General features: G+C 45.3%; 2 protein-coding genes across 6 annotated transcripts; both read left to right on the forward strand.

The window, feature by feature from the left end:
• Positions 1–20,500: 20,500 nt before the first annotated feature.
• Positions 20,501–28,201, forward strand: pttg1 (PTTG1 regulator of sister chromatid separation, securin). 5 transcript variants are annotated; one of them, XM_033029630.1, is made up of 6 exons: positions 20,501–20,610; positions 21,515–21,606; positions 22,482–22,681; positions 26,926–27,025; positions 27,483–27,641; positions 27,713–28,201. In XM_033029630.1, exons 2-6 carry the CDS (start codon positions 21,531–21,533, stop codon positions 27,793–27,795), a joined length of 618 nt encoding a protein of 205 aa, XP_032885521.1. In that variant the 5' UTR covers positions 20,501–20,610; positions 21,515–21,530; the 3' UTR covers positions 27,796–28,201. The 5 variants fall into 5 exon arrangements, with proteins under 5 accessions (XP_032885521.1, XP_032885524.1, XP_032885523.1 ...); XM_033029632.1 differs by having other exon boundaries at positions 20,535–20,598; XM_033029629.1 differs by having other exon boundaries at positions 20,540–20,722.
• A 9,893-nt stretch (positions 28,202–38,094) lies between these two features.
• rpl26l1 (ribosomal protein L26 like 1) lies at positions 38,095–46,989 on the forward strand. Its single transcript, XM_033029634.1, has 4 exons — positions 38,095–38,203; positions 38,558–38,730; positions 44,303–44,443; positions 46,730–46,989. Exons 2-4 carry the CDS (start codon positions 38,563–38,565, stop codon positions 46,856–46,858), a joined length of 438 nt encoding a protein of 145 aa, XP_032885525.1. The 5' UTR covers positions 38,095–38,203; positions 38,558–38,562; the 3' UTR covers positions 46,859–46,989.
• Positions 46,990–57,279: the final 10,290 nt, after the last annotated feature.

The following is a 57,279-nucleotide window of genomic DNA, read 5'->3' on the forward strand; positions in this document are numbered from 1 at the left end:
TAATTTATTTCCAATTCAAGGTAATTGCTTTGAGCTATATGCATGAATGTACAGGGCTCGAAATTAGCGGTTGCCCGGGTGCCATTGACCACCCAAATTGCCGCCAGGCAACCTAAACGGCGAGTCATTTTGCCCGGCTTGGCACGCAGATACTGGTTTATACCAATAGACACAAAAAGGGGGGGGGGGAGGGGGAGGGGGAGGGGGAGAGGGGGAGGGGGAGAGGGGGAGGACTCCTTCCGCCGTTGGAAGCAGCAGCACCAAAGATCCTATAGCTATAGGATCTTTGAGCTGCACCGCTCGGCACCGCATCTTCCTGTCGGCTGGCGGAGGAGGGGAGGCGGTGGCGAGGAGATCCAAACGCCACCCGCTTTGGCGGCGGCACTTTGGCGTTGGACAGGGACGGCCAAGGCAGCTGGGCGATGTTGTCCGAGGAGCACTGACCCTGGGACCCCTCCTCTCCATTCCGCACTGATCCCCATTCCCTCCTCTATTCAGTCCTCACTGACATCCCCTGTGCGCCCCTCCCCATCTACCCCCCCCCCCAATCTATTCATCACCCTACCCATCGCGCATTGATTCTCCTCCCCCCCCCCCCCCCATCCATCCTACACTGGTCCTCCAATTCAACCTGTACAGACCCCCTTTCCCATCCATCCTGCACTTCTCCCCCAATTCATACTGCACTGATCCTCCCATTCATCCCGTACTGACCCACCCTCCATTTACCCTGCACCAATCCCCCCCCCATCCATCCTGTAGTGATCTCCCCATTCATCTTTTACTGATCCCCCATTCATCCTGTACTGATCCCCTCATGCATCCAGTACTGATCCCCTCATGCATCCAGTACTGATCCCCTCATGCATCCTATGCTGTTCCCTCATTGATCCTGTAGTGAATGCCCATTCATCCTGCACAGTCCCTCAGATCCAAACTCTCCTGACCCTGCCCCCGTTCATCCTGTACTGAACCCCCCATTCATCCTGTGCTGATCCCCCCCCCCCATCCATCCTGTACTGATCCCCCCTTCAAGAAGAATGGTGGTAACAGTCTGAAGAAGGGTCTCGACCCGAAACATTGCCTATTTCCTTTGCTCCATAAATGCTGCCTCGCCCACTGAATTTCTCCAGCATTTTTGTCTACCCCCATTCGGCCTGTACTGATCCCCCCCATTCATCCTGTACTGACCCCCCCCCCCATCCATCCCGTACTGATCCCCCCATTCAACACCACTGACATCCCCCGTGCTCTCCCCTCACAATTTTACATACTCCAACCAACACGTACTAATTCATCTGCCTCAATCCATCCATTCCACACCGAAACTTACAAAATTCTTAAGGGGTTGGACAGGTTAGACGCAGGAAGATTGTTCCCGATGTTGGGGAAGTCCAGAACAAGGGGTCACAGTTTAAGGATAAGGGGGAAATCTTTTAGAATTAGAGTTAGATTAGAATTAGATTCCTTTATTGTCATTCAGACCTTTCGGACTGAACGAAATTATGTTGCCTGCAGTCATACACAGAACCAATAAAAACAAAACATACAATAAACACAAATTAAACATCCACCACAGTGAGTTCACCAAGCACATCCTCACTGTGATGGAGGCAAAGTCTTAGTCTCCGTCTCTTCCCTCCTTGTTCTCCCTCTGCGCTGAAGCGATCGATCCAGGATGGAGATGCCGCCCTCCAGTCCAGCGGACCTCCGTGGTGATGTCGCCGCTGCCGAAAGCCGGAACGCCGCCACAGCATCAGCTCCGGGCAGCCGCCCCAGCTCCAGGCCGCCGCCCCAGCTCCGGGTCCCGCAGTCTCCGCTCCGGGTCCCGTCAGTCTCCGCTCCGGGCCGCTGCCCCAGCTCCGGGTCCCGCAGCCTCAGCTCCAGGCCGCTGCCCCAGCTCCGGGTCCCGCAGTCTCAGCTCCAGGCCGCTGCCCCAGCTCCGGGTCCCACAGTCTCAGCTCCAGGCCGCTGCCCCAGCTCCGGGTCCCGTAGTATCAGCTCCGAGCCCCGCTGCATCAGCTCCAGGCCGCCGCCGAAAGCCAGAACGCCGCACCAGCAAGTCGGGCCACCGCTGCCTCAGCCCCGAAGATGGCCAGCCTCTCGTTGGTGAGTCCTAGCTGGCTCTGCCTCCGGAGCCTCGGGGTCAGTCTCAGGCTAGAGGCCGCCAGCTCCGCCATTAGGCCTCAGCGCAGACGGAGGCAGAGAAGGGGGATACGACACGATAAAGTCGCATTCCCCCGAAGGAAGAGACAGAGAACATGTTTCACCCCCCCCCCCCCCTCTAACACACCCCAACAAACTAAAACTTAACCAAAACAAGACAAAAAAAACAACAGAAAAAAGTAAAGTCAGACGGACTGCAGGCGAGCCGCAGCTGTTAACAGCGCCGCCACTTCCGGAAAGAGAAGTGCAGAAGTTTTAGGACCGAGATGAGAAAAACATTTATCACACAGAGAGTGGTGAATCTGTGGAATTCTCTGCCACAGAAGGTAGTTGTGGCCAGTTCATTGGCTATATTTAAGATGGAGTTAGATGTGGCCCTTGTGGCTAAGGGGATCAGGGGGTATGGAGAGAAGGCAGGTACGGGATACTGAGTTGGATGATCAGCCATGATCATATAGAATGGCGGTACAGGCTCGAAGGGCCGAATGGCCTACTCCTGCACCTATTTTCTATGTTTCTATGATTGCCTTCTCAACCCCCCCCCCCCCCCCCGCCATCTATCCACCCCGCGCTGATTCACACACACCCTGACCCTATTGTGCTTCATGGTCTTCAGAGCGAAAATTGACTATGTTTGATAAAAGAATGCAATCAAATATGTTTTAATTCCCAATGTTATTATTTGTTTTGACACCTTTAAACATATTACCAAAAGAACATTTGCTGCAGTTATGTCCTTTGGCCATCTCTTGTCAGTTAGTGTAATGTTTAACCTGTCAGATGGGTATAGTCGGTTTTAACAGCTATTATCATAAAATGCCTTTAGAAATTTCCTTGCAACCTGTATATTTTGTTGTGGATAAATTATGTAGGAAGCGAGAGTGTTTCTGTGCCAATAGCAATAATGACCCATGCTATGGCCATGTAATGGTAATTTTCGGTCTTTCACAGAAAACATGCTTGCATCAATCTGTAGTGTGCATGGTTAAGCATATATGTTACCATGGTCCTGGATTTATTGACACAGGTTGATCATATGCTGAATAATCCAACCACATTTTTGTTTGGAAGTGGAAAGAACTAATAGAAATTGCATTAATTGCAATGTGTAAAAATAGTTGAGATATTATATTATAATTTTGCTGCATGTCATTGTGGTATATATCATGTATTGATTGGTGAATATGTTTAGTTTGTGAGTTATTTGAAGCAGAAATAATATGTGAATGTAGACAAAAGTGCTGGAGAAACTCAGTGGATGTGGCAGCATCTATGCAGCGAAGAAAATAGGCAACGTTTCGGGCCGAAACCCTTCTTCAGACTGATGGGTTTCGGACTGAAACGTTGCCTATTTCCTTCGCTCCATAGATGCTGCTGCACCCGCTGAGTTTCTCCAGCACTTTTGTCTACCTTCGATTTTCCAGCATCTGCAGTTCCTTCTTGAACATAATATGTGAATGCTTCATTGAGCATAATTACGACTGGTAACTACGCACTTCCTCCGAGCACATTATCACATGCGTCATGCAAACCGTCTTAAATGACCACCTAAACTGTCATTTGGCAACCTAAAAAGCTGTCAAGGTTGCCCGGCTGGCAACAGGGAAAAAAAGTTAAGTGAGAGCCCTGATGTACAAATATTCAAGTAAACTTAAGAGATCACAATGATGTTCAGGTTCAGAAGGCAAACGTAACCAAATGAATATTAAGACAAAATCAATTTTTGTTGTCAATTGCATAATTATGCAACTCATTTCCAAAGGATCATAGATCACTTACTGTATCATTGCTCTTCTTCTTCCCACTTGTAGCATCACTGTTGACAGATACGGGAAATTTAAATACATCAGCCTTCCCTGCAATACATAAATGCACATGTGGAATTATGCAATTTTATATGAAATCTTTGTTGACCATATTTAACATCTATATTGGCTCCTGAAAGCAATATAATGGCAAATACCCACGCGCTGAAGAAGTTTTCTCGATGCCCGCGCAGCTTGAGAAGCCCCTCCCCTCCCATTCTTCGCCCGCCCGCTCGCTCACTCAGCTGCCGGTGTCCAGAAAGTCAAGCCGGTGCTGTCTCTCTCTGCTGTTCGCAGCCCACTCACTCGTCTGGCTCCCCACACGCCCCCCCTCCCCCCTCTTCTCCCCTCTCCTTCCTCCCTCTCTCCCTTCTCCTCTACCCGACCTCCTCTCCGTGTCCGCGGCCCGATCCTCTGTAATGCTGGCAGAAGCTTTTGGCAGTCCTCAGCAAAGAGCCTATAGCCTGCTATATGATCTTTGGTCCTCGGGTCACTCTGGGCTCGCTTGGGCCCCCGCGACCTGCCGCCCGCCCCACTCCTCTCTCCCACTCTCTCTCCCACTTTCTCTCCCCCCTCTCCCTCTCTCCCTCTCTCTCCCCCAGGGCTCGAAATTAGCGGTTGCCAGGGTGCCAATGGCCACCTAAAATGCTGCCGGGCAACCTAAATGCCAAGTCATTTTGCCCGGCTTGGCACTGCAGATACTGGTTTATATCAAAGATAGATCCAAAAATCTGAAGTAAATCAGCGGGTCAGGCAGCATCTCTGGAGAAAAGGAACGTGACGTTTCGTGTCGGCGGCGACTGTAGTGCGGGGCAAAGATACTAGGTGCGGGATGACGGAGGGTCGGAGCGAATGACAGGCCCCGCACAGCGGCAGCGGCTCCACCTCCCCCGCCGGGGTTGGTGTGAGGTAAAAGCACTGCAAATGGTTGGTGGGGGTTAGTTTGAAGTAAAAGCACTGCAAATGGTTGGTGGGGTTAGTTTGAAGTGGCAAATGATTAAGTCTAAACTTGACAACTACCTGTTTCCACTGTATATTGATTTTAGATAAAACGCTACCACTTACGGCTGTGATTTTTGGCCATCTTACTCAGTCCCCCTCCGCTCATTAGGTGCAGAGGATTCTTCCCATCATTGAAAAATAAGTGTTATTAGTGTTTAAAAAATGTTGAGAATCTCTCTTCTGTCAATCACGCCATGAAGGTCACACCTTTTCCGGTGGGAGGGGGGAGGGATTATAAAACACGGAAGTGTGGGTGTGGCTCAGTCTCTGTATAATGGGGGAGGGAGAGGTCACGACTCTGTCCGAGCTGTGAATCAACTGAACACTGAATGTCTACCGAACTGTAAATGTGGTGTGTTGTGTGGTTTTATGGTGGTTTCACCCTGCTTGAAGTGGTAAAGATGTAATAGCGGCACATTTGGATAGCCGTAACAGGATTAGTCCAAGTCAGCATGGATTTTTGAAGGGGAAATCTTGCTTGACTAATCTTCTGGAATTTTTTGAGGATGTAACAAATAAAATAGATAAGGGGGAGCCAGTGGATCTACTGTGTCTGGACTTTCAGAAAGCCTTTGATAAGGTCCCACACAGGAGATTGGTAGGCAAGATTAGATCACATGGTAATGGGGGTAGGGCAGGGTCAGGTAGGGTATTGACATGGATAGAAAATTGGTTGACAGACAAGAAACAAAGACTAGGGATTAACAGGTCCCTATCAGAATGGCAGGCAGTGACGTGGGGTGCCGCAAGGCTCAGTGCTGGAACCACAGCTATTTACAATATACATTAATGATTTTGATGAAGGAATTAAAAGTAACATGATCAAATTTTCAGATGACACAAAGCTGGGTGGCAGTGTGAACTGTGATGTGGATGCTATGAGGATGCAGGGTGACTTGGATAGGCTGAGTGAGTGGGCAGATGCATGGCAGATGCAGTATAATTTGGATAAATGTGAGGTTATCCACTTTGGTGACAAAAAGACAGATTATTATCTGAATGGTGTCAGATTAGGAAAAGGGGAGTTGCAACGAGACCTGGGTGTCCTTGTACATCAGTCACTGAAAGTAAGCGTGCATATACAGCAGGCAGTGAAGAAAGCTAATGGCATATTGGCCTTCATAACAAGAGGATTTCAAATCCTGGAGTTTTCAAGCCAACAACTCAGTGGGAGCACTTTCACCAGCAATATAAACATACTTCAACCATGTGGGCCATTAGAATAGCAATGTTACAAAACCTACCTTCAGCAGCGCTGCAGATCTGCCACTGACTGTGCGTGCGACTACGGCACCTTTGGGCAGGGGGGGAATTAAAATGCAGGTTTGTATCGCATGTCGGAGAGGGATTTCCTCGGGCTGCTAGTCGATGAAGAAAAATCTATCCGACTTCCATTCCCGGTTTAAAAAAAAAAAAAAAATTTTAAATAACGCTGGTCAAGTTAATAGTTGGATTTAAGTAAAAAGCAACTTCGAGCACCCTCAACGCCTTCAACGTGACGGATCGTAATATCAGGACAAAACTAAGGGTGTCGTATATTTCACATATAATCTTGCTTCTTGGGGTGGTTTCAGTCTAATTTTACAACACGAAAATGTTATTTAGTCCCCAAATGATCCGGCCATGTCTTTGCCTGCCGATATGGGGTTAAAATTCACGGCAACGTTCCAATCGATTGCATTCCAGAAACACCCACTCACAAGATGATTAAAATTCTCTTTTATTTTGGACAATCACGTCATAAATCGTCTACATTTTGTGTAATTGTCTATCCATAATCAATATTTTTATACTAAACTAGACTAAGTGGAACCCGTTGGGTCCTGCATCACACGGTAGGGCTGGTCCGGCAACGCAATATTCCACCTCTCCACCAATTCCAATATTGGTGGCTAGTGGGGGGGTGGGACTTTCTGGAACGCTAGTATGGGTGTTGTGGGCTGAAGGGACTGGTTTCCAGAGGGCTAGTATGGACATTGCGGGCCGAATGGATTGTTGGGCAGGCGGCTCAGTCACTCAAGCCTGTTGTGCTGGCAGCTCACTCACTCACGGCTGGTGGGCTGGCAGTTAACTCACGGCTATTCCTTGAAATTCAATTTCAAGCAGGGTGCAAGGCCACCAAATTCAAGTGTAGTTTCTTACCACTTCAAGCAGGGTGCAAGGCCACCAAATTCAAGTGCAGTTTCATACCACTTCAAGCAGGGTGCAAGGCCACCAAATTCAAGTGCCGTTTCATACCATTTCAAGCAGGGTGAAACCACCATAAAACTACACAACACACCACACTCACAGTTCAGTTGACATTCAGTGTTCAGTTGATTCACAGCTCAGACAGAGTTGTGACCTCTCCCTCCTCCATCTTGCAGAGACTGAGCCACGCCCACACTTCTGGGTTTTATAGTCCCTCCTTCCCCCCTCCCCCTCCCACGAGAAGGGGCGTGGCCATCATGGCCTGATTGACAGGAGAGAGAATCTCAACATTTCTTAAACACCAATAACTCTTTTATTTTTCATCGATGGGAAAAATCCTCGGCACCTGATGAGCAGAGGTGGACTCCGAGTAAGATGGCCAAAAATCACAGGCGTACATGGTAGCGTTTTTTCTAAAATCAATATAAAGGAAGTGATCAAGATTAGACTTTTAATTATATAGAAGGCAAGGCGACTTTAATTAGGCAAGGCAACTTTAATTAGGCAACACAGCTTTAGCATTTCCAAACCAAAGGCAACACAGCTTTAGCATTTCCAAACCAAAGGCAACACAGCTTTAGCATTTCCAAACCAAAGGCAACACAGATTTATCATTTCCAAACCAAAATTTCAAACCACATTAAGGGCACTGACAGGTCAGTAAAACCACTCAGTTTAGTAGACATGTGTTCAGTGTTATTCACAGCTCAGACTGAGAGGCGTGACCCTCTCGCTCCCTCTACTTGCAGAGACTGACTGAGGCACTCAACACTTCCGGGTTTTATAGTCCCTCTGGAAGGGGCGTGGCCTTCAGGAGAGAGAATCTCAAAAAAATGTAAACACTAATAACTCTTTTATTTTTAATCGATGGGAAAAATCCTCTTGTCCTGCGCAGTGGAGGGGGACTCTGAGTAAGATGGCCAAAATCACAGCCGTAAGTGGCATCGTTTTTTCTAAAATCAATATACAGAAGAACAGGAAGTGGTCAAGATCAGACTTTTAGTACTATAGATATCCGCAACAGTTTTAGTCACATATATTGTGCAAAAAATAATAATTTCGATTACATTGAGAGTGGATGTTTCTATATTAATTTATGGGAATTAAACATTAAATTCCTTCCATTTGGCATATGTTCATGACAGTGAGATTTAACATCATGTTATATCGTTAATTCTTGTGTGAATGGGATTAGTTTGTTATTTGGATACTTAGGCTATTTAAAAAAAATAGCCTTTTCTTAAGAAATGGATAGATGTTTAGATCTAGTAATTGAAATTAGATGAATTAGATGAATTCATCTAATTGTCATTGATTTGATTAAACTGATGAATATGAATTGTTTGTTGGGTATTTACTATTTGTTTTAGCGTTTAGCTCTATCATTTCTACCTTTTTTCTAAAACTGCAAATAATAACTTGTTTCTGTTAATGCTGTTCAGTGTTATTTTTCCTTTACATTTTAAACAGATGTCTCCGAAGAAGAAATGCAAAATTGTCAATCCAAATGCCCAGCAAAAGAGACTGATTTAGACAGCATTCGCAGCGATTATCCAAATTTGGATTACTCCAAATGTGATGATCTACAGGATTTCTTAATGGGAAAGTAGTGTGCAGAAAGGCATGTTATGCGTGGTTTGAAGAGCAAAAACTTGTAGTTTACAACGCCAAAATGGAAAAGTTGAGGAAAAACAAGGTGTATAGAGTTACTTATTGGTTACAATCTGAGGAGTATGATGATGCTACTGATTATGATATGCCAATGTGCCAGCTAGCAACTGATCTTCTCCATAAAGAATTGGTCTAATGCTAGAAATTAATTTACCTATCTGTTGCGGACTTACAGCATATAATACAATAATATAAATGTTCTGATCTTGAGAATAGGGTGATTTCACGAAAGGTCACTGGAGCGTAGATCCGCACCCACGTGACCGAAAATTTTAACTGGAGTACATGCGTCACTTCCGGTACATGTTAGTGAATGGGAAAGCACGTACTTTCACACCCGTTAAAAACATCGAAAACGGCCCGTTTTTGAGCTGCAATTAACTGTACCAGTCGGGGTGACCGTGAGGAACAGCTACCTAAATTTACAGTCCAAAAAAAAGATAGAAACTAAGGGAAATTCAAGAGGGAGTTGAAGGTGTCAAAACGGCGGAGGTTGTTATCAGACATTTGCTGTGGAGATTTAAAGATCGGGAATTATCGCGTTTGCTCGCTGCATTTCATCAAAAGTGGCATTATTGACTTTTTATCTTTATTCATTTGTTAGATGAAAAGTATTAAAAGTGAAAAATCCGTCAGTAAAATTGCAAAATCGCCCATGGTTCTCAGGTGGGTTTTAACATGCAAAATGAAAATGCTTCTGAAGCTCCATTTACCATTTAAATAATCGTAAACTATCAATGCGTTTTGAAATAAATTTTACTGAGATGCAAGCTAAGGAATGGGAACGCCATGCACGTGCAACAAGAAGAGAGTATTAAAGCAGATTTGGTTGCAGCTCAAGCATCTATAGCTCTGCAAGTTGATGGCGTTCTTGTGCACATTGTCTATCCTGCTCACAGTGGGTGCCCAATCAGGATTGTTGACATCATTCCATGCTGCAGGCTTGTCTGTTATTAGATGATAAATAAATAAATAAGTAGTTTGGGTGATTGTGCAGGCTTTAAACAAGAAACATTGAGAAATATATTTTGGCAAATAATAAAATGTCCTGCTTTTGTCCAACTAACAGCCGACAATTATCCCATTTATCAATTTATTTCAAAACGCATTGATAGTTTACGATTATTTAAATGGTAAATGGAGCTTCAGAAGCATTTTCATTTTGCATGTTAAAACCCACCTGAGAACCATGGGCGATTTTGCAATTTTACTGACGGATTTTTCACTTTTAATACTTTTCATCTAACAAATGAATAAAGATAAAAAGTCAATAATGCCACTTTTGATGAAATGCAGCGAGCAAACGCGATAATTCCCGATATTTTCGATCTTTAAATCTCCACGGCAAATGTCCGCTAACAACTTCTGCCGTTTTGACACCTTCAGCTCCCTCTTGAATTTACCTTAGTTTCTATCTTTTTTTTGGACTGTAAATTTAGGTAGCTGTGTCTCACGGTCACCCCGACTGGCACAGTTAATTGCAGCTCAAAACCTGGCCGTTTTCGATGTTTTTAACGGGTGTGAAAGTGCGTGTTTTCCCATTCACTAACATGTACCGGAAGTGACGCATGTACTCCAGTTAAAATTTTCGGTCACGTGGATGCGGATCTACTCTCCAGTGACCTTTCGTGAAATCACCCTATATCACGTTTGAATTTTCAAGGCAGTCTGGGTGTTTATTACTATTTCCGTCACAACGGTCAATTTTGTAATTAACTACAATTAGGTAACTAACTAATTGTCATCCAAGTAAGATTTCATGTTTGTTTCAGAATGCTTCAATCTATAATAACTGAAAATTTCATTCAGTTCTCTTAATTTTTAAGAAAGTTATGGGCTTTTGACTGTCCTGGATCACAGCTTTTGTGTTAAGTCAATGGAAAAGCAATAGGGAAAAAGATGCTAATTTCTCGAGTATGAAAATGGCCATAACATTTTTAATACTGAAGATATGAAAGTGAATTAGGTATCAAATTAAACTTCTTTTTGTGCTTCATCTGATGGGATAAATTGCAGACTTGATTTTTAGAATCTCAAAATTTTGTAACATTGCTACTTTAACTTAGCAACTACTTCAATATATAATGAATTTAAAAAACAGCGCAAGTTCGGCTCCCATTCACGGTGAATTATTCAATGGAGGCATCAAATTGAGTGACTGATGATTGGTGTTCTTACCAGCAGTACTAATGTTAGCTCCATTCTTGGCTGAGAGCCCACTATTTTGCATTTGTTTTTCCACGTCAGCTTGTCCCGGCGACAGCACAGGGCTTTTAACGGGTGCCGGCGGCTTGAAAGAGGCCAGTGTGACGGCGGTCTTCAGAGGAGGCTTCGCGGCAGCCGCTGCGCTTCCCCCTGGCGAGCGCACAGCTGCAGGCGTCCGGGCAACGGCTCGCCACTTCTCCGCTTGCCTCGGGCTCTTGCCCGCGAACTCGATAACCGAGCCGGATACGTGTTTGCCGAAGCTGTTCACGTACACGGCGTTAAAGTTTTTTTTCCTGCTGGCCTTTACCTTCAGCTGCCCGGGCTCCGCCATTCCCCGCCGAGTGGAAGCCGCTCCGGCCAGCAGAGGCCGAGGGCCGCGAGACGACAACAGCCCCGCCGCGTGCAGTAATTCCCGCTCAAACCGACGAGCGCACGCGCGACCAATTCTCCTCCATGCATCTCATTTGGTCCAAGCATGCGAGACAGGACTCTTGCAGGACCAATGCGTTCCATTCTAAAAACCAGACGAATGAGAGTCTGTTTAAGTATCAGCTTTATAAATATAAGCCTTGAATATTTGCGATATTCAATCACATTGAAAATTAATTGTGTATAATTATATGTGTATTGATATAAATTATTAATCTATATAATGTATTGATTATATATCTAATATTAGATACAAAATGCTGGAATAACTCCGTGGGACAGGCAGTATCTGGAGAGAAAGAATGGGTGACGTTTCAGGTCGAGACCCTTCAGTCTATCTGCTGTAGACATCATACAGCACAGAAGGCAAGTGACAATAAGGGGGATTTTTCTGGTTGGCTGCCAGTGACGTGTGGAGTTCCGCAGGGCTCGCTGCTCTTCACGTTGTATATTAATAGGCCTTTCTCACGGGACGACTTGACGCAAGATGTAACCAGAGTGAAGTGGTCGTGGTCTAGCACGATATCACACGATATAACGGGGGGTAGATAAAGAGTTCCCACGGGTACTCGGCATTTCTGTTATTTGTGCGAGTGACTTGTCCGTCTCCCGAGCTTTCCCGTTAAATCTTGAATGAACATTGTGAACTGAAGTGTTGATAAATCATCACGTGGCACAAATGATGTCACTTTTTTTTTCACACACTATAAATATCCTCCCTTGGTTGAATTGGCTCATTTGGAGACATGCCTGTACTAAGTAGTTTCGAGTACAGGATGGTGGTGTTTTTCATTGACGCGCTGTATGCAGCAGCCCTCTATGTGAATCGAGGACGCTTGCGTGAAGGCAGAAGGGTGAGATGAATTAAAAAGAGAATTAAGAGGAAGTCTCACTGGGTGAAGCCCATCTTTCAACGGAGACCTCTATTTGGACAATATGATAAACTGCTTAATGTGCTGTGCGAAGAGGATAAAAGTGCATTCACAAACTTTGTCAGAATTCCACCCGAGCTCTTTAATGAGCTGAAGAATAATTTGGGACCTCTGCTGAAGAAGACTGACACTGTAATGAGAAAGGCACTGGAACCAGGGTTGCGCATAGCAATCACCCGCCGCTACTTGGCCTCAGGCGATTCTTATAAAAGTCTATCTTACAACTTTCTTGTCGCCACCAACAGCATCTGTGGTATTGTCCGAGAAACCTGTAAGGCGATCATCAAATTTTATGCAGCTGAAGTGATGGAATGCCCCAGTACACCAGATGCGTGTAAGAGAGTGGCGCTGGGGTTTGAAAACAGGTGGAACTTTGCTCACACATGTGGGTCTTTGGATGGCAAGCATGTGGCAATTCGTTGTCCACCCAGAGGTGGCTCAAATTATTTCAATTACAAGAAATTCCACTCAATTGTACTCTTGGCGGTGGTTGATCATAACTACAACTTCCTGTATGTGGATGTGGGCACACCTGGAAGTGTTGGTGATGGCCGGATTTGGAAAGAAACCTGGCTTGGAAAGAAAATGGAAGGTGGAACAGCAGGCATGCCTGATCCAGAACCTCTGCCAGGAGAAGACAGCCCGGACATCCCATATGCGATGGTTGCTGACGAAGCCTTTGCACTACGGCCCTGGATTATGAAGCCATATCCACAGAGGAATCTAACTAGGGAACAGAGGATCTTCAATTACAGACTGTCAAGGGCTAGGAGGGTTGTAGAAAATTATTTTGGCATCTTGGCAAACAGATTTAGATGCTTGCTCAAGACAATGGAGCAGAAGCCCAAGAATGTTGAGACTATAGTATATGCAGCATGTGTTCTGCACAACCTGATCCGAATGAGAGGTGCAGCTGCAGGATCAGCAACAGCCATCCAGGACGGTGACCTAGTGGACAGTGACACAGGGGGAATAACACTAGGTACATGGAGAAGTGGTGCAACCAAGGCGGAAATGGTCCCACTGCAGCGTTTCAAAGGTAACTCGGGCACATACAGTGGGAAAGAGCAAAGAGGCCATCTCTGCGCTTACTACAATTCACAATTGGGGTGTGTGCTGTGGCAGGACAGCTCTATTGATGGGTAGCCGACCACAGGAACACTACTGCATGTTAGCAGACATGCATAGAAAATAAGCTGATAATAATGTCCCGTTGTAATCCTGCTTACTTCTCTTTGTTTCACTTTCTAGTGTTGTCCTCTGAAAAGTGCTTCCTATAAGATGGTCGTCCGCAAAACCTGCCATTTAGCACATTGCATTGTCCCTTTTATTGCCTGAGTTTAGGCTTGTTGCGGAGGTTAATGAATAGAATCTGTTTAAAAAAATCTAGCGTGCCTCATTTGTTGATTTTCATGTTTGCGAAGCCCTTTTTTAGACAAATGTTGTTTGGTGTGATGCACCTTCTCTCAATATGTGCAAGAAGTCGTCTTTTTATATTGTCAAATAGGAATAAAGACTTTGTCTCATATTGACCGTGATGATTGTCTTATTTAATTATCTACTGAGAGGTGAAACTTTCAAACGTTTAAATAGCTCAGCAATTGAGGGACATGAACACTCAAAATGAAAAAGAATGAAAATGTGATTATATCACCTCCCTTCAACTATTTTGTGTTTCAGCATGAGAGGGATTACAACATTAGAGACATTCATCTTGTAGTGATGTGTTAATGAAGAATTGCAGACATCAATCTGATAGTAAAAAATATATTTATTTAACAATGAGGTAAACAAGCACTGACAATCAAACTGCTGAGTTAAAAGCTTTGTCACACTTCAGGCTATAATAAAATGTGGAGCCTCCAACAGAAACAAAGTAATGCCCAAGAGGAAAAAACACACATTAACATAAGGACTCTAGATGTCACACCAAATGGTGAGTGGCCAACAACTAAAATAAACTAAAACTCACCTTCTGTCCCCTCTGTCCAGCTTCCGGGTTCACCGTTCGCAGGAGTTCCCACGGTAAACGCAAGAGTTATTACGGATATCGCACTGGCCACTACGTCCATATAATGTTTCAATGTTCAACCACAAGTGTACAAGTCACTCTTGGAGAAATTCAAGCTTGCTTGAATTTTCTCCCGAGTCGACAAGTTACACGAGTACCTGCCGTTAGCGCCACGGTGGTCCACGAATGCCGTACGGTTATCGTACGAGGTTCCCACGATGTTCAACTCTGGTTACCTCTTGCGTCAAGTTGCCCCGTGAGAAAGGCCTATAATGATTTGGATAAGGGGATTGAAAGCTTTGTGGCCAAGTTTGCGGATGATTATACGAAAATAGGTGGAAGGGCAGGTAGTGTAGAGAAAGCAGGGACTCTGCAGAATGACTTGGATAGGTTGGGAGAGTGGGCAGAGTAGTGGCAGATGGAATATAGGGGGGTTGCACATAAGGTAATCGGGTCAAAGGGCGCGACGCACGGAGCAGCTCAATCCGTCTGGAAGATCTGGAAGCCTCCCGCATACACTGTTAAGACACGAAACGCGTACTTTCTTACCTGATAAACGCCAAAATGATCAATTTGGAACATTCAGAACAATTTTGGGCACCTCATCTGAGGAAGGATGTGCAGGCTCTGGAGAGGGTCCAGAGGAAGTTTACAAGAATGATCCCAGGAATGAGTAGGTTATGATGAGCGTTTGTCAGCATTGGACCTATATTCGCTGGAGTTTGGAAGAATGAGGGGGGGACCTCATTGAAACGTACAGAATAGTGAAAAGCTTGGATAGAGCGGCTGTGGAGAGGATGTTTCCACTAGTGGGAGAGTCTAGGACTAGAGGTCATAGCCTCAGAGTTAAAAGATGTTCTTCTAGGAAGATAAGAAGGAATTTATTTAGTCAGAGGGTGGTGAATCTGTGGAATTCTTTGCCACAGAAGGCTGTGGAGGCAAAGTCAATGGATATATTTAAGGCAGAGATAGATTCTTGATTAGTACGGGTGTCCACGGTTATGGGGAGAAGGCAGGAGAATGGTGTTAGGAGGCAGAGATAGATCAGCCATGATTGAATGGTGGAGTAGACTTGATGGGCCTAATTCTACTTCTATCACATGATCTTATGAAATAAGGCCTCACTTGTCCATGCCAACCAAGATGCCCCACCCAAGCTAGTCCCATCCCCCACATTTGCCCCATGTCCCTCTAAACCTTTCATATTCATGTAGATGGTACAAGTGCCTTTTAAATGCTGTTATGGTATCTGCCTCAACTACTACCTTTGGCAGCTTGTTTCATATATTCACCACCCTCTGAGTGGAAAAAGTTGTCCCCAGGTTCCTATCAAATCGTGCCCTTCACACCTTAAACCTTTGCACTCTGGTTCTTGATTCGCCTACCCTGGGTAAAATACTCTGTATTCACCCAATCTATTCCACTTATAAGATCACCCCTCAGCCTCATGTGCTGCAAAGTCCTAGTCTGCATGTCAGGTGCTTGACAATCGTTTGGATTCCTTTTAAGGAACAAATTAATTATCTTTAAATAGACAATAACAATTTTGGATTGGATATAAAATTAATCTATTGGTTAATTCTCAACTCCAGAAGTGCCTTGTACTGAAAAACCAAAGATAAACATTAGCACATAGCTCCTTCTAGTGGCAGTCTATTATAATAATAGGTAGAACCATTGTTGCTTTAAAAATGTATTGCTATGATTAGATTACTGTGATCCTTTGAACATTCAGCAAACTGTAATTGTTTCAAGTTGATTTTCAGAAGGGTAAAGATTAATTATCACATGATTTCCTTTGTTAATAGCACCACCTTTTCAATAACAATAACTGCTGTTTTTGCAGGTTCCTTCAGATCCTGAAAAATGATTTCTTTTAAACTGATGTAATAGTGAAGTGGTATATGAAATTAGGTTGAGGACATTGATCATGTGATATGCTTGATGCGTGCTTACTACCTCTGCAGAACAAACATGCTTTTCACTCTGAATAATAAATGCAATCATCTTTGTTCTGTTCCCTAGAATTAACTGAATGTACATGACCCATGTATTCGAAAGTCTACATTCACATGGTCATGTTGTACCTTGCTTGCTGCATTTTCTCATCACTTCTGCTGTTTTCTCACTGCATGCACCAACATCTCCAGGCTTTGTTTAATGCTAGGCAGAAGCATTATTGATATTCTACATATCTTCAGTATTAAACAGACCTTCTCTCCTTTAACTCTTGACACTGTAATCTTATATTTTTATTATATCACTTTTTTTTTTTTTAAACGAATTTCAAAGAAACAAACAAAATTTGATACTAGCAGTATAATGCAAAAAATAATCCAACACTTTAAGAAGTAGATAAAAGGAGAAATTAGATATTCTGTAAGGAATTGCAGAACTTTGTTTCCTGGAAAATTAATGAATTCAAGAGGCCAGCACTGGAAAAGCACATATCTTGAAACATTATAGAAGATTGTCGAGGCGACTGGAGCTCCCGATGTTAAAGCCCCCGGTAGGCGATGGTAAGTCCCGCGGTCGTTAAGTCGTACTGGGCGATGTTAGGCTCCGCTCCTAGTCCTTTAAACCCCGGGATTCCAGCGGGAGAAGTTGCTGTTCAGGGAGCTCCGAAAAGTGGTCTCCCACCAGAGACCTGCGAGCTCCCGATGTTCCTGTCCACCGGGCATGCGGCCGGAGCCTCCGAAGCTCCGAAGTTGGGTCGCAGCCACGCGCCACCACAGCTCTTATCGTTCCAAAGACAGCCAGCTCCGCGATGGCAGGTCCGCAGGCTCCGCGAATGGAGCCCTCAGGTTGGTCCCGGCCGGAGGCCGCCGCCGGCTCCACGATGTTCGGCTCAACGACATCGGAGACCCGACAGGGAAAAAGTCGGGTCCCCGTACAGGGAAGAGACTAACGGTTTTGCCCACCCCCACCCCCCACATATACGCAGCTAAAGAAAAATAATAAACACTAGAGTCAAGACATACATTTAACAAGATAAAAAAATTTAAAAGACAGACAGACTGTAGTCGAGCCGCATTTTAAATGTACTGCGGATGAAAGGCATGGGAGAATTATGCCTCCCTAAGAGATCGATCTCTTAGGGAAGCATAATTCTCCCATGCCTTTACTATTTATGGCCATCTATATTACTAAAAGTCTGATCTTGACCACTTCCTGTTGTTCTGTGTATTGATTTTAGAAAAAACGCTGCCATTTATGTTCATAAGTTCATTTATTGTCACATACACCAATTAGTGTAGTGAAATTCAATGGCCAGGTCAGTCATACAATTTAAAAAAGCAACAGACTAAAAAAAACACGCTTTAACACAAACATCCATCGCAGTGACTCCTACACATTCCTCACTGTGATGGAAGGCGAAAATAAAGTTCCAAGTCCTTCCCTTGTTGTTCTTCCTTGGTCAGGGGCCTCGAGCCCCCCGTTGACGGGACGGTCTTGAGTCCCGTAGCCGGCGACATTCGGGCCCTCCGCGTCGAGGCGTTTAGCTCCCGCATCGGGGGGATGGTCAGCTCCCCCGCGCTGGGCGATCAAACCTCGCGTCGGGGCTGGTCGAACCTTCTGCGGTTTTGGAGCTCCCGACTAGCCTCTCCCAAGACTGCAATCCCTTGTTGGTAAGTCCGCAGGCCGCGGTGGAAGCGATCCCAGGCAAAGGATCCGCTCCGATGGTAAGTCCACCCCCTGCGGTGCGGCTCATGACAGTCCGAGGCGGCTCCCAGCTCCAGCGATGGTAGGCCGCAGAGCCCGGAGAATGTGATCCAAAACTCCGGGAAGGTAAGAACCTGAAAAAAGGTTTCCCCTGACCCCTCCCCCACCCCCACATAAAACAAACAGGAGAACATTAAAAACAAACGCTAAAAATAATAAAAAGGATGAGAAAAACTAACAGACTGCCGGCGGGGCTGCCATCTCCTTCCTCCAGCACCCCCCTACGGCTGTGATTTTTGGCCATCTTACTCAGAGTCACCCCCCGCTGTGCAGGACAAGAGGATTTTTCCCCATCGATGAAAAATAAGAGTTATTAGTGTTTAAAAAATGTTGAGATTCTCTCTCCTAAAGGCCACGCCCCTTCCGGAGGGACTATAAAACCCGGAAGTGTTGAGTGCTTCAGTCAGTCTCTGCAAGATGGGGGAGCGAGAGGTTCACGTCTCTCAGTCTGAGCTGTGAATAACACTGAACACATTTCTACTAAACTGTGAGTGTGGTTTTACTGACCTTGAGTGCCCTTAATGTGGTTTGAAAATGAAAATGTGGTTGGTTCAAAATAAAGCACAGCAAATGGTTGTTGGTGGTGGTTGGTTCGAAATAAAGCACAGCAAATGGTTGTTGGTGGTGGTTGGTTCGAAATAAAGCGCAGCAAATGGTTGTTGGTGGTGGTTGGTTCGAAAGACATCTGGACTGACATCTTCAACCTGTCACTTGCCCAAGCAGTTGTCCCCACGTGCCTTAAAACCACCTCCATCGTGCCAGTGCCAAAACACTCCACTGCGGCAAGCCTCAACGACTTCCGCCCAGTTGCACTTACCCCCATCATCACCAAGTGCTTCGAGAGGCTGGTCCTGGCACACCTCAAAAGCTGCCTACCCCCCACACTGGATCCCTATCAGTTTGCCTACCGCAAGAACAGGAGTACGGAGGATGCCATCTCAACGGCACTTCACTCCACCCTCTCCCACCTCGACAACAGAGAACTTACGTAAGAATGCTGTTCATCGATTACAGCTCAGCATTCAACACCATTATACCATCAAAACTGATCACCAAACTCGGTAACCTGGGCATCGACCCCTCCCTCTGCAACTGGATACTGGACTTTCTAACCAACAGACCCCAGTCTGTTAGGTTAGACAAGCACACCTCTTCAATCCTCACCCTCACAGGGCTGTGTGCTGAGCCCCCTCCTCTACTTCCTCTTCACCTATGACTGCATACCTGTACATGGTACTAACACCATCATCAAGTATGCAGATGATACAACGGTGATTGGCCTCATCAGCAACAACGATGAGTCGGCCTACAGGGAGGAGGTCCAGCACTTAGCAGCATGGTGCGCTGACAACAACCTGGCCCTTAACTCCAAGAAGACCAAGGAGCTCATTGTAGACTTCAGGAAGTCCAGGGGCGGCACGCACACCCCCATCCTCATTAACGGGACGGAGGTGGAACGTGTTTCTAGCTTCAGGTTCCTGGGAGTCAACATCTCCGATGACCTCTCTTGGACCCACAATACCTCAACTCTGATCAAGAAGGCTCACCAGCGTCTCTTCTTCCTGAGGAGACTGAAGAAGGTCCATCTGTCTCCTCAGATCCTGGTGAACGTCTACCGCTGCACCATCGAGAGCATCCTTACCAACTGCATCACAGTATGGTATGGCAACTGCTCTGTCTCCGACCGGAAGGCATTGCAGAGGGTGGTGAAAATTGCCCAACGCATCACCGGTTCCTCGCTCCCCTCCATTGAGTCTGTCCAAAGCAAGCGTTGTCTGCGGAGGGCGCTCAGCATCGCCAAGGACTGCTCTCACCCCAACCATGGACTGTTTACCCTCCTACCATCCGGGAGGCGCTACAGGTCTCTCCGTTGCCGAACCAGCAGGTCCAGGAACAGCTTCTTCCCGGCGGCTGTCACTCTACTCAACAACGTACCTCGGTGACTGCCAATCACCCCCCCCCCCCCCCCCCCGGACACTTATTATTATTTATTCAAATCATTTGCTATGTCGCTCTTCCATGGAGATGCTAAATGCATTTCGTTGTCTCTGTACTGTACACTGACAATGACAATTAAAATTGAATCTGAGTCTGAATCTGAATAAAGCACAGCAAATGGTTGTTGGTGGTGGTTGGTTCGGTGAGCTCCCGTCAATTTACTGTCAAATCTAAACTTGTGTGTGGACTCGATAAGAAGAAGGCTGCCCAATTGTGCCCCAACCAATCAGCGCGCAGTTTGCGAATGCTCCAACCAATCAGAGGGCAGCATCGTCTCCAACCAATCAGCGGGCAGAGTGTAATCTGCTCAAACCAATCAAAAGGCAGCATAGCCTCCAACCATTCTGCAGGTAGTTTTTCGTCAGCTCCAACCAATCAGCGAGCGAGTTGCTACTCGGCGCGGTTTAAATCGGCGCGGGCGGCCGTTGTTGTGGATCGTTGGGGACGGACCGGAGCCGCTGACTAGGTCATATCGCAGGTCTCAGTGTTTCATTTTTGGACTCTTTCTGAGCGTGCCGCCTTACTTTCGACGACAGGGTGTTTATTAATCTGGTGTGTTCTGCTCCGTGAAGTTCGAGGAATAATTAAATGTAATAATTTAAGTTTAATTTTAATAATAATAAATGTTCGGTTTCCAAAACGACCGCTAAACCTAAGCACACTAATAAATGATAAAGTTAGACTTTGAAGGCAAGGTTAACATGAGGATAGTGAAAAGTTCGAACGAGGATAGTGAAAAGTTCGAAAGAGGGCCATCGCCTACCAAAGTATGAGAAAAGGACTTGTTACTTTGAGTTTGAGTCTGAAGAAGTGTCTCGAACTGAAACGTCACCCATTCCTACTCTCCACATATGTTACCTGTTCCGTGAGTTACTCCAACTTTTTGTGTCTATCTTTAGAGGAAAGGGCTTGTTGCTGGTCGAGTTAACCAATGGTGTGTGTGGTCGTTACAGTGAGCGAACTAGCGGAGTGACCCCAGCAATTTTTAAACGGCTTGGTTCTCAACTGAGGATATGGAATAATATTAGTAATTACATATTGTAATTACGCATATTATGTCTGAGACCCGTTGGCAGGGTAGTGTTACCGTATAACCCCCCCCCCCCCCCCCCTGCGGTTTTTAAAAGGTTCACATTAGGAATTTTGTAGGCTCTCGTTTTGGGAGGAAAGAGAGTGTGTATTTTGAGGAAAGAAATGACATTCCAGGTTCAGTCCATAAATGTAACATTTGGTATATTGTGTAGGAAAAATCAGATATTATAGCTTGTGGGTGTATTAAATTGAAATTAATCTCTTCTATTTTGGTATTTTGACTGTTCCATCAGGTTTTTCTGCAATTTACTATGTTAAAATGAACTATGAATGCATCTTTGTTTATGCAGTGATCTGTAATTGAAAATGGCAGTGAGAATATTTGTGGAAAAAGAAAATGAACTCTTGTGTACCCGTACAAAAAAACACCTACTTTCCTCTTGTAAGTATAGTAAAAAGATTTCTCGATGGGCAAGAGATGTATGCATTAAATTTTGGCTGACTGCTAGGGGAACAACATGGCTTTCAATTTCAGTCTAATCTATGGTATTTAGGGGGACTATACTATTTTGTGGAGTGGGTAGAAACTACTCTGAAGTGGCTGATCTGTTATTTTAAACATTCCAGTTTGTACTTTGTAAATTTTGATCTAAGCTGAATTTGGTCTCCAAATCTGAGGAAGGACATTATTGCCATAGAGGGAGTGCAGAGAAGGTTCACCAGACTGATTCCTGGGATGTCAGGACTTTCATATGAAGAAAGACTGGATAGACTCGGCATACTCGCTAGAATTTAGGAGATTGAGGGGGGATCTTATAGAAACTTACAAAATTCTTAAGGGGTTGGACAGGCTAGATGCAGGAAGATTGTTCCCGATGTTGGGGAAGTCCAGGACAAGGGGTCACGGCTTAAGGATAAGGGGGAAATCCTTTAAGACCGAGATGAGAAAAACATTTTTCACACAGAGAGTGGTGAATCTCTGGAACTCTCTGCCACAGAGGGTAGTTGAGGCCAATTCATTGGCTATACTTAAGAGGGAATTAGATGTGGTCCTTGTGGCTAAAGGGATCAGGGGGTATGGAGAGAAGGCAGGTACGGGATACTGAGTTGGATGATCAGCCATGATCATATTGAATGGTGGTGCAGGCTTGAAGGGCCAAATGGCCTACTCCTGCACCTATTTTCTATGTATCTATGAATATTTGTGGACTATTGAGACCTTGTTGGTTAAATGCCGATGGTGTCAATACTGACCAGCATTTCCATGAATTTTAACATGCTTTGTTTGCTGCTTAAAAGTGAATTCTCCCCTTTCAGCTACAGCTGAAACATCTCTACTGCAGACTCCCAAAGCTGGAAAAAATTTAATGACACCTCGCTTACAACAGTCTGCAAGAAAAGCACTGGGGGATGTGAACTGTATTTTGCGTACAGGCGCCAAGACTGATCATCCTCAGAAAAAGGGAAGAGAAAAAGTCCATAAAACAAACAGTAATGTGCAAACTTTAAAAAATAAGGTATTTAAACATGAGATTTGCTTTCGTAGGGACTTTTCGTGCTTTTTAAAACTTGTTCACCTTAGTGGTTTTGAAGCACTTTGATCGGGTAGAGAAAGCTAACTCTACAAGTCTACATTTTCTTGAACCATAATAACTTAATGGGATGTAATGCTGAGGCTTTGTAAGGCACTGGTCATTCTGCATTTTGAGTATTGTGAGCAGTTTAGGGCTCCATATTTGAGGAGGGATGTGCTGATGTTGAAAAGGACCATGGGGCACGGCCTCGGAATAAAAGGACTACCTTGAATGGAGATGAGGAGGAATTTCTTTAGTCAGAGGGTGGTGAATCTGTAGAATTGATTGCCACAGATGGCTGTGGAGGCCGTCATTGAGTATATTTAAAGCTGAGGTGGACATGTTCTTGATTAGTAAGAGTGTCAAAGGTTACGGGGAAATGGTGGGAGAATTAGGTTGAGATTAAAAGATATCAAAATAAACTACCAGAATCTAGTGTGCATTGCTTTGACTGTCATATGCTGAGAGCATGCAGTGGCTGGGGTTGTACACTCTGGAGTTTAGAAGGATGAGAGGGAATCTTATTGAATCTTATAGAAGATTGTTAAGGGTTTGGACACGCTAGAGGCAGGAAACATGTTCCTGATGTTGGGGCAAGTCTAGAACTAGGGGCCACGGTTTAGGAATAAGTGGTAAGCCATTTAGAACGGAGACGAGGAAACACTTTTTCTCACAGAGAGTTGTGAGTCTGGAATTCTCTGCCTCAGAGGGCAGTGGAGGCCGGTTCTCATGATACTTTCAAGAGAGAGCTAGATGTCAGGGGATATGGGGAGAAGGCAGGAGTGGGGTACTCCAGGGCTCGAAATTAGCGGTTGCCCGGGTGCCATTGACCACTCAAAGTGCAGCCGGGCAACCTAAACGGCGAGTCATTTTGCCCGGCTTGGCAAGCAAATACAGGTTTATACCGATAGACATAATAAACTGGAGTAACTCCGCAGGTCAGGCAGCATCTCTGGAGAATAGGAGCGTGACGGCTGTATTGCGAGGCAAAGATACTAGGAGCGGGGTTACGAAGGGTCGGAGCGAATGATGGGCCCCGAACAGCGGCAGCAGCGGCCGCGACAGCGGCTCCCCCCGCCCGGCAGAAGGAGGCCTCCCTCTTCCCAGCTTCGGCGTGCGAGAGGGGTTAGTTTGAAAGCGCCGTGGCAGATTTGTAAGCAGCGGCCACTATCGCCCTGATAACGGCCACTGCTTGCAAATCTGCCAACGGCGCTTTCAAAAACAACCCCTCTCGCACGCCGAGGCCAGGAAGAGGGAGAGGGAGGTCTCCTTCCGCCGTCTGAAGCAGCTGCACCAAAGATCCTATGGCTATAGGATCTTTGAGCTGCACCGCTCGACCCCGCACCTTCCTGTCGGCTGGCGGAAGAGGCGGCGGCACTTTGGTGTTGGACAGGGACGGTCAAGGCAGCGGGGTGATGTTGTCCGAGGAGCGCTTACCTCCCTCTCTCCCCTCTTCTCTCCTCTCTCTCTCTCTCTCCCTCTCCCTCTCCCTCTCCCTCTCCCTCTCCCTCTCCCTCTCCCTCTCCCTCTCCCTCTCCCTCTCCCTCTCCCTCTCCCTCTCCCTCTCCCCCTCCCCCTCCCCCTCCCCCTCCCCCTCTTCCCTCCCCTCCCTCTCTTCCCTCCCCCTCTCTCTCTTCCCTCCCCCTCTCTCTCTTCCCTCCCCCTCTCTCTCTTCCCTCCCCCTCTCTCTCTTCCCTCCACCCCTCTTATCCTGGGACCCCTCCTCTCCATGCCGCACTGATCCCCATTCCCTCCTCTATTCAGCCCTCACTGACACTGATTCCCCCATACATCCCGTACTGATCCCCTCATTCATCCTGTAGTGATCCTCCATTCATCCTGTACTGATCTCCCCCCCCCCCCCCCCCCATTCATCCTGTGCTGATTTTCTCCCCCCCCCCCCATCCATCCTGAAGAAGGGTCTCGACCCGAAACGTTGCCTATTTCCTTCGCCTCACCCGCTGAATTTCCCCAGCATTTTTTCTACCCCCATTCATCCTGTACTGATCCCCCCCCCCAATTCATCCTGTACTGATCCCCCCCCCATCCATTCTGTACTGATCCCCCCCCCCCCCCATTCAACACCACTGACATCCCCCGTGCTCTCCCCTCACAATTTTACATACTCCAACCAACACGTACTAATTCACCTGCTTCAATCCATCCATTCCGCAACCTTTGCTTTCTCAACCCCCCCTCCCGCCATCTATCCACCCCGCACTGATTCACACACACCCTGACCCTATTGACTATGTTTGACGGAATGCAATCAAATGTGTTTTAATTCCAAATGTTATTTGTTTTGACACCTTTAAACATATTATCAAAAGAACATTTGCTGCAATTATGTCCTTTGGCCATCTCCTGTCAGTTAGTGTAATGTTTAACCTGTCAGATGGGTATTGTCGGTTTTAACAGCTATTATCATAAAATGCCTTTAGAAATGTCCTTGTAACCTGTATATTTTGTTATGGATAAATTATGTTGGAAGCCAGAGTGTTTCTATGCCAATAGCAATAATGACCCATGCTATGGCCATGTCGTGGTAATTTTCGGTCCTTCACAGAAAACATGCTTGCATCAATCTGTAGTGTGCATGGTTAAGCATATATGTTACCATGGTCCAGTATTTATTGACACAGGTTGATCATATGCTGAATAATCCAACCACATTTTTGTTTGGATGTGGAAAGAACTAATAGAAATTGCATTAATTTCAATGTGTAAAAAGAGTTGAGATATTGTATTATAATTTTGCTGCATGTCATTGTGGTATATATCATGTCTTGAATGGTGAATACGTTTAGTTATTTGAAGCAGAAATAATGCGTGAATGTAGACAATTGCTGGAGAAACTCAGTGGCTGCGGCAGCATCTATGGAGCGTAGGAAATAGGCAACATTTCGGGCCGAAAACCCTTCTTCAGACTGATGGGTTTCGGCCTAAAACGTTGCCTATTTCCTTTGCTCCATAGATGCTGCTACACCCGCTGAGTTTCTCCAGCACTTTTGTGTACCTTCGATTTTCCAGCATCTGCAGTTCCTTCTTGAAACATAGAAAATAGGTGCAGGAGGAGGCCATTCGGCCCTTCGAGCCAGCACCGCCATTCATTGTGATCATGGCTCATCGTCCCTTATCGATAACCCGTGCCTGCCTTCTCCCCATATCAAGAGTCTAGAACATAATATGTGAATGCTTCATTGAGCATAATTCCGGCTGGTAACTACACACTTCTTCCTAGCACATTATCGCACGCGTCATGCAAACCGTCTTAAATGACCACCTAAACTGTCATTTGGCAACCTAAAAAGCTGTCACGGTTGCTCGGCTGGCAACAGGGGAAAAAAGTTAAGTGAGAGCCCTGTACTGATTGGAGATGATCACATTGAATGGCGGTGCTGGTTCGAAGAGCCGAATGGCCTACTCCTGCACCTATTGTCTTTTGTTTCTTTCTTCACCACTGCCCCACCCCCTCATGAGCCTTGCTATCGCTGCCATAATATGCAGCAGCTCAGGTCAGATATGTATATTCTGTTTTTCTGTGCCCAGAACATAAATGACTTGAGCAAGTTTTTGCATTAAGGGAGCCACTGCAGTGCATATTTTAACAAAGACAAAAATGGGTTATATTTGTAGCTTGGGGACATTTGCTCGTTAAATCAATGAGATTACCTGCAACTTTATTTGCTCCCCAAAATTAATCCCAAGTGATTTCGTACACTGACGAAGATGGATGCTATTAATTTAGTTTTAATGCTGATTTGAATATATTCCCAAAATTACATTGCTGCAGTATTTGTAATTTTCTCTAAACCAATTGCAACAAATAAGAAAGCATTGCTCTCAATTCCAAATCTGCAGCTGGTGTGTTTGGTGTCCTTGAGTGTCCAATATCATCTGAAAACAAAGAATGTCTGTCTAAATGTTCCAGTGCTTCTCCTGTCTCCTTCCTGCTTCGTTGTCTTAAATTCTGAAGCCCATCTGTTGTAAAGGGCCTTTTGGTAACGCTTTTGAAGCATCAAACTCGTGATTTGAAAGATTCTCTGGGTGTCAAAGTGAGAAATAGTTGAGCAGACTATTTGGCCCTGCAAACCTGCAGCACCATTGAATGTAATTTGAGATTGATTTTAAGCTCTTCATCGCTTTACTCTTGCACTAATCCTTGATTTAAGTACTTGTATTTGCAGCCCACAGAAAAAATGTCAATATCAGACCCACCAAAATGCCATTCTGAGAAACTAGATGACTGTCCTGAAATTGAGACTTTAATTCCATTTGATCCTTTTGGTAAGTGACTTAAAGCTTTGTTCTGGGATGTAGTGAGGGAAAGGGAGAATTTTACAAGCACTATCATTGCATCAATTGGAAGTGATGCGCCAGAAAACCTTGAGATTGGGAATCCTTAATTTGTTTCCATGCCTCTGTTGCATCTATTTATCACTAACTGCATTAGTAACTGGTCTGGAATTTTTTTTTTATATAAGCGAACCTGTCAAAAACAATTGCTTGCTACTGTTTCACCAACATTCTAACATTTGACCAATTTCTGAGCTAATTGGTTGTGGAGTTCCTTGGGATATTTGTAATCCTAACATTCCAATGTGTTTATTTCTTCAAATATCTTCGCTGGTTGTAAATCTTGTGGTCTTGAATAAGCCATGGACATTATTTGTATACAGTCAAGAACACCATTGGTCTGAATTCATCGTCTTGAGGGAAATTTTAATTTTATATTTACTTGCAGACTTTGAAGACTTTAATATACCAGAAGAACATCGGATTAGTCACAACTGCCTGGCAGGCTTGTCACTCTTCTTTCTTGAGAAGGAAGGAGCTTTAATGGAGAAAGTGCTAAATAAAGTCCATTCACCTATGAAATGGCCTTCTCTTCCAAAATTATCAGGTATGCAATATGATTACATGTTTTGACCAGTTTTTGTAGGAAGAAACTATAATATAATTTTTGCATTGTAGGTTTGGATCTTGAGAATATTGACGACTTGGCAGACCTGAATGAATTTGATATTGAATTGCCATCAATGGAATATGACTTCTGAAGACTAATATCTGAATCTTCTTGTTTATTTTAATTTAATTTGTAGTGTTTGTTGTGTACATATTGGATCTGTGTGTACTTTGCAGATTGATCCTGAACACTTTCATTGTTCCTTGTGCAATGTATTCTACAACTCTTAATAAAGCTTATTGTAGAGTAGCATTTGCTTTTTGTTGCTTTCAATCTAAATGGTAAAAAGTCCAATTTTCTTTCATCGTTTTAAATTTACTGCTTAATGTTACTATTTAAATTCATTTTGGAATTTTGTCTACAATGGTATTTTTGTTGATAAACATTTCATCCAGTTCTAAAATATTAATTGTTTCTTTCTGTAGTTGAGTGCTTCCAGCATTGATTAAAAAATTCCCAAGCCCCTCTCCCCAAAATAAACTTGATCATGAAATCAATGTGATTGGACAAGTTGTTAATATTTATACCGAGGAAACTATCTCCACATCACTATTTTGTCTATACTACTGATTGCCTGTTATAACAGGAAGATATCATTGTAGAAACAAACAAATGCAGTTTTTGGTTAATACACATGGTGTCTGCAAGGTAACTCAGCAGGTTAGGCAGCATCACTGGAGAACGTCGATAGGTGACAGTTAAGACTGAGACACTTCTTCAGAAATCTATCTAGAATCTGTCGACAGACCCCGCCTGCGGGTAGCCGGTAGATGGGCAAAGTTGATGGTCACATCTTAAGTGTGGCCAGAGTGGCAATGGCCAGCATAACCTGGAAGGGGAGGTGGTGCAAGCCAAAGATGGCGTCAGCATCTGTTGGTAGGTCTGTCTACTATAACCAAAATCCGTTATAACAAGGGTTTACTGGACCAGGATATGTACTCCAAAACTTCAAGTTCTCATGTTGAAGTATCACCATCAATTTATTCTGATTGAACTACATTCACATTGTGAAGGAGATAGCAAACCTCTTAATTGCTAAGGAAATTCAACATGTCTCTCCTGATTCTTCCAAATACTATAGAAAGCATCTTATTGGGATGCATCACAGCTTGCTATGGCAACTGCTCTGCCCAAGATTGTAAAAAAAAAATGCAGAGTTATGAACACGGCAGAGTCCATCACACAAACCAGCCTCCCCCACTTTAACGACGTATACTTCAAGCTGTACTGGGAAAGCAGCCAACATAAGGTGAGGCAGAAGGTGTAAAAACTTGACACTAAAGTGGGTGGTATTGAAGATGGTTGTCAAAGATTACTACAGGATCTTGATTGGATGGAGAGGAGACTGAGGAATGGTTTATGGAATTTAATACAGAGAAATGTAAGTTTCATTTTGGGAAGTCTAATTTGGGCAGGGCTTACAAAGTGAATGGTAGGTTTCTAGGGAGTGAAGCAGAGGGATCTGGGAGTGCAGGTGCAAAGTTCCTTGAATGGCATTAGTTGCACAGGGAAGAGTGCGGAGAGTAGAAAGGGGTGCGGATGGGAAGATGTGACTACTGGTGAGATGCCATTGGAGGTGGTGAAAATGTTGGAGGATTATGTGCTGTATGTGACGGCTGATGGGTGACAGTTAAAGAATTGGGGGACTGTCCCGTTTGTGACGGGGGGGAGAGAGCAAGAGCGTAGCTAAGGAATACTGAGGAGATACGTGTGATGGCCTCATCTATGATAGGAGGGGAACCCCCGTTCCCTAAAGAATGAGGCCGTCTTGGATGTATTGGAGTGGAACACCAGAGCCAGATGCGGCGGAGACGGAGGAATTGAGAGTGGGAGATCGTAGTTTAGTATAGAGATACAGCACAGAAACAGGACCTTTGGCCCACCAGGTCCGCGCCGACCAATGATACCCGCATATTAATACTATCCTACACACACTAGACCCAATTTGCCGAGCCAATTAACCTACAAACCTGTACATCTTGGAGTGTGGGAGGAAACCGAAAATCTCAGAAAGCCCACGCGGTCACGGGGGGAACATATAAATTCTACAGACAGCACCCGTAGCTGGGATTGAACCCGGGTCTCTAGCGCTGTAAGGCAGCGACTCTACCGCTGTGCCGCCCTGAGGCACTGCTTCTGTAGGAGTCAGTGAGTTTGTAATAGACGTCATGGATGTGATGGAGCCAGTGAGATCAAGAAATGGGAGGGGGTGCTGGATATGGTCCAAGTGAATTTGAGAGCAGGATAGAAATTAGTAGTGAAGTTAATGAAGCCCATGAGTTCTGCATAGGTGCAGGAAGTAGCACCAATCTGTACACCTGTCTCTTTACCTCCTCCCTCAACTCCATCCAGGGACCCTGAAGGTCCTTCCAGGTGAAGCAGGGGTTCACTTACATCTCCCCCAACCTCCTCTTCTGTATCCGGTGTTCTCGGTGTGGACTTGTATATGTCAGCAAGACCAAGTGCAGACTGGGCATCCATTTCGATGAACACCTACACCTACATTGTAATCCCCCTTTCCACTCCCATACTGACCTTTCTGTCCGGTGCCCCCACTATCAGAGAGGCCGCACGCAAATTGGAGAAACAGCACCTCATAATTTGCTTGGGCCGTTTACAATCGTGCGGCATCAATATTGATTTCTCTAATACTTGTTTTCCCTCAGTCCCTAGTTTTACCGTTTGTATCCCTTCATTATCACCTCGTCCCCAGCCAACAAAGGTTCCATCTTTCCTGAGTCATTGATGTAGATCAGTGCATGCTCCTTTAACATAGTGACCTCACCACTACTAACCACTCCCCATTATCTTCAGTATAACTGTAGCCTCCCCACGTCTCTCTCGCTCTCTAGCTCCAGTGACAGACCACGGACAGCTAGGGCACAGTGTGTGTTTTATACCAGTATCTATAATAAAACGTCGTGAAGACATCACGAGTTTGGAATTCTTTACATGGTGTCAAGAAGTCGTACTTCGCGCCTCCTGTCTATCGGGTTTTTTTTGTGTGCTTTCCCCCAGTTCCAATTTCCCTTTTATTTGCCATGGCTAACTCGTGTCGTAAACCTGTCATGCTGGTGTTTGACTCAGACGTCGTGCACCGTTGGGCGGTCTTTAAACGCGAATTCGAGCATTACATCGCGATCGCCCATGCCAATGCCACCCCGGAGGTGCGGGCACATCTGCTACTCAACCTGGCTGGCCCGGAGGCCATGGAACGTTCGGAATCGTTCGAGTACGGCGTTGGTGAGGATGCTCAGGACCCGGTATGTCTTGGCTAAATTCACTGCGCTCTGTGACATTCCTACTAATTGCATCATTGAGCGGTTCAAGTTTTTCACCAGACGCCGGGGAGCACATCGACTCTTTCATTGCCTCGTTGCGTCACCTGGCTCGGCGTTGCCGCCTTGACACGGTGACCCCCGACCAAATGATCAGGGATGTCCTGGTTCACGGTCTACAGGACGAGAAGCTACGGGCTGAGCTCTTAAGGAAGCCAGACCTGACTTTAAACGAGGCTTTGCATTCCTCTCGCATGGCTGCTGCTGTTGCCTCTGTATCTACACCTGCTGCTCAGGACATTCACTATGCCAGTGCTGCTGGGCGCAGGCGGAACGATGGCCCGTTACGCCAGCGTAGCGCTCCCGCACCAGCGAGGGACGGCCCGCGTCGTTGCCCCAACTGCAACTTCGCTAGTCATCAGTTTAATGTTTGCCCCGCGCTGGGGAAAACTTGCAATTTCTGCCGAAAGCTCAATCACTTTTCTGCAGCTTGTCGTTCCATTGGCAGGCCGGTCCCTGCTCCACGGAGGAGCCTAAACAACCTTGCTGAGACTGATAGCGCTCTTGGTTCCCAGCACCATTCAGACGAACTCCCTGATTCAGATAACGTCTCCTCCCATGATGAATCGTCTATTTTTTCGCTCTTGGGTGCACCTGCTTTGATAAAGGATCCCTCTGTACGTGTTACCGTGAATGGGTCGACCTTTACTGCGAAGGTCGACACGGGAGCTTTCGCAAATGTTATGTCAAGGAGCCTCTTCGCGCAGATAAGATCTGGTGAGAAGGTTACTCCCGACGACTCCCGTCTTCATGCCTATGGGGGAGGAGTGCTCACACCAGTCGGGAAAACAACCCTTATCTGCACAGTTCTGGAGACCTCTCGGCCCCTCACTTTCCTCCTGCTAGACTCTGAGAATGTTACTCTGTTGGGCGCTCGTGCGTGCCAGGACCTCGGTTTGGTTTCCTTCCACCGCGGTATCCACCTGGTGCAGGCCCACATGGACCCCATGATCGAGTACCCCGATCGTTATGATGATGTATTGGGGAAGTTACCCTGCAACTACCAGATCGCTGTGGACCCGGAGGTCGATCCGGTAATCCGCCCGGCTCACCGCGTCTCCTTTGCCATGAAGGACAGGGTGGAGTCGACTCTGCGCCACATGGTGGCCACGGGCATACTCAAGGAGGTGAGTGATCCCACCCGGTGGGTCTCCACCATGGTTGTTGCCGCAAAGAAGGACAAGAGCGAGATTCGAGTCTGCATTAACCCCAAGGACCTAAACCTTGCCATCAAGCGCCCGCACTACCCCATGCGAACGGTGGAGGACGTCGCTGCACAGGTTGGCCCCGCCACTGTATTCTCTGTCCTCGATGCCAAGAGCTCTTTCTGGCAGATTCCGCTGGATGAACGTTCCTCCTTCCTGACCACCTTCAGCACTCCTTTCGGCAGGTTCCGTTTCCTCCGCATGCCTTTCGGGATCAACTCTGCCAGCAAGGTTTTCCAGCGCACCATGGAGCAGCTGTTTGCCGGTCTGCCGTGTGCTATCATTGTCGACGACATCCTGGTGTACGGGAGGGACGTCGCTGAGCACGACCTCCACCTCCGCCAAGTCCTGGATAGGGCTTGTGAGGTCAACCTCAAACTGAACCCCAAGAAGTGCCGTTTCCGCGTCCCGGAGGTCACGTACGTGGGACACGTCTTCACGGCTGAGGGTCTGAAGCCAGACCCACAGAAGACGGCTGCGGTCTCGGGGATGCCCGCTCCGACCGACGTGCCCAGCCTGCAGCGCTTTCTGGGCATGGTGAACTACCTGGGGAAATTCATTCCCGACCTCAGCGAGCTGAGTGCGCCCTTGAGGGAACTGACCAAGAAGGAAACCGCCTGGGTTTGGTTCCCGCACCATCAGTCGGCTTTCGAAGCCCTGAAGTTCCAGTTGGTCCGCGCCCCCACTCTCAAATTTTTCGACTTGAAGCATCCCATCGTCCTCACCTGCGATGCCTCGAAGTTCGGCATCGGTGCCACCTGCCTGCAGCTTTACGACAGGCTGCAGCTGCCTGTCTCCTACGCTTCCCGCACCATGACCCCTGCTGAGCAGCGTTACGCTCAGATCGAGAAGGAGCTCCTTGCCGTGGTGTTTGCCTGCTCGAAGTTCAAGGACTACATCCTGGGCAACACCTTCACTATTGAGACCGACCACCAGCCGCTGGTCACGATCCTGAATAAGCCGATACACGTTGCCTCATCCCGCCTGCAGCGTATGATGCTGCAGCTCCAGCGCTTCACCTTTCGAATTGTGTACCGCAAGGGCAAGAACATGTTTGTGGCCGACACGCTGTCCCGCGCACCGCTGACGTCCACTGCCCAACACCCTTACGAGTCGTCTGACCTGATGGTATTAAACGTTAACATTGTGCCTTCCCAGCAGATGCAGTCCCTGATCCATCACACTGCCAAGGATCCTGCCCTGCAGCAGCTTGCGGATGTCATCCGCCGTGGCTGGCCCGAACGTCGCTCATCTCTGCCTGATGGTGCTGCGCCATACTTCCTCGTCCGGGATGAACTTGTACTGCACGACGGCGTGGTGGTGAAGGGCCACAAGGTCGTGGTGCCTGCTGCACTGCGGGACCACTACTTCCAGTCTGCCCACAGCGGCCATCCCGGGGCCGAAGCCACTCTGTCCCAGGCCCAAAGTCAGTTTTATTGGCCCGGCATGGCGCAAGACATCCGGGACAGGGTCTCTGCCTGCTCGACCTGCAACTGCCTCGCTCCCCATCAACAACGCCTGCCGCTCCTGCAGCAGCCTGCCCCCGACCTGCCGTGGATGTCGGTCGCCACTGACATTTTTGAGTGGCGTGGCAAACACTTCCTGGTCCTTGTGGACTCCTACTCCAGCTGGTTCGAGGTGGATCAGCTGCCCACCCTCACATCTGCTGCTGTCATCGGGAAGCTGCGCCGCAACTTTGCGACCTTTGGCTCTCCAGTTACTTTGCAGTCTGACAACGGCGGCCAGTTCTCCAGTGCGGAGTTCAGCGCCTTCGCTGCATCCTGGAACTTTCGCCACATTACCAGCAGCCCCGAGTACCCGCAGAGCAACGGCCTTGCTGAGTGCGCTGTCCGCAGTGCAAAGGAGTTGCTGGAGCATTGCAGACTTTCGCGGTCGGATTTTTACCTGGCCATCCTCAACCTCCGCAATATTTCCCGTGACCCTGCCCTGGGTTCGCCTGCTTGGCGGCTCATGTCCCGCACCACACGCCCTCCGATCCCTGTCTCCCAGCGATCTCTGCAGCCCGCCGTCCTCAGCCCTGCCACCGTCCAGGAGCGATTAGCCCAGAAACAGGCCATCCAGAAGCGCTCCCACGACATGTCCTGTTGTCCCCTTCCGCGTCTCTTCCCGAATCAGGTGGTCCGGATGCGGTCCCCCTCCGGCCACTACCGGCTAGCCGTGGTTGTCGGCTCTGCGGGCTCTCCTCGGTCTTACCTCATTGACTACGAGGGTACCATCTACCGCCAGTCCCGCCAGCATTTGCTCCTGGTCAACGAGCCCGCTCCACCCCCTGCAGCTCCTTTTGCCCCTACGGTTCCTTCCTCTCTGCCCTCCACTCCTCGCATGCCCAGGACCCTGCCGTCTCAGCTCTGTGTGCCCCGTTCTCCCCCGGCTCCACCCAGTCCTCCTTCGCCTTCCTCGCCCGCTCCCGTGCCCGCTTCTCCCGCTTCTCCTCCCCGCTCTCCTCGTCCTCCCTCTCCGGCAAGTCCTCCTGCCCGTTCCCCTGTCGCCGCCCCGGCTCTCGTCCCTGCTCTTCCTGCGGAGGGGGGGGAGGGTGGGCTGCGCACCTGCTCCGGGCGGTTGGTCAAGCCGCCTGTACGTTACGGGGAGTTTGCGTGAATGTGTTAACTGTTTCCTGCTGGTGTACGCGCGGGGGGTGTTTCTAGCGTATGAGTCGTGGTCGCACTGTCACTGCTATAAGACTTTGTTTTCCGAGGGGAAGGATGTAGATCAGTGCATGCTCCTTTAACATAGTGACCTCACCACTACTAACCACTCCCCATTATCTTCAGTATAACTGTAGCCTCCCCACGTCTCTCTCGCTCTCTAGCTCCAGTGACAGACCACGGACAGCTAGGGCACAGTGTGTTTTATACCAGTATCTATAATAAAACATGTAGTGAAGACATCACGAGTTTGGAAGTCTTTACAATTGATACAGGCTCTGCTTTGTTCTGTATCTTCCCTTACATCTAGTTTCCCCTTCCTGACTCTTAGTCTGAAGGATTTTTTGTGCCTAAATTTAGAAAAGTGCATGGTCCATGCGCTGTGTGGCATTTGCATTTATTTATTCATGTTGTATTCTTGTTCCGATGTTTCTTTCACCTTTATTCGTCCAGTTTAACGGTTCTTTTAAAGGTTTTTAAATTTTCAAAAGCATTCCCAGTAATTGGCAGTCCATCAAAATGCACCCGGCATTTTGATGACATCACTATCGCTTTATGATATATTCTGTCCTCCCAATAGCACTTCAAAAACCTTAATATTGGTTTCGTGCATACGTGCAATTTTGATAATTAAGTATTACTCCTGCAATATAATCCCATGTGGCTGTTTATATCAGATGATCAACTATTTGTTGTTTTCCAATATCTACTCAAGCACTATAAAGCTACTTTGACCTTATTGTACCATTATGTCCCTATCCATACTTCCTGCATCACCTTTATCTAGATTTTGAATTTGAGGTTTTTTTTTGTGAAAAGTGCACTGTCCATGTGCTGGGTGATGTTTGCATTACTTATCTCTAGGTCTTACCTGTAGCTTGGATGGTGCCATTTTCTGAGACTGTCATTTCTGGATCAAGATGTCGAAACAAGCAACTGCAGATGGTGGCTGGAGTAACTCAGCGGGTCAAACATCTATGAAGAACGTGGATAGATGATGTTTTGGGTTGGAACCCTTTTTCCCATTGCTTCTAGGGAGAGGGGCAGGACAAAGCATGGCAGGTAATACATGAACACAGGTGATCAGGTTTTTGATAGGCAGATGGTTGGACAAAGTGTAGAGATTAAAACAAGGTGTGCCACAAAAAGATTGAAGAGTTGCAAATTGTGAATCCAGAGGAAGGAATATGAGTGGAGGTGAAAGAGAGGAATGGACGTGAGTCCAGGTGGGACACATGGGGGGGTGTTAGCTCCCTCTAATAACTAAAGAGATTCTAAAGAGCTTAATCATATGCTAGACACTGACCCAAAATATAAACTGACTGAACAACACAGCATCCATTGACGAAGGTGCTGACTTTTAGGTGAGACTTCAACAAAGGAATTGCACTTTCAGTGGCATATCAAATATCCCATTACAATTCTTCAAATTAAGCTTGATCACTTGATTGGATGATCATGTTGTTCATAAGGTATTTGCAAGATCTATGCAAGATTTCAGCATCTGCATAAAGTGATACAGTGCGGAAACAGGCCCTTCGGCCCAACTTGCTCACACTGGCCAACATGTCCCAGCTACACTAGTCTGTGTTTGGTCCATATCCCTCCAAACCTGTCCTTTTCATGTACCTGTCTAACTATTTCTTAAACGTTGGGATAGTCCAGACCTCAACTACCTCATCTGGCAGCTTGTTCCATAAACCCACCACCCTTTGTGTGAAACAGTTACCCCTCAGATTCCTATTCAATCTTTTCCCCTTCACCTTGAACCTATGTCCTCTGGTCCTCGATTCACCTATTCTGGACAGGAGACTCTGCATCTACCCAGTCTATTCCTCTCATGATTTTGTACCTCTGTAAGATCACCTCTCACTCCTGCTCTCCAAGGATTAGAGACCCAGCCTACTCAACTTCTCCCTATAGCTCACATCCTCTAGTCATGGCAACATCCTCATAAATCTTCTCTTTCCTATAACATGGTGCCCAGAACTGAACACAATATTCTAAATGCCGTCTCACCAACGTCTTATTCAACTGCAACATGACCTCCCAACTTCTATACTCTATATGCTGACTAATGAAGGCCAATGTGCCAAAAGCCTCTGCTCTACAACACTCCCCAGAGGCCTACCATTCACTATGTAGTTCCTGCCCTTTTAGACATCCCAAAATGCAACACCTCACACTTCTCTGCGGCAACGTAAGATCTCTCTCTCTCTCTCCCTCCCTCCCTTTCCCCTCAAATAACCTGCTCCAGTCAACTTGAGCGAGACCTTCTCGCATACCCTCAAAGTTGGCCTTACCCTAGTTGAGCACTTTAACGTGAGCCCTCTCTGTCCCTATCCATGACTATCTTAAACCTAATCGAACTGTGGTCACTAGTCCCTAAATGCTCCTACACAAAAAGTTCATTAACTTGCACTGCTCAATATCCCAATACCAGACCCAGTGTATTGTCACGTGTGGGGGTCTCTACATACTGCTTGAGAAAACTCTCCTGAACACCTTTGAGGAATTGCACCCCCATTTAAACCCTTCACACTATGATTTTCCCAATCAATATTGGGACCGTTAAAATCCCCTACAACAACCTATTTGACCTGCAGCTGTCTGCAATCTCCTGACAGGTTTGTTCTTCTAATTCGCGTTGACTATTCAGGGGTTTGTAGTACACTCCCAACAAGGTGATCATCCCTTTCTTGTTCCTCAGCATCACTCATATAGCCTCACTATGCGAACCACCCGTAATGTCACCTATGACCACTGCCGTGACATCCACCTTAACCAACAATGCAGCCCCACCCCCACCGGACCAAGCTTTTCTCGGGACCCTGCTGTAAACTCAGAAGGATGCTGGCCAATTATGTAGCTTGTCCATTCATGCACAGATGCTGGACACAAAATGCTGGAGTAACTCAGCGGGACAGGCAGCATCAAAGATCTCAGTGCGGAGCAGCATCTCTGGAGAGAAGGATTGGGTGACGTTTCAGGTCGAGACCCTTTTCCAGAATAATTCCTTTCTTCCAGAGATCCTGTCTGTTCCGCTGAGTTACTCCAGCATTCTGTGGCTATCTTCGGTGTAAACTAGCATCTGTAGTTCCTTCCTACACACGAAGCACAGATGCTGCTTGAGCCGCAGAGTTCTCCAGCACTTTGTGTTTTACTCACGATTCCAGCATCTGCAGGATTTTACGTTTCCGTAATCTTGCGCGGATGGGAAGCGCACTAGTGACGCACAGCGCATGCGTGCGTTCTCTTTCTCCGGCGGCCATCGGAGAGCGGTCGGGACGGTAAGGTCCTACCACTAATATCTGACACCATCCTATGCCTTGCGATGTTCTCCGGGCTAAACAGTTGCCGATGTTGTTCTGGGGGACGATATGCCCGAAGGTTGTGTCAATGTTTTGAACGACGTGGTGCCACACGGCGGACACATCTGTAGAAAGCTGCAGGGCCTAATGTAAGGGTTGGGGATGGCGGGCTGGGGGCTCGGCGTTTGCTGCACCGACTTTCCGGGCTCCTGTTGGCTCTCGCTCCAGTTTTAGTGCTTCGTATTTCTTTACTCGTGTTTAGACTCGGGGACAGCTCTTGTTTTTGTTTCAAAGCCTGACAATGACTTGAATCTGCATTTATTATCTGTGCAGCCAAGATGAAACTCAACCCATTTGTAACCTCTTCACGGCGGAAGAATCGTAAAAGACACTTCAATGCTCCGTCTCACATCCGCAGGAAAATCATGTCCTCGCCGCTGTCTAAGGAATTGAGGCAGAAATACAATGTTCGCTCAATGCCCATACGCAAGGATGATGAGGTTCAGGTATGGAACGAGGAAAAGGGAAATTATGAATGCTGACAATTAATCCGAGATTTTATTTAACGTGTCACCTAGAATCGGATATAGTCCTCGTTTCTAATTTGTGCAGGCAGGAATTGCAGATGTTGGTTTACACCAAAGGTTGATACAAAATGTTGGAGTAACTCAGACTGAAGAAGGGTCTCGACCTGAAACGTCACCCATTTCTTCTTTCCAGAGATGCTGCCTGTCCTGCTGAGTTACACCTGCATTTTGCATCTATCTCGTTTCTGATTTGTTGTAATAGCGGCACATTTGGATAGCAGTAACAGGATCGGTCCAAATCATCATGGATTTACGGAGGGGAAATCATGCTCGACTAATCTTCTTGAATTTTTTGAGGATGCAGCTTGGAAAATGGACAAGGGAGAGCCAGTGGTTGAAGTGTACCTGGACTTCCAGAAAGCATTTGATAAGGTCCCACATAGGAGATTAGTGGGCAAAATGAGGGCATGTGGTATTGGGGGTAGAGTGCTGATATGGATAGAAAATTGGTTGGCAGACAGGAAACAAAGACTAGGGGGTAGGGGGTTGAGATGGAAAAGAACATCAAAAGTTTATTTCTCATCACTGTGGATGGGGGCAGAAGTGTGAGAAATTGGATTACTGCATTTTTTAGGAACTTTGTCAACTACATTAAAGGGAAAACTACAATTAAGAGGAGACTTCTGAAGGACTGGTAATAACACAATAAATACATAATACAATTAATTAATAATCAGTAACACTCAGCAACCAGACCATAATAATGCAAGATTGACACAAAATGCTGGAGTAACTCAGCGGGACAGGCAGCATCTCTGGAGAGAAGGAATGGGTGACGTTTCTGGTCTGAAGAAGGGTCGCGTCCGAAAATGACACCCATTCCTTCTCTCCAGAGATGCTGCCTGTCCATTTCTGTCAAGCTGTTTTTGAACCTTCTTCCCGATAGTAGCAGCAAAATGAGAGCATGGCCAGGGCAGTGTGGTACTTTGATATTAGTTGTCATTTTGAGACAATTCCTCCTGCAGATCCCTTCGATGGTGGGGGAGGTCAGTGCCTGTGATGGGCTGGGCAATGTGTGCCATTTTCTGGGCCTCCCTAATTCCTGAGCATTTAAGTTAACGAGCCATGCTGTGATGGAAGCAGTCAGTACAGGGCTCGAAATTAACGGTTGCCCGGGTGCCAATGGCCACCAAAAGTCCTGCCGGGCAACCTAAAAGCCGTGCCACTTTGCCCGTCTTGGCAAGCACCAGGAACACCTATCGTTCAACTCTGTGCGGGGCCCCCCTCTCTATCTCACTCTCCGTGTCCGGGCCACCGGTTCTCCGCTCTCCGCCCGCTCCTCATCTGCCGGCACGGCCGGCCGCCTTGCACATGCGCACAACCACGGCCAGCACGTCCTCCCCCTGCACATGCACACAACCACGGCCAGCACATAATCTGCCGCCCTGCACATGCGCACTGCCACGGCAGCTGGTCGGCGCCGGGCACTTTCCCTCCCCTTGCATTGTGGGAGATCTGGCTGCCATTGCTGTTCTGTATTATGTTTACATATTCTGTTGTGCTGCAGCAAGCAAGAATTTAATTGTCCTATCTGGGACACATGACAATAAAACTCTCTTGACCTAAGCAAAAAAAGGGTTCTTGGGGGGGAAAAAGAGCTACCTTAAATTTAGTTGCGCCTGGTTGGGTAACTATGGCAGGGTGAAGACTATTCCATGCTTTAATTGTGTGGGGGAACTCCATGGAGCAGCCAGCATCTCTGGATAGAAGAAATTGGGTGACGTTTCGGGTAGAGACCCTTCTTTAGATTTCATCTGGTTTTAGTGTTTTTGTTTAATTTAAAGATACAGCGTGGAAACAGGCCTTTCGGCCCACCGAGTCCATGCCGACCACCGATCACCCATACACTAGTTCTATTCCACACATTAGCGACGTAAGTCAAGAATCATGAGTGTTTTATTCTCTCACATCCCAGTTAGAACAAAGAAATCCTTACTTGCAGCAGCACAACAGAATATGTAAACATAGTACTCTGTAAACAATGTTATAAACAATAAAAAACAAAACTGTATATTTATGTTTGCGTATATAACTATATATATATGTGTGTGTTTATATATATATTTGTGTGTGTGTATGTATGTGTATATATGTATGTGTGTACATATATGTGTGTATATGTATGTATATATATATATATATATATATGTGTGTGTGTGTGTGTATAATATATTTTCCACCCACACACAATTTCCCTCCTGCGATTAATAAAGTTCTATCGTATAGTATCTTGTGTAGGAAGGAACTGCAGATGCTGGTTTAAACTGAAGATAGACACAAAAAGCTGGAGTAACTCGAACAGGTCAGACAGAATCTTTGGACAAAAGGAAAATATTACGTTTTGGGTTGGGTTTGAAAAAGGTTCCTGCACACCTTTGGAGTGTGGAAGGAAACAAGAAAACCTATGCGACCAACGGGAAAAGGAGCAAACTCCATACAGATGGCACCCATATTCAGGATCAATTCCGGGTCTCTGGCACTTTTAGGCAGCAACTTTATGGCCAATATACTGCCCCATGGTCTTGAACTGAATTAAAATATACAGTAGCTGTAAAGGGGGAACATTGCGTCACTTAGAGATTTAAGACTGAAAATGGATAGTTTCTTTTTTTTTAGTAACCAAAAAGTTAACAACGTATAATTTTTTGTATGTTTGGAAAACAAAATATACTGGCACAGCTGGTGGACTAGCTGCCTCACACACCAGAGATCTGTGTTTGATCCTGCCCTTGGGCACTGTCTGTGTTGAATATGCAAGCGTGTGGGTTTCCTCCCACATCCCAAAGACGCATTGGCATTGTAGGTTAACTTGTCTCTGTAAAATTGCCCCTAATGTGTAGGGAGTGGGTGAAGAAAGTGGGATAACAGAACTTGTGTGAATGGGTAGACAAAAATGCTGGAGAAACTCTGGGTGAGGCAGCATCTATGGAGCGAAGGAAATAGGCGATGTTTCGGGTCGAGACCCTTCTTCAGACTGATGTCAGGGGGGGGGGCGGGGAGGAGAAAGAAATGAATAGGCAGAGACAGTAGGCTGTGGGAGAGCTGGGAATGGGAGGAGAAGGAGGGAGAAAGCAAGGACTGCCTGAAATTGGAGAAGCCATTGTTCATACTGCTGGGGTGTAAACTACCCAAGCAAAATATAAGGTGCTGTTCCTCCAATTTGCAGTGGGCCTCACTCTGGCCATTGGAGGAGGCCCAGGACAGAAAGGTCGGATTCGGAACGGGAGAGGGAGTTGAAGTGCTGAGCCACCAGGAGATCTGGTTGCTTATTGCGAACTGAGTGGAGGTGTTGTGCGAAGCGATCGCCAAGCCTGCGCTTGGTCTCACCGAGGTTGATCATACACTGAATAATACAACTGCATTTTTGGTTGGAAGTGGAAATAAATAATAGAAATTACATTCATTGCAACGTGTAAAAAGAGTTGAGATACTGTATATACTGTATTATAATTTTGCTGCGTGTCATTGTAGTATATATCATGTCTTGATTGGTGAATATGTTTAGTTTGTGACTTTATTTGAAGCAGAAATAATATGTGAATGCTTCATTGAGCATAATTCCGACTGGTAACTACGCACTTCGTCCGAGCACATTATCGCACGCGTCATGCAAGCCGTCTTAAATGACCACCTAAACTGTCATTTGGCAACCTGTGGGAGTTTGGTGGTGTATTTCGTGACATTCCGAATCTCCTCATTCTTCTAAGTTAATGGGCTATCGTTGTGAGTCCATCAATACCCTGGGCCTAGGACGCATCATTCGAGGTGTGCAAACCCACGAACGTGAGGCTGTTGACTCTCCATTACAGTCTCGACAGTGAAAATAGGTTTGTGGATCCTTAGTTTTCCCTTCCTGAATTATCGGGGCAGAAATGATAAGTCCAGCGCAACTGAAATGGAGATGTTCTTGGGAACAATTGTGGTAGTCTGGTCTGTGCTATTCTTGCAGATTGTGCAACTACAACACTGCCAGCAGCTTTGATGATAATGTTGGGGTTAGAGTAAAATGCTGCAGGTGCAAGGGGGATGGGGAGTAGATTAAAGTTGGGGCAATGGAAACATAGATATTATCAGCGTACATTGACAGTGGGCTATTTAACATGAGATTATTAATTAGAATTGCTCTCGGGTATGAATGAGGGGGTCATTTTCTATTTGGGAATCTAGGTGATTGGTGTGGCCGACCTGTTTTGCAATCAAGGCAGTGCTTCCACACCTGAGATAGAATTCCAAATTACCTGGAATTTGATGGTATTTCCCGGTCCGGTAAGTGTTCCCCAACTGCGCACGTGTGGATACCGGGCCCACTGCGCATGCGTGGGGAGACTGCGTCCCTACCGCGTCACCGGCGCCATTTCCAATTGTGACGCGACTGCTGGGCCCCTCCCTCAACTGGTTGTAAATGTACAGGTACATACTTTTTTTCTGCAAATCATCCCGCGGGCCTGATTGGACCCTTTGGCGTCTCCCTGCACGTGCGCAGTGGGCCCGGTTTCCGCGCGTGCGCAGATGGGGAAGGCTTACCGGGCCAGGAAATTTCCCAAAATTATTTAATTTCCCTAAAATTACTCGGAGACAACCAGAATTTCCCGAATTTCAGGTAATTTCCTTCAAAGTGGAAACACTGAATCAAGGTTAATAATTTGGAAGAGGATCGCATGTAGTGTGTTCAGATCTGCTGATGATGCAAAGCCGAGTGGCTGTATGGCAGATGCGAGGAGGCTTTTGGGAGGGGGGTGGGGCAAATTTGGAACGGCATAAGATCGTCTATTTTGGTGGGAAAATGTCAAGGCAGATAGCCTTGAAAATGGTGAAGGCTTAAAAAGAATTGGTGTTCAACGGGAATTGGAATGTTCTTGCACATAAATTCCTTGAAGGTTCAACAAACAGGTAAACAACCTATTGGGATTTATTGGAAGATGATTGGGGTATAAGAGGGATGCCTTGCCCCAAGTATGTTTCTGTTGGAACTGATGGAATGATTTGTGCAGATCTAATATTCCTACCCAAGAGATAGGGGGGACTGCTGCAAATACCTTGGATGACAAATTTGGTTCCAATAAATCTCCTTAATGCCTCATCAGTGTCATTTTGTAGCATGAAGCTGACTATTATCAAATGTTCATCCAACGGTATCATCAATTCCTTGTCTACGGTAGTGATCTGTTTGAAAAAACCATCAACTATGACATGCTTTGGTATTTTGAAATGTGTAAAACATGCTTAACACATTTTGTGTATTAACTATTTTAGAAAGTTTTTAGTGTAAACGAATAATGTGTCTCTTGTACTTTGTAACTTGGTTTGTTTTTTAAATAAACAGCTCAATTTTGTGGAGTAATGGTTCTTTTTCATGGCATGTTTTAATCGTGTTATAGGTAATTTTTGAGAACTAACAATTTGCAATTGGATCCAAATATTAATGGGCTACAAAAGGGATTTTAGTTGTATTCATGTTAATTGATAATTTTATTTGGTTTTTTGGGTGCAGGTCGTCAGAGGTCACTACAAGGGGCAGCAGATCGGCAAAGTTGTCCAAGTGTACAGGAAGAAATATGTAATCTATATTGAGCGCGTGCAGCGTGAAAAGGCCAATGGTACCACAGTTCATGTTGGCATTCATCCCAGCAAGGTAGGAGTTGCAGCAGAAACTAATTTGTGTCTTAGAGTCAGGAGCTATACAGCATGGTACCAGGCCCTTCTGCCTAATTTGCCCAAGTTGCTTAAGTGAGCTAGTCCTGCTCATGGCCCAAATGGAATATGCCTTATTCCAGGCATACATTGGCCGTATCCCCCAACTCTTTTCCCGCCACACCAACGACTGCACCAGGGCTACCTCATGCACCTGTGCAGAACTCCTGAACTTTATTAACTTCACTAACTTTCACTCTGCCCTCAAAATCAACTGGACTATCTCGGGACACCTCCCCTCTTTCTCGATCTCTCTGTCTCCATCAGGGGAGACGGGCTACCGACATACATATGTGACAAAAAAAAATCCTATTGACTCCCACTGCTATCTAGATGACACTTCTTGCCACCCTGCCTCTTGCAAAAGACGCCATTCCCTGCTCTTAATTCCTCCATCTCCGTCACATCTGCTTTCAAGATAAAGTGTTCTTCACTAGGACATCTGAGATGCCATCATTCTTCAGGGAACTTGGGTTCCCTCCTGTGTCTTGTAGTTCTACACTCTTCCCCCTCCCGTACAGATGCAACATTGGCAGCGTTCCCCTAGTTCTCACCTTTCACCCACTCCTGTATCTATGTTTATGAAAGAACTGCAGATGCTTGAAAAATCAAAGGTAGACAAAAATGCTGGAGAAACTCTGCGGGTGAGGCAGCGTCTATGGAGCGAAGGAATAGGTTACGTTTCGGGTCGAGACCCTTCTTCAGATTGGTCTGAATTTGTCCCTTCCGACCCAAACTATCCCCTCCCCTGGTACTTTCCCTTACAACCGCAGGAAATGCTACACTTGTCGCTTTACCTCCCCCCTCGACTTCATCCAAGGACCCAAGCAGTCTTTCCAGGTGAGGCAGAGGTTCACCTGCACATCCTCCAATCGCTTCGCCCAACACCTCTGCTCAGTTCTCATTAACCAACCTGATCTCCCGGTGGCTCAGCACTTCAACTCCCCCTCCCATTCCGAATCTGACCTTTCTGTCTTGGGCCTCCTCCATGGCCAGAATGAGTCCCACTGCAAATTGGAAGAGCAGCACCTCATATTTCGCTTGGGTACTTTACACCCCAGTGATATGAACATTGACTTCTCCAATTTCAGGTAGTCCTTGCTTTCACCCTCCTTCCCCTCCCCTTCCCAGCTCTCCCAACCAACAATCGGCTTACCAGGCATCAGCCTGTCTGAGGTTATCGGTGGCCAGCCAATTGGTCCTGGTCTTTTCTTCCACCACCCCCCCCAGATCACGATAAAGGAAATGAGAAGGGTCCCGACCTGAAATGTCACCCATCCTTTGACTCCAAAGATGCTGCCAGACCAGTTGAGTTACTCCAGCACATGTCCATCTCTGCTACTTGCCCATATCCCTCCAAATCTTTCCTGTCCAAATGTGATTTAAATGTTATTGTGCCACCTTTTAATTGCATTATAGCAGAAAGAAATGCTGTATTATGTTTGAGAGCCATAGTTTATCACATCATTCTGTAAATTTATGTTGGAACCGTAGGGTTAATAATGCAGTAGTATAAAGAACAAGAACCAAGAGTTTGGTGATCCATTTGACCAGTTCCAGGGTGATGCCAGGTAGTAGAAACTAGCCAGCAGATGCTGTGATTTTTTTTCTATTGCAATAGAAAAGGTCAAACGGTATTTTGGAAAATTAAGAAAATCAACAAATGCCCATTTCTTTGTGGTGGTGAAGCTGTAGCCAGGTGAACGATTAAAATTGGAAAAGAATTAACATTGTTGCAGAGCAGCATAGATTTCTAATTCAACTAATCCGTTCAAGAAAAGGTGGGTTCATTATTTGAAGCAGAGACCTGAGAAAATTGGAAAAGGAGCAGGGTTTTATCACCTTTAGCTGATGCAAACTGATTAGAAAGATGGCTTTCTGTGCTCTAGGCTGTCAAACTATCAACTGGCCAGTGTGAAAATAATGAGTCACTTTGCAAATTGAGAAGTGTTTTGAGATGTGTGGCTTACTTTTCTTTGACTATTCTGTTGCACTATTGAAGTGATTATTGTGCGGGTGTGGCACCTGAAGTGAATAAACGCCTAGAATGTCGGATTGTTTACTTCTAACCTGCTAATTCAATTTATTTTCTGCATTTGTAGAGACGATTCTTTCTCGTGACTTAATTTCTGAAAATAATTTTGAAAAATTGCCGATAATGTACAATTGGTATTGATTTATTGTTATTCATGTACTGAGATAGTGAAAAACGTGTTCTTTGTTGCAGGTGGTGATTACCAGGCTAAAGCTGGATAAGGATCGAAAGAAGATTCTGGAGCGCAAAGCGAAATCTCGCCAAGTTGGCAAGGACAAGGGAAAATATAAGGAAGAATCCATTGAAAAAATGCAGGAGTAATCTTTTGTTCTGTCTTCGTTGCTTTCAATAAAAATGGGAGAAAAAAATGTTGGTGTCTGTCAAAGAAAATATAATTTTTTATATATCTTTAGCATACTTTGAGAAATAAAACATTCAATTTCAGTTGATTTTACTTTGAAAATAATTGATGCTATTCTTCTGTGAACCTATTACAAGAATGCTCCTCCATCTGCCCACGGCAATCTTCTTCTTGCGTATGTATGGCGTGCACAGCCTAAAGTTGTAGGACAACTTGTTCTATTTGATTGCATTTGTCGAAACAGGGCGGACCACGTGAAGGTTGCAATCTCCCCCCCCCCCCCCCCCCGGCAATGAGCTGGGTATAATTCCTGACTGGAAAGTCTTGAGTTTCTTTTATTTTTAATGTCAACAAATTGTTAAAGAAATGCAAGTAATGAGCCCATGTGCTGGTGTTCACTACCAAAATATTGATTGATCCGCTTTAAATGTATTCTGATGTGGGGTTAGGGTTGGACATTTTTTTAAATGCTGTCTAGGTTTACATTGAATTCAATGTGCAATGATGCATAAATCATTGAAAATGTAAACATTACACATGCTAACATACTGAAGAGTATTCCAGAGTCTATCCTAATTCGGTTTGAGGACAAGTGAATGAATTTTGCATTCGCTTCTCAAGTTTAGTGAGGTTTTTAGTACGGTATTTATCAGACATTCTTTATGCAGCTCTACCTCAATGTTTTTTTTAGATTAGTTAACAAATCTGAGCATACTTCAACCAGGCAATCTTTTTGGGTTGAAGACAAAGGCAAGAAGGCACTGTTTGTGTAAAATTGTTGAAAATGTTCAGGTGTAGACCAGATTAGCCACTGCTCTGGCCTTTTGCAAAATTAATTGCCACTCGTGCAATAATAAAATTATGTTAATAGTTTCTTGAATGGTGACGATCTAAAGTACAGCCACTTGAGCATTGGTCTTCTGCTCGTATTGGAATTTTTGCATGTTATGTGTGCTAATTTTGCATGTTATGTGTGCTAATTTGCTCGAGGATGAGATGAGGACTAATTTACTACATAATGTAATTTGGCAATTATTAATATATCCCTACACTATGTAAAACATAAATCTAAAGTTAATTTGCAGCGGCTTCTAGTCATTCATTTTCGTTATACACAGGATTGTCATGAACATATATATGCAGATTTGTCATTTACAACACCTGTCCACTTAATCTAAATTGAAATGCAATGATTATACAGGCAAACCTGACATTCATTGTATGGCAAAAGACAATCTGCCCGAGGAACTCAACAGGTGATGGATGCAGCATCTGTGGAGGCAAAGGGATAGTAAAAGTTGCTGGTTAAGCCACCCATAGCACACAAAAAAACAAAGACAAAGTGCTGGAGCAACTTGGGTCAGGCAGCATCTGGAGAACGTGGATAGATGACATTTTGGATATCAGTCTGAAGATGGGTCCGGACCTGAAATGTCGCCTATCCATGTTTTCCAGAGATGCTGCTGAGTTACGCCACCACTTTGTGTCTTTTTGTAAACCAGCATCTGCAGTTCTTTGTATCCACAAAAATAAAACGTGTGTTGATGAGGCAAATCACTGACAATGTTGTTAGCTGCTTTACTCATCTTTATGAACAGGTGTTGCACACGCAAAACAAAAACATCCATCGCCATTCATTACAAAATAATTGACTTTCACCAACAAGGCTGTGAGGAGTTCTTTCATTTTGGGAATTACGCCAAAGATTATTTGCTCAATATGTGCCAGACCTGTTTCTTTTGTCTTAGCTGGTTAGTTGAGTTGGCTTTGTGTGTTCTGCTTGTGACAGCCATATCAGCTGAACTCCATTCACTGTTCTAAGATGTTGGAAGTTTTTCCATTAACACTAGCAGATGTCAAGTAACCAGACTAATTAATTGCACTAAATTATCATAAATTTTGGGGGGAAATCCTTCAATTTTAGCGTTCAGTCAACAAACATGAGTTGAGATGATCGGAAACACGAATTTTGCACTACGTGAGTTTACTTTCTAAAAACAAAATTTGCCTTATCTGAATTTCTATCCTTACCAACCAGTGGGAAATGTACTGCACAAACATTAAGACAAAGAACCAACCTTATTTAAGCAAAACTGAACTATATAAAAATTCATTTTATTTAAGATATGTCACTTTTACAGAATTACTATTGGAATTACACCACTAAGAATTTTCAGTAGGATCTAAGCCTTTATTCTCTGCACAGGAAATATGAACCTGGGCAGGTTCATCCAAGTGTTCAATATCGCTGTCTGAATTCTCCTGTGATTTGTCTCGGTGAATCATTTTGTAAACAACCTTCATTGAACCATGGCGTGAAGGGGAACGACTCAATGGCTTTAATGTTGTTAGTTCATCTTCAGTCAGTAAAGGTGACACAAGGCCATCAAGGCCACCAGAAGGTGACCTCCGTGGAGATCTACGTCTGCTGATCACAAAGGCTCCACCCATGTGTTCCTCTTTTCGAACAGCTTCCACCTGTTTGTGATGAGAACTATTTATTCCAGCACTGATGCTAGTTTGAGGTTTACGATACACGTCCTTCCCAAATCCAAATTCTTCTTCATCTGTATTTTCGTCATCTGCTTCAATTGTACCCTCATAATTGTCTCCCAACTGAGACACATTCTGGGCACGTTTCTGAGAGAAACTATCACTCTCACGGCGAGATAATGAATGACAGAGGAAGCACAGTCGATCCCTTTTTGACTCACTTCTCCCGTATCTGGGTCCTTTCCCTTTTTGTAATAAACGTGCATTACCTACATCATCACCAGCATTTGACAATTGTAGAAGTTGAGAAAATGTTGCGTAATCCATGGAAAGGTCTGTGACATTACGGAAAATCTGTTGGTAATCCAGATATGAAGTATTTCTGACCATTCTCTCTGACAGAGTTTTAGCTGTTAACAGCGTGTGCTCAGCATTATCTGTCACATCACTGGCAAAAGAAAGCACTTCCTCAGAATATTTAAAAGCAAGCTGTGCTTTTTTCTCACTTTCTCTTGCTTTTTGAGCTGTTGTTGCTGCCGTGATCATTAAATCAACCAGTGCCCGGATCAGGTTCTCCTCACTTTTGGGAGACACTGAACTACAACTTGCACTTCCCTCAGGTTTACACTCAGCCTCCTTGGGCAGCTTCAGAGACTCTTGGGGTTGTGGATGGACTTGATTCTTATCCTCCACCTCCATCTCAGTGCTAAGAATGAAAAACCCAGCTGTTACAAATTAATGGAATGTAATATCATGATGTGGACCACAGTATTATGATGCAAGCATGATGTAACAAAATTGTACAGGACGTAAGTGGAGTGTCCAAATACAGGTTTAAAAATAGGATAAATATTTAGTCATTTTTTCCAGTGGTAAGAAAAGTTTCATAGTTTTCGCAGGTTTTCCATATGTTGGCTCCTTGCACAGTGCAATATAATATGATGTTCCCCATAGGCAGAGGAGTGTTGTGTCAATTTACATTACTGATACTGATCCATGAGATTTGGAGAGTGGTTCTGAGAACAACTTGATGGAATCTCAAAATGTATAGGAAACAGAAAATAGGAATAGGTCATTCGGCCCTTTGTGCCTGCTTTGTCATTCTGTTTGATCATGGCTGCTCACCCAAATTCAATAAACCTGTTCCTGCTTTCTCTTCTCCTCATATTCCTTGACCTCTTATGCCTTAAGTACTATATTTATCTCATTAAATAAACAATAATTTGACCTCTACTTCCTCAGTCCTGCTCTGTCCTAAATGGTATACGCTTTATCCTTAGGCTGTGAGCCCCTAGTTCTGGACTGACAATATCCATCTTTGGTCACATTCTTTCAGCATCTTGTGGATCCACCCCTTTTAGGATTTTATACGTTTCAATTATCAATCTATTTTTCAGTAACTTTGTTAACGCTAGTCCAATCGTTCTAACTCCTCTTCATCCATCAGTTCTCTCATATCTGGATTCAATCTGGTGAAATTTCACAACCCTACCTCCACAGCAAGGACAGCATTCTTCAGATAAGGAGACCGAAGGTCCATATAACACTCAAGTCGTGCTCATTGAGACTGTTGAATTTCAGAAAGACTTCCCTATTTTTGTGTTCAATCTCTCTCACTGGGAAGGCAAACATACAATTTGCCTTCTTAAACTGCTGCATGGTTATTTTGGTTGACTGATGAACAAGGACGTGCATGTCTCATTGCGCCCCTTCCTAATCAACCTTTTGATTTTGCCATCAAAGTGGATAATTTTACATTTATCTACATTTTATACATTTGCATACTCAATTCATCTCCCTTGCCTTTTAAATATATTGGTACGGTAAAAGGCATTAGCTGATTTGTATGGGCCATAGATCTATGAGCCTATTCCTGTCTCTAAAATTATTCAAAGTGTGAGGCTTAGAAATGACAGAGCCTCTATAAGCAGGTCAGTCTGATTGCAAAAAAACAAAAATCTGTGGGCCCACCACTGGAAAACTCAGCACTGCAGGAGTCCCAGGGACATTGTGCACCAGTGAGCAGACGTCATGCCCTCAAGGCTATCTCTTTTTACAGGGAGGGAGGAGGGCTTGGATGAGACAGGGATCACAAGGGGTGGGTTAAGCCAAACAATGGGTTTTGCTGAGGTTGGTAGCTGGAGGGGCAGGCCTAATGATCAGTAGTGAAGCAGCAATGTCAATTTGTGGGCACCTTAGGTGGTGAAGGGTGCAACCAATAGGTGGGATTGGGAAGAGAATTATCGCTTGAAATATTATTCTGTGGGGGAAAATGATGGGTGAATGTTCCTGTGTGCAGTGCAGCCAAGACAAGTTCACTGCACCATGAATGCCTCAGCCACAGAAGAGGGAGGAGCAAGAATCTAAGAGCAATAGTTGATGGAAAACAGGTGCTTCTACGACTAAAGACATGAATCAAGGATGGTGGTTTGCCTCCATTATGCCAGACCTAACTATGACACAGAACAATTGCAGGACATTCTAAAGGGGGGAGATTAAACAGTAAGAGTTTCATATGAGTTACAGTAAGTGTATAAAATAGTTGCAGTAAGAGGTACTAATAACAGATAAAATTAAGGAGCTCCTGCAACTTGAATTTAGAGTGCAAGGTAGTAGATGAATAAACAGGACATTCTAAATTATAATCTCTGGTTTACTTCTAGTGCCAGGTGCTAGTGAGTATAGGAGAATAGTCAGGTGGCTAAAGAGACAGTGGGGGTGGGGGGTGGACATTGGATTTGTGGATTACTCTATCCCCCACTCCTCACCTCCCCCAATCCTCCTCCACTAAATGACCGTTAACTAACTTAACAGTTTGCAACTAGGTAACCCTCATGCGCTCACACCTATCTCTATCCAACATTTTGCCTATTAGGGAACCCCCTTATTTAAGGTTATCTTTTGCGGCTTTGATTTGTCCTGCCTCTTTTCGCATCCAGTTTTTTCACCCTACTACAATCAGTCTGAAGAAGAGTTCCAACCTGAAATGTCATCTATCCATTTTCTCCGGTGATGCTGCCCGATTCACTGAGTTACTCCAGCATTCACTGAGTTACTCCAGCACCCCAGTGGCTCACATTTTTCAAACCACCTCAGTTACCCTGTGACTTTTGCATCCTTTGTAAGCCATTCTCCCATTCCAAAGTCCTACATCTGACATTAAAAAGTATTGCATTGGAACAGGCCCTTTTGCCTACAATTTCTGTGCCAAACATGATGCCAAGGTAAACTAATCACATCAGTCTACACATGGTCCTTATCACTAAATTTCATACATATCCAAGTGACTATCTAAAAACCAATTAAACACCACTATTGTATCTGCCTCGCCATCATCACTGGCAACACGTTCCAGGCACCCACCATCCTGTGTAAAAAACTTGCCCTGCACATCTCCTTTAAACTTTGCCCCTCTTCCCTCTGGTCTTTGACATTTCCAACCTGGGATAAATGTTCTGACTGTCTATCCCTCATAATTTTATAAACTTCTGTGATGTCTTCCCTCAATCTCCAGTGTTTCAGATAAACAATCCAAGTTTGTCCAACCTCTCCTTGTAGCTAATACCACCTAATCCAGGCAGTATTCTGGTAAACCTCTGCTGTATCCTCTCTAAAGCCTTCACATCCTTCCTGTAATGTCTGACATCGGTAGTCTGACATGTTTGATTTTGTTTGTGAGGAGGTGATGATATGTGTCGATGAGTCATGGCTTGTACGACTTATACGAACGTGTAATAACTCAGAATCCGTACATAAGTATAAGTTGTTTATTATAGAAAACACACAGAGCTCAAATACATAAGCTCATGCTCAACAACAAATCTAACTAGAGGCTGGACTAACAGACTAGATAATATGAGACGCTCAACCAGATGACTGTTTGAGTACACAGCGGTATGCAGTAAAACATGACATGGATCAGGTCAACTAATACTGACTGATCTACAGGTAGTTCAGTTGATGTAATCCACATGAACTTCATTTAATTCTTGGATAAGACCACACATGGTAGACTGGCCACAGATTAGAACCCATATGATCCTAGGTAATGAGCAAATTAGTTTGATGATGGTCATGGATTGGTTTTGCAAGAGGAATGCTGTAACCAGATATGTACCATGGGATTGGTCCTAGGACCCTTGCTGCTTGTTATATACAGTGGCTTGCAAAAGTTTTCATACCCCTTGAACTTTTCCACATTTTGTCACGTTACAACCACAAACGTAAATGTATTTTATTGGGATTTTATGTGATAGACCAACACAAAGTGGTGCATAATTGTGAAGTGGAAGGAAAATTATACATGGTTTTCAAATTTTTTTACAAATAAAAAACAGAAAAGTGTGGCGTGCAAAAGTATTCAGCCTCCCTGAGTCAATACTTTGTAGAACCACCTTTCGCTGCAATTACAGCTGCAAGTCTTTTGGGGTATGTCTCTACCAGCTTTGCACATCTAGAGTCTGAAATTTCTGCCCATTCTTCTTTGCAAAATAGCTCAAGCTCAGTCAGATTGGATGGAGAGTGTCTGTGAACAGCAATTTTCAAGTCTTGCCAGAGATTCTCAATTGGATTTAGGTCTGGACTTTGACTGGGCCATTCTAACACATGAATATGCTTTGATCTAAACCATTCCATTGTAGCTCTGGCTGTATGTTTAGGGTCGTTGTCCTGCTGGAAGGTGAACCTCTGCCCCAGTCTCAAGTCTTTTGCAGACTCTAACAGGTTTTCTTCCAAGATTGCCCTGTATTTGGCTCCATCCATCTTCCCATCAACTCTGACCCGCTTCCCTGTCCCTGCTGAAGAAAAGCATCCCCACAGCTGCCACCATCATGTTTCACAGTGGGGATGGTGTGTTCAGGGTGATGTGCAGTGTTAGTTTTCCGCCACACATAGCATTTTGCATTTAGGCCAAAAACTTCAATTTTGGTCTCATCTGACCAGAGCACCTTCCTCCACATGTTTGCTGTGTCCCCCACATGGCTTGTGGCAAACTGCAAACGGGACTTCTTATGGCTTTTTTTCAACAATCGCTTTCTTCTTGCCACTTTTCCATAAAGGCCCGATTTGTGGAGTGCACGACTAATAGTTGTCCTGTGGACAGATTCTCCCACCTGAGCTGTGGATCTCTGCAGCTCCTCCAGAGTTACCATGCTGCTTCTCTGATCAATGCTCTCCTTGCCCGGCCTGTCAGTTTAGGTGGACGGCCATGTCTTGGTAGGTTTGCAGTTGTGCCATACTCTTTCCATTTTCGGATGATGGATTGAACAGTGCTCCATGAGATGTTCAAAGCTTGGGATATTTTTTTATAACCTAACCCTGCTTTAAACTTCTCCACAACTTTATCCCTGACCTGTCTGGTGTGTTCCTTGGGCTTCATGATGCTGTTTGTTCACTAATGTTCTCTAACAAACCTCTGAGGCCTTCACAGAACAGCTGTATTTATACTGAGATTAGATTACACACAAGTGGACTCTATTTACTAATTAGGTGACTTCTGAAGGCAATTGGTTGCACTGGATTTTATTTAGGGGTATCAGAGTAAAGCGGGTTGAATACTTTTGCACGCCACACTTTTCAGTTTTTTATTGTTAAAAAAAATTTGAAAACCATGTATCGTTTTCCTTTCACTTCACAATTATGCGCCACTTTGTGTTGGTCTATCACATAAAATCCCAATAAAATACATTTACGTTGTGGTTGTAACGTGACAAAATGTGGAAAAGTTCAAGGGGTATGAAAACGTTTGCAAGCCACTGTACATTGTCAATCTGGATGTGAATATAGGAGACATGATTCGTGCATTTGCAGATTGGTGGTATTGATAGTGAGAAGGATGGTCTTCGACTACAGAATAATCTTGATCAGTGTTCAGATTGACAGAGTAAACATAAATGGAATTTAATCTTAAAAAATAAGGATCTGGGGAGAAGTAATAGGATTAGGATATTCAGAATGAATGGTAGGACCACAATAAGAATTGAGCAGAGGGACCTTGGTTTGGAAGTCCATGAATTCCTGAACTCAATAATATAAGGTGGCTACAAAGGTATACAAAATGCAAGCATTCATTGGTTGGGATGTAGAATATAAAAACAGGGAGTTTATGTTATAACTATATAAAACATTATTTATGCCACAGCTGAAGTATTGTAGGCAGTATGTTGCCATATGATAGGAAATATGTGAAGGCAAAAGGGGAATTCACAAGAATATTTCCTGGGAAAGAGCTTTTCAGCTTTGAGGAGAGACTGGATAAATTGTTCTTTTTTTCTTTGGAGGTGAGACGCTGAGGCGAGATTCAAAAGACTGCACTTACTGCAATGTGGAGCAGATAACAAACTGCTGGAGGAGTTCAGCAACCAGTCAGCATCCATGGAGGCAAAGGGATGGTCAATGTTTCGGATCTAAGCCCTGCATCTGGACTGAGAGTATAGAGGGAAGATAGCCAGTATAAAGACGTGAGATGGGGTTGTACAGGGAATAGTAGGGGATAGGTGGAACCAGGTGAGGTGGGGGATGATGGGCAATTATGTGGGGGAGGAGTGCAAGGGGGGAGGTTTTGAGTCAGAACCTGCAATCTGATGCAGGGTTTTGATCTGAAACCTGACCATTCCTTTCATAATGTCATAATTGAATTGAATTGAATTGAATTTTATTTTTGTCATTCAGACCTTTTGGTCTGAACGAAATTTCGTTGCCTTGCAGTCATACATACAATAAAAATGACAAAAACACACAATAAACACAAATTTAACATCCACCACAGTGAGTTCACCAGGCACCTCCTCACTGTGATGGAAGGCAAAAGTCTTAAAGTCTCTGTCTCTTCCCTCCTTGCTCTCCCTCTGCGCCGAGTTGATCCAGGCTTCGGATGTTGTGACCCCGCCGTGCGATGGTAAGTAGTGTCAGTCCCGCGGCTGAATCCAAGTGTCGCGATCAGGCCGGTTCAAACTCCGCGGCCCGGGGTGGTCGAAGCCGCCGAAGCTGTGGCCCTCCAGTCCAGCGGACGCAGCTGTTGTTGCGGGAGCTCCGGAAAAACAGGTTACCAACCTGTGACCTGCAAGCTCCCAACGATGTCGAAGTGATAGGAGCAGAAATGGTAGCGGTGTGGGATGAGCTTCCAGTGGAAGTGGTGGCGGCAGGTTCGTTGGTATCATTTAAAAATAAATTGGATAGGCATATGGATGAGAAGGGAATGGAGGGTTATGGTATGAGTGCAGGCAGGTGGGACTAAGGGAAAAAAGTTGTTCGGCACGGACTTGTAGGGCCGAGATGGCCTGTTTCCATGCTGTAATTGTTATATGGTTATAAATAGGCCATTTGGCCCATCAAGCCTACTCCGCCAATCATGGCTAATTTATCTCTCCCTCCTAACCCCATTCTCCTGCCTTCTCCCCCTTAACCCCCGACACCTGTACTGATCAAGAAATTTCCCCTCATAGATGTTGTTCAATCCTCTAAATTCCTCCAGCATATTGTTTGTTGCATTGGAATATGAAGTATTGTTCTTCGGGTTTACTTTGACATCACTTTGGCAGTAGAGAAGGCCAAGGACAGCTTGGTGTGGAAGTGGGGAGAGCAGTGGTAGAGACATGCGTGAGGTGATCTGATTGAAATATACAGAATTATGAGAGGTATAGATAAAATATATGGTGCAAAACCTTTCTCCTTGGCAGAGAGCCGACAACCAGAAAGCTTAGATTTAGAGTATAAGGGTAAGAAAGAGGGGAATTGAGAATTAATCTTTCACCCAGAAAGTAGTGGAAACCTGGAACACATTTCTCGAGACAGCGGTAGCTAAAGTATTTGAACGTTTATTGGAATGTGCACTTGAAATTCATCATGCGTGATATGTTTGAGTCAATATTTGATGGCTAATATCAGAGTG

Source organism: Amblyraja radiata, chromosome 11, assembly GCF_010909765.2.
Source record: "Amblyraja radiata isolate CabotCenter1 chromosome 11, sAmbRad1.1.pri, whole genome shotgun sequence".
NCBI classification, from domain to species: domain Eukaryota; kingdom Metazoa; phylum Chordata; class Chondrichthyes; order Rajiformes; family Rajidae; genus Amblyraja; species Amblyraja radiata.

Bases quoted from the DNA above. Each gene is read 5' to 3' on its own strand.
- rpl26l1 (XM_033029634.1), top strand. From the start codon at position 38,563: ATGAAACTCAACCCATTTGTAACCTCTTCACGGCGGAAGAATCGTAAA. The intron at 38,731-44,302 runs GTATGGAACGAG...TTTTGGGTGCAG, and splicing joins GCAAGGATGATGAGGTTCAG to GTCGTCAGAGGTCACTACAA. The intron at 44,444-46,729 runs GTAGGAGTTGCA...TCTTTGTTGCAG, and splicing joins TTGGCATTCATCCCAGCAAG to GTGGTGATTACCAGGCTAAA.
- pttg1 (XM_033029630.1), top strand. From the start codon at position 21,531: ATGGCAGTGAGAATATTTGTGGAAAAAGAAAATGAACTCTTGTGTACC. The intron at 27,026-27,482 runs GTAAGTGACTTA...ATTTACTTGCAG, and splicing joins AATTCCATTTGATCCTTTTG to ACTTTGAAGACTTTAATATA. The intron at 27,642-27,712 runs GTATGCAATATG...TTTGCATTGTAG, and splicing joins TTCTCTTCCAAAATTATCAG to GTTTGGATCTTGAGAATATT.